The 72,089-nt window shown below is 44.5% G+C and overlaps 1 protein-coding gene across 3 annotated transcripts; it reads left to right on the top strand.

Moving 5' to 3' along the window:
- Positions 1-4,233: 4,233 nt before the first annotated feature.
- On the top strand, positions 4,234-39,270 carry LOC138377988 (transmembrane protein 185A). 3 transcript variants are annotated; one of them, XM_069463195.1, is made up of 7 exons: positions 4,234-4,361; positions 26,576-26,752; positions 28,876-29,083; positions 33,010-33,093; positions 36,386-36,562; positions 37,160-37,283; positions 38,473-39,270. In XM_069463195.1, exons 1-7 carry the CDS (start codon positions 4,324-4,326, stop codon positions 38,715-38,717), a joined length of 1,053 nt encoding a protein of 350 aa, XP_069319296.1. In that variant the 5' UTR covers positions 4,234-4,323; the 3' UTR covers positions 38,718-39,270. The 3 variants fall into 3 exon arrangements, with proteins under 3 accessions (XP_069319296.1, XP_069319298.1, XP_069319299.1); XM_069463197.1 differs by lacking the exon at positions 33,010-33,093; XM_069463198.1 differs by lacking the exon at positions 26,576-26,752.
- Positions 39,271-72,089: the final 32,819 nt, after the last annotated feature.

Below are 72,089 nucleotides of genomic sequence, written 5' to 3' on the forward strand. Positions count from 1 at the left end.
CCCAAAAGGTTCACCTGCCCCCACTCACTGCCTTCTGTACCTTTCCGAGTATTATTCCCTCTGCCTGGAATCTCCTTTCCTCTCTTCCAAGCCTGAAATCTTATTTACCCTTTCAGATTCAGCTCGGGGGTTCCCACATCCCAGAAGCTTGTCATGCACAATACTATGTTTTGATTATTCATATATGTGTGTTCCCAGTGCTTTCTGTGTGCCTGGCACAAAGCAGACACTCCAGAAGACACATGATGGATGAGGGCAACTGAAGGAGTGATGGTTATGGGCTGTTGCCGCCGAAAAGATACACTAGGGGAAGGCAGGCAGAGGGAGGTCATCTGCTTAGCTAGGTCAGAGGATCCCAGAGAAATGTGCCAGAAAGCCAATGTGGAAACACAAAGGAGGAGAGACAAGCAGTGAGTGGAGACACAGGAATGAGAACAGGACAGGGATAAGGAGAAAAGACAACGGTGTGGGCAGCTGGTTGGTGACCTCTGGCAAGCACGGTCCTTCCTGTCTGCCCCATGCACCTGACCACACACACTTGACTTAGGCTTTTCAGGCACAGCTCACTGGAGGAAGGGGCCCAGGAGCCTCCCTGTCTACCTGGGAAGCCTTTTTGGAACCCCTGGTGTCAGGAGAGGTCCAGAGGGGAAGCACAGGGATACCGTGGTGGCTCTGTAGGCTCAGGCACAGCCTCTTCATTTTGCCTTCCAACAGGAAATGGCCTCTGCTTCCTTCAGTGCGAAGCTTTCTCCATGAAGGATGATAACTCACCCCCTCCCAGGGCTACCCTGGGTGACAGGAGGGCCACTGGGGCCTGGAGACTGTTCTCCCTCCCTCTTCACTCTCAGCAACTGCACTTTGCAAGTCCCGAAGAAAGCCATCCTGAGGAGGTGGCTCTGGAATAAGATTGGAGACAGCTGCAAATCCAAGCAGACACATAGGTACTACCTCCATGGTCACTTCTATTGTCCCCTTCCCTGCCCCACATTCCCCAAGCCTCCAAATCCAGCTCTGCATTCTACCAACCCCCTATCCAGACTCCAGACCCAACCACCTCCCGGGGAGATCTCAGGACTAGAAAGCCCACATTTTTATCCAAGTTAAGCTAAAGTTGCCAGAAACTAAGGCCCTCTTGGGAAAGGGGAGATTGCATTTTGTATATGGACTAATTCTCGGGGTCTCCAGCAATTTTCTAATTGGTGTCATTCAGGGTGTGGACTTCAGGGAACTTAGGGTGGGGAATTTCAGGCTGAGAGAGGATAAGCCTTGGGGGCTGGCACCTCCATGTTTCCTGGTTGAAGAATTTGTCAATCTGACCCCCCCAGGAGCTCTTTAGTAGGCTCAGGATTGGATCCCAGTGGCCCTCCCTCCACCAGAATGCTGGTGTTGAATGCAAATCTACTAATTCCACACTCTCTCCACTCTACTGCTGCAGCCCGTGGGAGGAGCCCTGGTGGTATAGAGAGTTGAGCCACAGCCACTTCCTTCTCCTGTCCCAGGTCCACCCATCAAAGAGTCTAAATGCACTGGGATTCTCTCCACCAGGACCCTGCTCTTCAGAGGTCCGCCCTCTGTGCTATTACATTGAAGCCAACGTGAATATTGAATCAAACAAGCCACCAACTTATCAGAAGTGTGGCACAAATCCAATATAGTCTTTAAAACCATGGTCAAATATACACTGATGCTTCTGGAACACTGCCACATGTGCCCCACCGACAGTCACATGAATATGCTTTCTGGTTTATTTGGGAGTCATGCTTTTCAATCCAGAGCCATTTTTTACCTTTGGGTGAAGAATGTTGGGAGTCTCTTCTCCACTCCCACCGCTTCATTTGACCAGTCAAAAAAAAAAAAAAAAAAAACTAAGAATGTTGGGAGTCTATAGTAAGAAAGCCCTAAAATTTGGTGGCAAGGGAAAAATAAAGTCAAAATCAAACTTTGCTAAAGGAAAGGATGGGAGTGTGTTTCTGCATATGCTCAGGGTCTTTCCTCAATGTCAGGGTCAGTCATCTGTCTACACAGGTCAGTGAAGCTTTGGACCTCCATCCAGGGTGAAACACTGAGCAAGGGGTCCAAGGTGGTCAGTGGGGTCCTTTGTACTTGCTGGACAGAGGACCAGGTGGCTATCTGGAATTTGTGTCTTTCGATTCCATGAGAGCAGCAGTAGAGTACCAGACTGGGCCTTCAGTGTAGTTGAGATAGTCCAGGTAATCTACCTCTTGAAGACTGGGGATGTGAGGCCTTGGAGTAGTCCAATTCTTCCCATATGTCCTCATAGACAGGTTTTTATGCTCCCCTTGGCAATTTGGCTTGCTAGAGCAAAATAATACATTGACAACTGGTCTATTAGTGTCCTGATACCTAGGCAAGGCTATTCTCCATAGCCTGGTCATCTCTGGGGGAACTTCTAAAATTGAACTTGGTTCAGCTCCTGGACTCCCTCGGACCTTGCCAAAGTAGCATCTGCCCTCAAGACTCTGCACTCTAAGAAGCCTGTCTGGCCTCTGCCTATGAAGCTCTTGAAAGGGCAATGGTGCTTGTTATTCAAGTATCTGAAATGACAAGCCATCTCCCTCTTGATGCCTGTTCAGAGCAAGGCTACTTTCTGGCCAACCTAGCCACTGGAAGTACCTCTTTCTAGCACAATGTGGGCTGTGGGTTCAGCTAGACCCTGGGTTACATCTCTTCTCCTCCACCCTTACTAGATGGGTGGAGCTCATTATACAATCTTCTCTGTGCCTTAGTTCCTCTTCTGTATTTGAATGTTCATTGTTAACCTCATCAGGGCTAGACATTGGACTTCACCAAGAGGATGGGCAGGAAAGCTGGACTGAAGTGTCTGGGACAGGATCTAGTGCTTCAGTAGATGAAAACGTGATTCGGGTTACTCATCCTTAAAACCAGGTCATATAATAATATCAGCTCCCCAGTGGGTGTTGGGAAGCCTAATTACCACTTGTTAAATGTTTTTAGGTTCTCAAAAGAAAGGTGATACACCATGACAAACTATGACTCTCACAATTGTGATCCTGTCAAGCTGCCCTTGGGGCTAACCAGTATAAAATTGGCATTTGTGAAACTCTACTATTGCAACAAAGTACGACTATTATCCATAATACCAGACTAATGTTTAAGGCATTGTTGTGCTCATGAAAAACCCTTAAATTGGTGGATGTGAAGACGGTAAATGAGGTCACCTGCCATGAGCTTGCCTTCCATTTGGATTCCAAAAGCAAATAGAATCCTTGAGGAGGTCAGCACCTGAAAGAGTACCAAATAGCAACAGCATTCTTTGAGCACCTAGCATGTTCCCGGCAGTGTGTTATGCACACTTATCTTACTGAATCTTCCCAACACATTTGGAAAATAGGTTTTACCATCTCCATTTTGCAGAGGAGAAAAACTGAGGCTCAAAAAATTTGGCTTGCCCGAGGAAGGTAAACCTGGCGCTTATAAATAGAATGGCCTGGAGTGGAGGAAGAGGCCAGGTGTGAGGTGACCACAAAGCCTAGGCAGGAGCCAAGGAGTCTCTGAAGTAGGTTAGAAAAGTGAGGATGACTTCCACATCTCCAGTTTGGACATCCCCTGTGAATAGACCTGCTGCTAACAGAGAGGGGGAACCCAGGAGGGGAACGAGTTGTGAGGGGAGACGACTTTGGTGCAGGGTAACCTGAGTTTAGAATGGCCAGCATATCCAGAAGGGCTGGCCTGCAGCTTGGGAGGGATGTTGAGAAGCAAACTTTGGAGTCACTGACAAATCTGACAGGTGAATCTCTGGGTGAGATCGCCAAAATGCAATGTCTCATTCGTTGCCTCTTAGTACCCCCTAGCCCCCGCGAGGCTCAGTCCTCGCTGTCATGGGAGAAATCTCTAGAAGGCAGAGCGGGCCAAGGTGACAGGTGTCTGCAAACACCTCACTGCTGGACTCCTGGGCGGTGTGTTCCCTCCCTGCAGGCCTTCATCCAGTCACCTTCCGCACGCAGCTCTCCGCTCCCTTCTCCCGAGCCCCCGCTCTTCTAGCCTCAGCCCCCCCCCGCCGTCTCCTCCACCCGCCGCGCGCGGAACAAGGGTCGGTGCTCTCCGGGCGCGGCGAGCGGGGGCGGGGCTTGGGCGCATGCGCGACCGCCGTACGGAAGCCCGGAAGGAAGGGCGGGGGGCGGTGGCTCAGGTTTCTCCGGGCGGTGGCGGTGGCGGCGGCGGTGGCGGCGGCGGCGGCGGCGGTGGCGGCGCGGCTGGCTCTGGCGCCATGAACTCGCTGTAACACGCAGGCTGCGCGGCGCGGGGGGCGGGGGGAAGGACGCAGCGGTGAAGTGCTCCGCCATGAACCTGAGGGGCCTCTTCCAGGACTTCAACCCGAGGTGAGGCGGCGGCGGCAGCGGCGCCCTTGGGAGTCCGCGCCTCGGGCTCGGGCGCGGGCTGGTGCTGGGCTCCGGGGACGCGGGGCGGACGTAATGTTGCAGCTGGGGGAGCCGGGCGCCTGCCCGATCCTCCCTGCGGGTGCCAGAGGCTCTCTGGGAACACTGTCGGCCTTGGCGCTAGCCTGCTTCCTCCTCCCGAGCCCAGTGCCTTCAGTCCTCTGTCCCGCCGCGCCAACTGGAACCGCCGGGCCACGGCCTGAGGCGCTCGGCCGCCAGCCCTGTCCTGCCCCAAGGGAACCCCATTCCTCTCCGCTTGCCTTCCCTCATTAGTATCCCAAGTGGCCCCTCTCGGTTCCATCTCCTCTCACCCCTCTGCCTGCCCTGCATCCTCCGCGCCAGGGCTATCTCACTTGACCCAACACCCCTACTCCCCATCTCAGCTGTTTTCCCCAGTTCCTCTCAGCCCTTGAGGTTTTCCTTGGACTTATGCCCATCCCTCTCTTGATAGCCTCTTTGTTGAACTGATAGCTGAAACGTCGAATCCTTGGAGTCAGTGACAGGGTATGGCAGTACCTTACATAATACCTTTGGAGGATAAACCTGATCATTTTCCATCCGCATTTTCTCATCAGTCTTCACTATAAATTTATTTGCAGGAAGTAAATATTGCTGTCCTTTTCCAGATGAGGAACACCCAGTGGACAGTGTGGAGAAAACGAAAACACTGGATAAGGAATCAGGCATTTGTCCTTGCACTTGTCCAAGTGTTCTGTAACTGTTCCCTCCCTCAATCTGTGAGCTCCCAGAAGCTGACACCATCTCCTGCTCATCTCACTGACCCCAGCACCTCCCACCCACAGTGTCTGGCACACAGTAGGCACGTATAAAATGTGGAGCTAAACAGAGCCAAAAGACTTGGATTGGAGATCAGGCCACAGTTAATAACTAACTGGGTGATTCTCTGCCCTTCTTTGGACCTTCTGTAAAATAAAGAGTTGACCTAACTGATCTCTTAAGTGCATTACTCTATGAAAGCAGTTTCTACTTTCCTGGTTTGCTAGTGAGAAGCTGAGCACTCAGGAAACCATTCGTATGCTAAATCCTGTGCTAGGCGCTTCAGATGCTGAGTGGGCTCAACTTGAGGGTGATGAAGGGCATGTAAATTTCAGGATGACTTACATTACTGCCCAGTACTGTACTGTGGGAGCTCAGTGGAGACCACTCTCTTGGCTGCTTGTTGGGGATGAAAGGAAGTCTTGGGGGAGTGTGTGTTAGTGGTGCAGTCTCCTTAGGGATGGTGACATTTTAAGCTGTAAGTTTCTGTGACTTCCTAAGTGCTCTCATTCCCCTGTGAATTCATATTCTGGTCTGGAGTGCCAATGCCCCATCACAGTTCAGTCATCATTGTTGGCCTTGAAAGCATAGAGGAGCTGATTTACAGTAGGTGACAGAACTAACTACAAGGCCTTCCTCTGCTGCTTCTAAAGGTTAGGATTGGTGTGCAGGGTTAGCAGAGTTGGTACTAGAGCTGGACATGCCTGTGAGTCTTCATTGTTTGGAGAGGGTGATAAGAAAGATAAGTAAAAGCTGAATTGTTTTGTGCCCTTGGGCAACTCTTTTATCTGTCTGTTTTATCTGTTGAATGAGTATAATCTCTCAGCTGGATAGGGAGGCTGAATGTATGATCGATTGCAAAGTGCTTTACAAATAGAAAACTCTGACTTGTTTGCAAGGTGACAGATAATTCAGAAGCCATAAGAAACTGCCTCAAGTGGTCCAACAGGCTAACAGCTGCCAAAATTAAATAGTGCTGCACTGATAGCACCCTTAACCATTTTTCCTTTAACATCTTTTTTCCCTAAAATATTATTATATGAAAATTACAATAAAATACTAGGTATATAAACAGATTTATCATAACCATGAACATATTTATCAATACCTTAATTTAGATTAAAATGCATCTCTACCTGAAAAGTTTTAAGGTTTTTATACTGTGCCATTTTTCTGATTCAGTGTTGTCAGTGGGGGTGAGCAGTATTTTATTACAGATATTTCAAAAAGACATTGGCCAGGTATTATTGGTAATTTTTTTTTTAGTGGGTGGTGTTTCATGTCTCCTGGGCACACCTAGTTTTTGACATGTGCTTTGTCTTGTTCCGTGCTGAGGAGAGCCTTTCAGATAGCTAGAGAGCAAACTGAAGGGTCTAAACAGGAAGATACCTCATGCTGGGGCCTCAAACCTTAGTGCTACTGCTTTACTATCTGCCTCTAATTATGAGCCAATTCAACATCACACTCCTACCCCAGGACCTTGGCACACACTGTTATCTTTGCCAAGAGTATTTCCCTCTCCTCTTCTCTCATCCTGACCTAGTTAACTCTTGCTTATCCTTGAGCTCTCAGCTCACTTGGTACTTGCTGAGGGAAGCTTTCCTGACTTCCCCAGCCAGATCTGCTGCTCCTTGTTTGTACAATCTGTGTAGTCCACTGCACTCCATCATAGCACTTATTTTTACCCTTGTATTTGTCTGTGTGTCTATTTGATTAATACCTGTCTCCTCTACTAAACTTTTAGCTCCATGGGGTCAAGGCCATGACTCTATCATTAATTATAGCCTACATCCCTGAAATAGTATCTGGTTCAATAAATACTTGTGGAATGAATGAGTAAATAACTCTCCAGAACCGAAAGGGAAATCTAGAGTTGCTGTTTTCAATCACTGCCTCCATGATAGTCTGCCACCTGGTTCTCTTTCCTCTCACCCTCTTTCCACCTTCAGGGTGTAGCCATTCCATTGGAGAGATGGGAAAGACCATGGCACTGAGGCAGAATGTGGCTGCCTTTACTTTGCAGTTTATGTCTGTGTCACAGAAATAGTCACTGTCATGGTTTTATGGGTCCCAAAGCATGGTCCATGGCTCCAGATCGCCTTTCCAACTTTTTGGATCTTGGTGAGTCTGTTGTGTTGGCAAGGCTCTGGAAACTGCAGTGACAGGGAATGATTCACAAGTGTCAACACTCAGATGTACAGGGCTGCCAGCTGACCCTCTGCCTGTTTCCATCTGGCACAGAACTGGTTGATCATGAACTTCTTTTCATAATTGCTCTTTAGTTACACAGGTTAAGGCATGCTGAAACAGACATACTGGACCCACCAAGAAGTCCTTCCTTGAATGCCTGAGGCTTCCTAACAGCGAAGGAGCCCTATACATACTGGATCTGGGAGGAGGTGGCATTAGGCAGGCACCCTGCCCACACCACAGAGCCTTGGGATTTTCTGTTACCTTGGTGGAGTTGCTGGCTCAGAGAATGCCCTTCTGCCACGATAGCTAGGCAGTACTGGAAGGCTGTGAGAATTCTGCTGAGCCTTCTGAGTTATCCACAGTGAGCTCCTGATGGGAGTGTGGTACGTCCCTCACGTGTGCTGGACTGGAAGAAAGGCTGAGAAACATTGCTATGGGGGTTCTGTCATGTGGGCTTGGGGTACTGATGAGATCAATAGTGTTTTGAAACATATATGTTGCCTCTTCTAAAGCCATTCTGGAGTCTATGTAAGTTTTCTTGTGTCTTATTTGAAGTCAAGAAAAATGAATGATTGCTGGTAATAGTTCACTAAAGGCAGCTACCTGGCCTTTAACAGTCGTTCGCAAAGTGTATTTAAAACATTCACTCATCAAACATCTCCTGGGTTCCTACCATGTACTAAGACATGTGCTGGGTCCTCTAACTACAAAAATAAATGGAATATAGCTCTTCTCTCAGTCCTCAAGCCTAGTGGAAGAAGCAAAAATGGAAATATAAATTAAAATTCAACACAGTATGAGGAGACAGGAACCAAATGCTTTAGGAATACAAAGAACAGAGTCACTAATTCTGTCTACAGCAAGTAGGGAAGATTCCATAGTGGAAATGACTTTTGAGCTAGATTTTGAAGGATAATTATAGGCTTTTTGTCGTACTAGAAGACTGGAAAGGCATCTTAGAAAAGCATGGTAGGGCCTGGTATGTTCAGACAGTGGTGAAGAGGTCAGTGTGGTAGGAGCACTGCAGTTGACCACATGTGATTTTGAAATATAGAATGTTTGTTCCTACAAATATTTTTTTAAAGATTATTATTTTCAAAAAAGCAATAATCCATCAGTATGAGTGTATGTCGGTACTGTCACTGAATTACTCACTACCCAAGTTACTGTATCTGTTGTTTTGTTATGTCAGGCCACCTACAGTCAGAAAATTGTATTGATTTTACTGAGGTTATTAATAATAACTGTGACTTATTGAGTACCTACTATGTGCCAGGCACAATGTAGGTGCTTTGCTTCCATTACTGCTAATCTTTACAACAACTATGCAAGTTAGATATCAGCCTTATTTTAGAGTCTTAGAGAGCTTGTGACTCCCCTAAAGTTGTACAAGCAGAAAGGGGTAATGTCAGGATTCTAATCCAGGTACGTCTCCTTCTGAAATCTGTGCTCTTTCCTATGTGTCTTGTTACCTCTCTAGTTTAATGAAAGCCTCTTTCCCCCATGACACAGTAGATCCAATATACTAAGGAGTCTTCTGTTTATGAGTTATAAATGATTAACAAAGCAAACCTTATATCGGACCTTATATACCCAAATGAGTATTATTACTCAAAGAAGTTATTTGGGGAAAAGAAGATATATATTACCTGTTCCATTGCTCATACTTCTTGTTACCCATCTGGAATTCCTTTTAAAGTTGGTTTACAAATCATATAAGGAAACCCATCTCATTGTTTTATATTCATAAATCATTTTGAACCAAACTAGTTCCACCTAGTTTGATCTCACACATCTTATTCACTAAACTTGGCTCTGAATGACTTTTGGCCATTTCTAAAAGTTGAATCCACTCTCAATGAAGATTTGGCACCATTTAGGATATTCAAAAGAACAGACTAGGCTCCTGAGGTGCTTCCAAGAGGAAAGCTCCAAAGATGGTTTGAGCAATGAAGTGTCATTGGAATTAGTGCATTGCCTCTCAAGAGGACTAGTTAAAGGAGACAAGTCTCATTTGAATGTATAATTTCAACTTTTAAAAATATAATTCCCATTACTTAGTAATTACACACACATTTCTCTTGGCTGTGAGTTCTCTGAGGGCCAGGATTTGGAGATGCTGAATAAATGTGCTGAATGAATAGATATTGAGTACAAATAGATATGTACAACTGGAAAACCTTTGTTGTAGTGGAGAGATGGTGTATTGGAGGAATTGTAGATAGTTTTCTAGGACTTCAGGAGTTAAGGTTCCTAGTACTGAGTTTGGGGTTTCTAATTGCCTTGGATGATAGGTCATGCCTGTGCAAGATGACAAGCATTTAAGACAAAAGCCTTGAATTGAACTCTGGATATATTAATATGTCCTTTATAATTGGTGATTCATACTGTCAGCTCTGACTTAATAGAAAAATGATTGCTAAATGAGATTATTACAACAATGTGGCAGAACTTTTCTCTTTCATAATACTACTAGAGCTAAAATAGGTAAAATGTATCATTTATACAGAGATTTCACATAATCTTATCTTAATGCATCAATACATGAGAAATTGGATGAGGAGACAGACTTAGGGTAACTCACCCAAGACTACATGGCCTATAAATGGCAGATGAGGAACTTGAATGCAGATCTTCCCACTGGCTTGGGCTCTTTTTAGTCCTCTTTAAGAGTGATTGGTTTTTATTTGGATTTTCTACTTTCTTATATCTACTGGTTAGATGCTCTTAAACATTTTTCATCTTAATAAAACTAGTTAAAATCTGCACTGAAAGACTTTAAATTTGGTTAATAAGGTTCTACTCAGTGTGTAATCCCCTTAACAGTTTGTGATAATGTCAGCTAGCAGTTTGTCAGTTGGAGCCATTCTCAGTGTGTATGTGTGTGTGTGTGTGTATGTGTGTGTGCTTGCATGCTTGTGGGTGCGTGTTTGTGCACATGTACGTGCTCCAGTTGAGCCAGCAGCTTCCACTGGAGAAAACTGATGAGCCTAAAGCATCCAGCTGCATTCTTTTGATATGCAGAAAACAGATGCTAGAACTTTTACACTGCTAGTCATCCCTTTGCTTTGCATATTTTCTCTCTCCCTTCCTTCTTCCCTTTCTCCCCCACCTCCTACTCCCTACGCACAAAGTGGAAAGAGGGAATTTGAGCCAGAGCAGAAAGCTCCATATAAATTTCAGAGAGGACACTAGCTTTGTGGTTTGGCCCATGTGACACTACTTATGATCAATCCTGTACTAACATTATGGATTCAGATGAGAGAGTCATAAATCCATTTTAAGTATAATTGCAAAAGTGAAGTTGAAGAAGTAGTGGTTAATGCTAGAATATCCAATGGAAACTTCATGTGCTGGTTTGTGGAGAATTAAATAAAGTCCATTTTTATACGCGGACTCTCGTCTGAATGTTTCTTAGAAAGTAACTCAAAGTAGTTTAGGCTATGACCGTGACATTTTTTAAGCAATAAATTTTCTTAATCACTGTGTTATTGTTGCATCATTCTCTTGCCAGTCAGGCTTGATATTTCCTATTTGATATGCTGTTATCTTTTGGACTTTGCTCTCAAATGTATTGGTATACTTGAGATACTATTCCTTCTTTCCTCAACTAAGAATATGTATAAATTGAATCTTTTAAAATTTCTAATTAATTTGTTTTGTTTGATCAACTTTGTAGTTTCATTTTTTCAAAGAACCAGCTGTTGGTGTTACTTATCAGTTCTGTTTTTGTATCTATATTTCTTTTTTTTTTTTTTTTTTTTTTGTTGAGACAGAGTCTCACTTTGTTGCCCAGGCTAGAGTGAGTGCCGTGGCGTCAGCTTTAGCTCACAGCAACCTCAGACTCCTCGGCTTAAGCGATCCTACTGCCTCAGCCTCCCGAGTAGCTGGGACTATAGGCATGCGCCACCATGCCCGGCTAATTTTTTTTTTTTTTTTTCTATATAGATTTTTAGTTGTCCATATAATGTCTTTCTATTTTTAGTAGAGACGGGGTCTCGCTCAGGCTGGTCTCGAACTCCTGACCTTGAGCGATCCACCCGCCTCGGCCTCCCAGAGTGCTAGGATTACAGGCGTGAGCCACCGCGCCCGGCCTTGTATCTATATTTCTACTTTTAATTTTATTATTTCCATATTTTGGCTTGTTTTTCTCCTAAATTTCTTAGAGAAACTTAGTTCACTAGTTTTCCTTTGCGTCTTTTTTTCAGTCTTTTCCACTTTAAACTTTTGGAGTGAATAAGTTTTCTCTGAGTTTTGTGGGCAGCAACCCAGGTGTTTTTGTTTCAGTTGTATTTTAATATATACTTTAAATCTTCTGTAATAGCATTCTGCTTCATCCTCGATTTAGTCATTATTTAAGGAAGGAAATTAACATTTATCTAGTATTACCTGCTTAGTGCCAAGCCCTGTGATAAGTGTTTTCTAATAGGTTCTTTATTCCTTATCTCAGCTCTGTCTGGTAGAGGTAGTATTATCTGCATTTTGTTCGTGAGGAAAATGAGGCTCAAATAAAGTTTATGCAAATAATCTCTTCAACTCTACTAAACTGCTTGACAAGTCAGTATGGGAAAAGATCCATATGGGTAGGCAAATTTCAGCCTATTTTTTGTCAGTTTATTATGAATGTGTAGACTTTCTGCCTCCAGTCTCTACCGATTATAATCTACTTGACACATTCATATGTACCTTCTGTCGCTCTTTTGCTGAGAAAATCTTCAGTGGCTCCCTGTTGCCTGTTAATAAATTCCAAGGACTTTACCTTGCTATTCAAATTCCCCTACTATCTTACTCCAGCCAACTTCTCCCTTATTTCCTTCAAAAATACCCTTTCTCCTGTTTCCCCACCTCCCTTCCCAGCTCTCCCAGGGAAATTAATCTCCCAAGACCCCCAGTTTACCATGATACATAGTTACTTGTTGTTACATCATCCTGCTCTATTCCTATTAGTCTTTGAACATCTTGAGGAAAGAAATTGTTTCTCCTCTTTATATACCCCATACATTTCAGGCATGCAAACATTTTAAAAAATTCTAAGTTAGATGTGCGTTTGTTGTATATTGATGCCCTATGATCCTTTTATTCTCCATGGGGGAAAAAAAAAAATATATATATATATATATATATATATATATATATAGTGTATTCCTTTGTCAATTTCTACTTAATTCTCTTGATGTAATCATGTTATCTTTCATCTACTCTAGTGTTCATTTCCATAGTTTCCCTGGGATCCTTGTCTGTTTTATCTATTATGATTTAATAGTATCATGGAGAAGCACACAATGAAAATATTTTGTTGATTCTTAAAAGAAAAATCGTCAGGTTATTTCCATATTCTGTGGCCATGTTGTTAGGTTTTCATTATTTAGTTTTTCCTTCTTAGTCCTTTTAGCATTTTAATGCTTTTTGCTTTGAAATCTAATTTATCAAATTACTGTGATAGTAAACTGCTTCTCTGGTCCTCACCCAGGCATGATAAACCTGTCATCTCCTTTCTTGTAGTTGGTTTGGCTTTTAACATTGTTTCCAAGTGTGACTGTTGAATGAAACAGATTTAGATTTTATTTTTTAATCTAGTAAATTTCTTTTTTTAGAGCTGTGATAGGCAGAATAGTGACCCACCCCCCTCCAGTTAATGTTAATGCCCTCATCCTAATCTGAGGAACCTGGGAAGATGTTCCCTTGCATGGCAAAAAGGGAAAAAGTAAGGTAGCAGATGGAATGAAGTTTGCTAATCAGCTGACCTTAAAATAGGGATTGTATTCTTGATTCTCCGGCTAGACCTAAATGTAATCACAGGGTCCTTAAATGTAAAAGAGGGAAACAGAAGAAGTCAGAGTGATTCAGTATGAGGAGGACTGGACTTTCCATGGCTGACTTTAAAGATGGAGGAAGGGGCCATGAGCTAAGGAATGTGGCGGTCTCTAGAAGCTAGAAAAGACAAGGAAACATTGTCTCCTAGAGCCTCCAGAAGGAACACACCCCTGCTGACACCTTGTGTTTAGCCCAGTGAGACCCATAATAAGTTTGTGGTTTTTAAGCCACTATATTTGTGGCAATTTTGTATGGCAGCAATAGGAAATTAATACAAGGACATTCAACCCATTTATTAGGTTATTAAGTATGAAATGTCCGATTTCCTTTAGTACTTCGTTTGACAGTTGCTATCTCTGACATTGCACTTTGACATGTCTTGTTTTATTTTTATTGTGAAGGTACATCCTTGGTCTGTCAAAAACATGTTTTGGCTTGTGATTATCTTTCACAATTTTTTTAGAGCAATTTTTGTGAAACCATAGATAAGTCAAAATTCGTGTTATTTTTGAATATGAGTTTCCTTGAGGAACCAGTGCAGCAGAAACAGCTTGAAATATCAATGAAGTGTTTGGGAAGGATGTGGCTAATGAACATACAGTATGTCGATGTTTTGAGAAGTTCTATTCTGGTGATTTTAATCTTGAAAATGAGCCACGTGGGCCACCTGAGACCAAGGTGGATAATGATGAGCTAAAAGCTGTAGTGGAAGCGAATCCATCTCAACCTACACATGAATCAGCAGCAAGGTTTGACGTTACTATTCCAATAATATTGGACCATTTCAAACAAATGGGCAAGGTAAACAAGCTGGATAGATGGGTTCCATGTGAATTAAATGAGCATCAGAAGCGAAATTGTCTGTAAGCTTGCCTTTCTTTGCTGTCACAACATAAAGGTGAACCATTTCTACACCATATTGTTACGTGTGATGAAAAATGACTGTCTCCACTTCTATTCAACATAGTGCTGGAAGTCCTTGCCAGAGCAATCAGACAAGAGAGGGGAATTAAGGGCATCCAAATGGGGGAAGAAGAGGTCAAACTCTCACTCTTTGCTGATGATATGATATTATATCTAGAAAACCCCAAGGATTCAACCAAGAGATTCCTGGAATTCATAAATGAATTCAGTAAAGTCTCAGGATACAAAATCACTACACACAGATCAGTGGCATTCATATACACCAATAACAGTTAAGCTGAAAATCAAATCAAAGATGCAATACCTTTCACAATAGCTTCAAAGAAAATTAAATATCTAGGCATATATTTAACAAAGGAGGTGAGAGATGTAATACAGGGAGAACTAGGAAACACTCAGGAAAGAAATTGTAGAAGATGTAAACAGTTGGAAAAATCTACCATGCTCATGGATTGGCAGAATCAATATTGTTAAAATGTCTATACTACCTAAAGTGATCTACAGGATTAATGCAATCCCTATCAAGGTACCATCATCATTCTTTACAGATCTAGAAAAAATAATTCTACGCTTCATATGGAACCAGAGAAGACCTCGTATAGCCAAAGCAATCTTAAGCAAAAAGAACAAATTGGGAGGCACCAGTCTACCAGACTTCAAGCTTTACCACAAGGCCATAGTAACTAGAAAAATGGATCCTTTTGGGCAATCTAAAACATTTGGCACAATGATTGGATAAAGATGAAGTACTGAAGACAGTCCCAAATGGAATATTCATCCAAAAAAGCTAATGGTGTCTGTTTGGTGGTCTAGCGCTGATATTACTCACTACAGCTTCATGAGTCATTTAATTACAGCAGATGTTTACTACAACAAATTGGATGAAATGATGAGGATGCTTGTGATTAAGCATCCAAGATCAGTCAATAGAGACAGGCCAATCCTCTTGCAAGACAACGCTCGACCACGTCGCGTAAACAACGCTGCTCAAACTACAGAAGCTAGACTTGGAACTCTGTCATCCAGTGTATTCACCAGACCTTGCACAAACTGACTACCACTTCTTCCAGGTTTTGGACCACTTCTTGCAAGGAAAAATATCCAGTTCTCCACAAGCTATGGAAAATGCCTTTCACAATTTCATTGCCACTTGCTCTCCATGCTTCTTCGCTGCTGGCATAAACAAGTTATCGTTAAGATGACAAAACTGTGTCAGTAGTTTAGGCATACTTTGATTAATTACTCCTTGTTTGAGATATAATAAACTATACTTTTAATTTGAAATCGGACATTTCATATTTAATGACCTAAATCTATTTTTCTAACCACAGTATTTCAATCATGTATTATATTTTTATACTATTATTTATCTTCTTGTAAGTTCATCTTGTTTTTTTCTATTTTTCATGTAATAAACATTAAATTCTTAATTTCCATTTAAATTATGCCAAAGACCATAAAATAATCACTTTTCCAACATTTAAAACATTTTGGTATTTCTAATTTCATTAGTTATACTACTCTTTTTTTTATTAAATAGGTCTTTTACAGAGGATCATGTATTCAGCTTACAGCATTTACCCTCCCATCTATTTTTTGTTTATAATCTGAAGCTCCTTTAGAAAAAAAATTACCTCTACATATCATATAATTTACCTATAAATCCTACGTCTGTCATTATTCTTGGATTTGTTAATGTTGTAATTTACTGATTTCTTTTAAATATGTTATTTTCAAAGGCCATTGTTTCTGATAATTATATTTGTAGCCATGGGCTTTGGTTGACAAATTGCTTCTGATTTTTTGGATTTTTGAATGTTATTCTCTGCTTTAAGAGAGGAAAAAAGTTGTCTCTATTCATAATTTACTGTATTTGTGGTGATAACTCCATTTCTATTAATCCTACCCAACCCACCACCCTGCTAAAAGCCCTTTTCTTGCCGAAAGTCTAAGGGATGAAGTCATTCTTATCTTGGCATCTTTCAGTGTTAGCTCTCTCTTTCTTTGTAGCAGCTTGTAAAAGCTTGTCTTTATTTTTGAGTATTATTACTAATAATATTAGCTAATGTGTATTTAGTGCACTTGTTATCAAACTATTTTCCACAGACCCCTGGGGGCCTTGAGACCCTTTCCAGGAGTCTGCAAGGTCAGAATTATTTTCATAATAATACTAAGATGTTCGTTGGATTGACACTGGTGGTGCAGAAGCACTGGTGGATCAAGCAGCAGATGCCTGAGCACAAATCAGGAGATTGGCACCAACTGCAGTAGTCATATTGGATTCCTCGCCACCATGCACTTGCAGTTTTTTTTTTAAAATGCCAGATTCGCTTAAGAATGTCCTTGATAAAGCAGAAAAATATTAATCTCATTTAATCTTGACTCCTGAGTATACATCTAGTTGAATATTCCATATGATGAAATGGAAAGTATGTGTAAAGGCCTTCTGATGTATACTGAAGTGTAATGGTTTACTCAAGGAAAAACATTTGATTTGCAAGCTGCTATTTTCATGGAACATTACTTTTACTTGGAAAGACAAGTAACAAGACTGTGGTTATTTGCATTAGGGTATTTGGCAGACATTTTCCCAAAAGTGCAGGAAGTGAACCTGCTACTTCAAGAAAAACAACTCATGGTATTTTTCGCAAATCATAAAATTTGAGCTTTCATGGGAAAAATCAGAAAACTTGTATCTACCACCATGAGCTTGACAGCCTCCCAGTACTTAAAACATTTCTGATGAAGTGGGTGGTGATAATAAATAATATGATTTTTCCCCATTATATAGTGAAATGTTTCAACATTTGAAAGATGTTCATAACTCAGTGAACCAAGAATTTCTAGTTGATCTACATGGTATTACACAATCATGCAGGGGAAAAGATTCATTCAAAGTACAAGAAAGACCAGTGGATTTTAATACAGTGGAATACAAAAAGTTCATTGAGGGATTTCAGATTCTACATTACAGTTAACCTTTACGAAACTACTACTTGTTGAGTTTTGATGTCCTATTGAAGAATATCCACTATTATCTGAAAGAGCTATTAAGATAGTTCTTTTCTAAATGCATATCTCTGTGAGACTGTATTTTCTTCATATACTTGAACCAAAATAACATTTCAGCAGAATAAATGTTGATGTAGATATTAGAATCTAGGTGTCTTCTATGGAATTCAGACATTTAAAATTTTGCAAAACTGTAGAAACAATGCTACTACTTCTCTCACTAAATTTGTGTTGGTTTTGGAAAATATTTTTAAATAAAATGTTATTTATATTAATATGTAATGTGTTTATTATTGTTACTTATAATTACTATTTTAATATAGGATATAGTAAATACCAATAGGAATAACCCATATCAAGAAAAGCTCTTTGGGGTCCTTAGTACGTTTTAAGAGTGTAAAGTGGTCCTGATACAAAAATTTTGAGAACCACTGATGTAGTATATAAAGCATTTTTCATATTCATTATCTTATATTCACAACCATCTTATGAGGGGCATATTATTATTACCCTAGTTACATAGATGAGAATATATGACAAAAAGAAGCTATATGTATTCTGGTTAGCAGTTCCTCCAAATTTGATGATCTTCTCATTGTAGTTTACTCTCTTTGAAGACTTGCTTCTGAGTTTAATTTTGCAGATCCCATCTCCTTATGATCTTCCCCCATCTTTTTCCAGTTGAAATTTCTTATATTATTTTTCATAGTACAAAGGCAGTATGTACACCTTGCAGAAAATCCAGATATCCCAAGCAAGAGTGTAAAGATTATCCTTAATCTTCTCCAGTGGACATAACTGTTAACTGTGCAGTATATATTTATTCAGATGCTTTTCTAAACATGTTTAATTATCAGTGTAAAGTCAGTAAAGTATCATACTCAAAAGGACTTTGAAGTCAAATAGATCTTAGTTTGAATCTCACCTCTGTGAGCTCTTGGACAAGTTACTTAACATCTAAGCTTTCATTCTTCATCTGTAAAATGGGAATAGAAGTGCCTGCTTTCATAGGTTTGCTATGAGGCTTAAGTGAGATAATGCATAAAGAACAGCACAGTACCTAGCATTCCATAAACATTCAATTAATGTTAGCTGTTGATGTTATTCTATATGTGTGTATGTGTAAATAGATCAATAGATATGTCAGGTTTATTGAGGTATATTTGACATGCATTAGAATTTACTCTTTTTGAAATACAGTCCTGTGAGCTTTGACAAATCCATATACTTGTGTAACTACTACCCAAAGATATAGAAAAGTCCCATCACTGCAGAAAATTCCCTTACGCCCCTTGGTTCCTAGCCTTTCCCCCAACATAGCCACTGATAACTGTACTGATCTGTTTTCTGTGTCTATAGTTTTGCCCCTTTCAGAATGTCAAATAAATGGAGTTATTCAGTATGTTGTGTTTTAGGTCTGAATTATTTTACTTAGCATAATACATTTGAGCTTCATCAGTATTGTGTGTATCCACAGTTTGTTCCTTTTTACTGCTGATTAGTATTCAATTGTACCACTATTGGTTTAACCATTCACCAGTTTATGGACATTTGGGTTGTTTCCAGTGGCTATTATGAATAAAGCTGCATTGACCATTTGAATACAAGACTTTGTATGTACATATGTTTTCATTTTTCTTGTGTAAAGACCTAGGTGTGGGATTGCTGGGCCATAGGTTAAGTATGTACTTTATACGAAGCTGCCAAAATGTTTTCTCAAGTGGCTCTTCTATTTTGCTTTTCCACCAGCATGTATGAGAGTTTCTAGTTGCTCCACAATCTTGGTAACACTTGTTATGGTTAATCATTTTAATCTTAAGTCATTCTAGTGAGTGTGTGATTTTATCTTGTGGGTTTTTTTCCCACTTCTGTGTTTATTGCAGCATTATTCACAATAGCTAAAATATGCAATCAGCTTAAGTGTTTATCAAGGGATGAGAAAATGTGGTATACATACACAATGGAATATTATTTAATCACGAAAAAGAAGGGAATTTTGTCATTTGCAGAAACATGGATGGAACTAAAGGACATTATTTTAAGTGAAATAAACCAGGCACAGAAAGACAAATATTGCATTTTCACACTCATACATGGGACCTAAAAAAAATTGATCTCATGGAGGTAGTGAATAGAATAGTGGCCACTAGAGGTTGGTAAGGGTGGTGGGAAGGGGTAATGAAGAGGTGTTGGTTAATGGGTAATACTGTTTTTTTTTTTTTTCAGCTCATTATGGGGGTACAAAAGTTCAGGTTATATATATTGCCCATGCCTCCCCATCCCCCCGAGTCTGAGCTTCAAGTGTGTCCATTCCCTAGACAGTGCACATCACACTCATCATGTAGGTATGCACCCATCCCCTCCCCCCACCCCCATCCTCCCCAGTCAGAACTTCAAGCGTGTCCATTCCCCAGGCAGTGCGCATTGCACTCATCATGTAGGTATACACCCATCCCTTCCCCCCAGCCCCCCCTCTGTCCGATACCCAATTGATGTTATTCCCAAATGTGCACTCAGGGAAACCAGTTTGCTGGTGTATCTCGTGGTTTTAGTTTGCATTTTCTTAATGATTGAAAATACTGAGTATCTTTTCATGTGTTTGTTTGCCTTTGTATACCTTCTTTGATGGAGCATCTCTTTGTATTTTTTGGCCAGTTTAAATCAGGTCGTTTTCTTATCTTGTGGTTGTAAAAGTCCTTTTTATAATATATACTAGATACAGGTACTTTTTTAGATATATGTTTTCAGAATATGTTCTCCCAGTTAGTGTCTTGGCTTTTTATTTTCTTAATGGTAATTTTCTTTTGCAGAGTAAGAGTTTTTAATTTTGAAGAAGTCCAATTCTGAATCCATCTCACATAAATTTTTGTATATGCTTTGAGATTAAGAGTCAAGGTGCATTTTCCCCAACTATCCAATTGTTCCAGCACCACGTCTTGAAACACAATCCTTTCTCCATTGAATTGCCTTGGCACCTTTGTGGAAAATTAACTGACCACATATGCATGGGTTTTGTTTTGTTTTATTTTTATTTTTTATGACCAAGCGATGGTCATGGATGCATGGGTATATTTTTAAACTCTTTTTTTTTTTTTAAATAAAGAGCCTGTTCTCTTAGAGGATTGAACTCTATTATGTTCTATTTTTCTATCCTTATCCCAATAATACTACATTGTCTTTATTACTGTAGCTTTGTAGTAAGCTTTGAAAGCACATAGGTTGTCCAGCTTTGTTCTTTCTCACAATTATTTTACCCATTCTAGGTCCTTTGCATTTTCATATGACTGAGAGTCATTATGCCAATTTCTACAAAAGAGCCTACTGGAATTTTTATTGGGATTACATTGAATGTTTAGAATAATTTGGTTAATTTGGTGAGTGTGGTAGGCTAAATAGTGGCCCTCAAAGGTATCTACTCCCATGGAACCTGTGAATATTACTTTCTATGGCAAATGACATGATTAAGTTGAAGATTTTGAGATGGCAAAATTATCCTAGATTAAGTGGCCCACAAGTGCAATCACAGGTATTCTTATAAGAGGGAGGCAGAGGGAGATACTGTTAAGAGAAGAAGGCAATGTGAGGTAACCAGAGAGATTTGAAGATGCTGTGCTACCGGTTTTGATGATAGAGGAAGGGGCCATGAGCCGAAGAATATAGCTTTAGAAACTGGAAAAAGCAAGTAATGGATTCTCCCTTACAGTTTCCAGAGGGAGCGGGGCTATGATGACATCTTGACTTAGCCCAATGAGACCCACTCTGGACCTTTGGCTGCCAGAGAATAAATGTGTATTGTTTTAAGCCACCAAGTTGGTGGTAATTTGTTACAGCAACCATAGGAAACTAATACATGGAGTACATAAATCTTAATAGCATTGAGTTTTCTGATCTCCATTTTATGTCTCCCCATTTTAGATCTTTAATTTTTCTTGGCAGTTGTTATGGACTTAATATTTATATAAACTCAAAATTCATAAATTGAAATCTAATCCCCAGTGTGATGGTATTTGGAGGTGGGGCCTTTGTGAAGTGATTAGGTCATGAGGGTGGAGCTCTCATGATTGGAATTAGTGCCCTTATAAGAAGAGGCCAGGGAGCTACCTTGCTTCCTTTCCACCATGTGGGGATATGAGAAGGAGGATATGAGAAGTTAGCTGTCTGCATCCCAGAAGAGAGCCCTCACCAGAACCCAACCATGCTGGCACCCTGATCTTAGACTTCCAGCCTCTGGAACTGTGAGGAATAAATTTCTGTTGTTTATAACTGACACCACCACCCCCATTGTTCCTCCCCCATCTATAGTATTTTGTTAGATCAGCCCGAATGGAATAAAACAGCAGTATTTGGTAGGATTCAATGTATACGGTCTTGAACATATGTTGTTATGTTTATCTCTAAGTATTTTCTAGTTTTCATGCTTTTGTAAATGGTAGTTTATTCATAAACTTTTAATTTTAGGATTTTCTTAAAATTTTTTGGAAATTTTCAGTAAATGATAATGTTTTAAAATTTCTGTTTCCAACTTTTCATTGCTACTATGAAGTGCAATAATTTTTTATACACTTACCTTGTATCCTGTAATTTTGTTAAATTCACTTATCAGATCTAGCAGCTTTTTATACATTTCTTACAGTTTTCTACATAGAAAATCATGTCTGTGAATAATGACAGGTTTGCTCCTTTCTATCAAATCTGTATCCCTTTTATTTCCTTTTCTTGTATTGTGGCTAGGACCTCTAGTGTGATGTTGAATGGATGTATTGAAGTGGACATACTTGCCCTGTTTCCTGTCTTAAGGGGAAAGCATTTAATCTTTCACCATTAAGCATTATAACTATTGGTTTTTCATAGAAGCTCTTTTATTGCTAATTTGTTGAGAGCCTTTATCTTGAATGGGTAGTGAATTATGTCAAATGCTTTTTCTGTAACTATTAATTATGTGTTTTTTTTTCTTTTTCAGTCTATTAATACAGTGAAGTATATTAACTGATTTTCAAATGTTAAGCCAAGTTTGCAATCCCAGCTAAACCACACTTTGTCATAATGTAATATTCTTCTTATATATTGCTGGATTCAATTGGCTAAAATTGTGGGGGGGATTTTTGCATCTCTGTTCATGAGGGATATTGGTTTGTAGTTTTCTTTCTTGGTCAGGTTTTGGTATCAGGATAATGCTAATCTCATGAAATAAATTAGGAAATGCCCCCCACCCTTTTTCTGCAAGAGTCTGTGAAGAATTGATGCTATTTCTTCCTTAAATGTTTGGTAGATTTTGCCAGGGCCTGGCATTTTCTTTGTGAGAAGGATTTTAACTAGTATTTCAGTTTTCATGTCTTTCTTTTAAGAAATTTACTGACATAAAGTTGTTCATAATATCCTCGTCTTATCCCTTTAATATTTGTAGGATTTGTAGTGATATGTCTCCTTTCATTCTTGATATAGTTAGTTTGTGTCTACTCCTTTTCTTCTGATCAATCTGGCTATAGATTTACCAATCTTCTTTATCTTTTCAAGGAACCAGCTTTTAGTTTCATTGATTTTTCTCTAATGTCTTTCTATTGTATTTAATTAATTTCTGTGCTTATATTTATTTCTTTCCTTCTGTTTACTTTTTAAACTTTTACTCCCCTTTTTAGTTTCATAAGGGGGAATCTTAGATTGTTGACTTGATCTTTTCTAATGTAAACATCTGATGCTGAAATTTCCCTTAATTACTGCTTTACTTGTATTTCAAAAATTTTGGTAAGTTGTGTTTTCACCTTAGTCCAAAATATTTTCCAGTTTTCTTTATGTGTTTTTTTTTCTTTTGCCTATGGATTATTTATAAGTGTGATGTTTAATTTTTAAGTATATTGAGAATTTTCCAGATATCGATCTGTTACTGATTGCTGGTTTAATTCCACTGTGCCTAGAGATTTGCTTGTATGATTTCAATGCTTTTAAATTTTTTGAGCCTTGTTTTATGGTCCAGAATTCAGTCTATCTCAGTGAATGTTCCATGTGCACTTGAAAGGAATTTATATTCTGTTGTTGGGAGGAACTCTATCAATATCAGTTAGGTCCAGTTGGTTGACAGTATTGTTATAATCATGTATATCGTTAGTAATTTTCTGTCCATGTGTTCTATCATTGACTCAGAGAGGAGTGTTAATTTTTATTTATAATTGTGAATTTTTTCTAATTCTCATTTTGGTTTGATTAATATTTTCTAGACGGATTTTGAAGCTTTGTTATTAGGTATATAAATATTTATGATCATTGGATCCCTTTGACAAATTGACCCCTTTATCATTATGACCTGCTCCTATTTGTCCCTGGTAATATTCCTTGTTCAAAAATATACTTTTTCTTATATTGTGGTAGTCAGAATGGCCCCCCAGAGATATCCAGGCCCTAAATCCTAGAACCTGTGAATATGTTATATTACATGGCAAAGGAGACTTTGCAGATGTATTTAAGGTTACAGTATTAGTTTCTATTGTTATCATGAAAAATTACCATAATCTTAATGGTTTACAACTACTCTTAACTTATTATCTCACAGTTCTTTAGATCAGAAGTCCGGGTACAACATGGTTCAGTTCCGTCTTCTGCTTAGAGTCTCACAAGGTTGAAATCAAAGTGTTAATAGAGCTGTATTCCTTTCTAGAGGGTCTGGGGATTAATATGCTTCCAAGCTGATTTGGGCTATTGTCAAAATTTAGTTCCTTGGGGTAGTAGGGCTGAGGTTTCCATTTCCTTGCAATGGCTCTCAGCCAGGAGTTATTCTCAGCCTCTAGAGGCTGCCAGCATTCCTTGGCTCATGGTTCCTCACTTCCATCTTCAAAGCCAACAATGGCAGGCTGAGTCCTTCTCATATCTGGAATCTCTCTGACTTCCCCTTCTGCCTCATCTCTCCTCTTCCGTTGCATCTTTCTGACTTACTCATCTACCTTCCTATTCTTCTTTTAAGGGCTCATGTGATTACATTGGACCCACTTGGATAATGCAGTAAAATCTCTCTATTGTAAGGTTAGCTAATTATTAACATTAATTCCATCTGCAAAGTCCCTTCACAGTATTTAGATTAGCGTTTGATTGAATAACCAGGGCATAGAAATCTTGGAAAACATCTTTAGAATACTGCCTACCACAGTTATGGACCTTAAAATAGGGATATTAGCCTGGCTTTATCCAAGTGGACCCAACCTCATCACATGAACTCTTAAAAGCAGAGAACTTTCTCTTACTGGAAGCAGGAGAAATATGGCAGAAGGAGAAGTCAGAAAAATCCCAAGCGTGAGAAAGATTTGATATGCTATTGCTGGCTTTGAGATGTAGGGGCCTATCTGCAAGGACCCAAGGGAGGCCTCTAGTATCCAAGGGTGGATGCCAGGTGACAGCCAGGAAAGAAACAGGTACCTCAGTCCTAAAACCACATGAAATGATTCTGCCTACAACCTGAATGAACTTGGAAGCTGATTCTGCCCAGAGTCCACTGATAAGGGCCCCACCAATGGACGTCTTGATTTCAGCCTTGTGAGACTCTGAGCAGAGAAACCAACCAAGCCCATCCAGCCTTCTGGCATACAGAACTGTGTGATAAATTTGTACTGTTTTAAGCTTCTAAATTTATGATAATTTGTTAAAGCAGCAATAGAAGACTAAAACGGGTATTAATATAGTCACTCCGGCTTTCTTTTGGTTAGTATTGGTTTAATATAACTTTTTCTGTACTTTTGCTTTTAATCTGTCTGTGAATTTATAGATAAAGTGGGTGTCTTATAGACAGCATATAGTTGTCTTGCTAATTTATCCAATCTGATACTCTTTGTCTTTATTTTTTTTATTTCAGCATATTACGAGGGGTACAAATGTTTAGGTTACATATATTGCCTTTGCCCCACCAAAGTCAGAGCTTCAAGCATGTCCATCCCCCAGACGGTGCACACCACACCCACTAGGTGTGAATATACCCCCCTTCTACCTGCCCGATATCCAGTGAATGTCACTACCATATGTGCACCTAAAGTGTCGATCAGTTAATACCAATTTGATGGTGAGTACATGTGGTGCTTGTTTTTCTGTTCTTGTGATACTTCACTTAGTAGAATGCCCAGTAATGGGATTTCTGGATCAAATGGTAGTTCTACTTGTGTCTCTTTGAGGTATCTCCATATTACTTTCCACAGAGGTTGTACCAGTTTGCAGTCCCACTAGCAGTGTGAGGGTTCCTATTTCTCTGCATCCACGCCAACATTTATTATTTGGGGACTTTTTGATAAAAGCCATTCTCACTGGAGTTAAGTGATATCTCACTGTGGTTTTGATTTGCATTTCCCTGATGATTAGAGATTTTGAGCATTTTTTCATATGTTTGTTGGCCATTAGTCTGTCTTCTTTTGAAAAGTTTCTGTTCATGTCCTTTGCCCACTTTTTAATGGGGTGGTTTGATTTTTCTCTTGCTGATTTTCCTGAGTTCTCTCCAGATTCTAGTTATGAGCCCTTTATCGAATGTGTAGCATGCAAATATTTACTCTTTGTCTTTAAATTGGTATTTAGATGATTTACATTTAATGTAATTATTGGCAGGGTTGAGTTTTAATTACCTCCTTGTTGTAGCCTGGAAAATGCTTCCTGTCAATAAACTGGGGCAATGTTAGGGTTTATCTCCTTTGTTTTCTCCCTCCTTGTTCTTCACTGCCTGTTGTCAATGTCTGAAAACTGTTGCCTTGTATGTTATTCTTGTTTAATTTGGAAGGTAAATTCTGTTCCTGTTATTACATCAAGGCTGGAAGTGGAAGTCCTCAATAATGTAATTTTTAATTAATGTTTCAAGGGCATCCTGTGAGAGAGAGTGTGTGTGTAATTTGTTCAGTCATGGAGAGTACAATAATGTGCAGTAAAATGTTCAGCCAAATGAACGTGGCAGATGGCTGTCTTTTTAGAAATAGAATCAAATAATCAATCAGTAAAAGAACTTGACCATTTTCTGATCATTTCAGCCTTTTTCAGTCTCCATGTCTTGGTATGGCTAGTTCCTTCTGCCTGGAATTCTTCTTCATGTCATTTCCTTTCTTGCCTGGCAGCTTTTCTATGTGTCCCCCAGAACTAGCTCCAGGGTCACCGCCTCTCTGCTTCCCAGTACCTCAGACACAATCTGTATTTTCTTTTCCTGGCTTCCATCAAACGCCATAGTGTATCATTAATATAATTATGTGTTTCTGTGTGGACTGCCTTTTACCAGGAAGCCCTGGGAAGCCGGGGGCTTGTTTTAGTCTTCTTTATGTTTCTCTTATTCCCAGTATAATATGCCTGCTACATAAACCTTTTCAATCAATGATTGGTGAATTAGTACTCTTTTTAGGTGCTGAAAAATGTTGCTGTTATTACTCCCCATTTCAGTATCACATGTTTGTAAAAGTAAATCCTCTTTAATCATTTTACTTTTCTCCTAGTAAATTCCTCATCTATGCCTGTCTGCTACTGTTCTCTGTGCTGCTGGCCCTTCGTTTGGATGGCATCATTCAGTGGAGTTACTGGGCTGTTTTTGCTCCAATATGGCTTTGGAAGTTAATGGTCATTGTTGGAGCCTCAGTTGGAACTGGAGTCTGGGCCCGAAATCCTCAATATCGGTAATACTGCTTTATAAAACCCACTGGTCTCTATCCTGAGGGAGCAATATCTTGGTTTTTCTCACTTTTGATAAAGTAAGGACCATTTCCTTTTCTATGTATCTGGTATTTTCTAAGAACTATAGTAGAGGCAAACTGAGATCTCTTCTATGTATTTGAAAATTAGGTGTTTTCTTACAAAAGCAGTGTTCTTTGGGGTGGTTAAGTTCCCAGCCAGCACACAAATGCTTGTGTAATCCAGAATGTACCCAAAATACAAACTGGTATGTCCTAATAGACTAAGAAGGATGAAACCACCCTGCTTTTAGGAGAAGGCATTCCGAGTTTTAGCTTTGGTCATCAGGGATCTATATTTCTGCAGTTCAGTTTTGGAACTGGGGCTCCCCTTGTCCCACGACTGTCCTAGGCCCAGGGTTTGAGGACTATTAGCAGCACTGGGGAAGTAGCTTGGCCAGGAGATCCTGAGTCCCTGAGACCAGGGCTGGGGAATGAGGAACGTTGAGCGCCAGATTCTGAGAAGGAGAGCAGAGCCTTTGGGTGAAGGGGAGAGGGGTACCCTTTACCTTCTGCAAGTCCCCACTGCTCTTCTTAGATGCCTCAGATGGTCCAAATTCCTGGGAGTTAGCTCACTCCAGTGTGCAGCGTGGCGCTGCTGGGTCCTGTAAGTCTTTCTCCCTCGCAGAGACTGAAACTACATAAAGGGAAAAGGCAGGACTTGAGAGAAGGAGGCTGTTCTAAACCTTCACCAGGAAGATGGAGAGTGCAGGAATGCCCGGTAGGCAGGTGGGGATGGAAGGGGCTGATACGTTGAGCTGCTCATGTGGGAAAAGCATAGAGGTTTTTAAATTCTTGGTCATTACCTCTAAAAAATAAAGATTCAGATCCTATAAATTACATATCACATACATATCTAAGAACTTTAAAATGGCTACACAGAGAGCCTTGGCAGATGAGGGACATTCATATGTAGCTATTTTAAAATTCTTAGATTTTTTTTGGAAAGATTGATTACCTGTGTGGTTATACATCTTTTCTTTTTTATGAGATATTTTCAGATATCTAATGCTTGCTCCTCAAAGAATGAAAAGGTAAATAACTAAAAATTTAGGTTCCATTAATTGATATTTAGAAGGTTTTGAACTTTGTTGGTTTGATTTTAGACTTTTTGAGCAAGGAAGGGAATGGTGGGGAGTATACAGACGTGGTCACTCTAGTGATAGCAGTAACTGATGCAACGCTTTTGGGTCCTACAAGAATAACCTCTGACCTCATTTCCTCTACGTTCTCAACTCAGGTGTATTTATCACCAACAAAACACGTATATCATAAATGTTCATCTGTGTTTTGAAGAACATTGCGAGCCTTTTCAAATGCATTGTAAAGCCTTTTTCTGAGTAGTGGCCTTACCATTTTTCAATTATTAATCTATTAAGTTCATGCATGGTACTTAAACAGCTAATTAAACTGACTTAGTTTCAGAATAGTTTTGACTCTTTTGTTCTTCTGTCCTCCTACAGGTGTTAGTTTATCCTAATGGAATAGAAAGGAAAATAAAAAGACATTTATACTTTTTCTTTGCATTTTGAAATAGCACCTAATAATAGTTAATATATCTTATTGGAATATAACCAACACTTATTCATAGAGTTATTTTTATAGTATGACATGAAATAGGATATATATGGTTTTTAATTCATGGAGAGATGAGAATCATGAGACTTAAAAGATATTTGTCAGTTTTTAGCAGTAGAAGTGATCAGTTTGAATAATCTTGGAAGGAACTCTTGTGTTGAATTTAAAGATATGGACAAAAATGTTTATGTACATTGTCTGGGAAGTAATAACTGTGGCTATTACTCCTGAGAATATCCTTCTACAGTTAAGGCATTAAAGTTCGGTTTGGTTGTATTGTGCATTTCTTGTCATATAGTTCTTTGATATTTGGAAGATTGCCTATTAAAGATTAAGTTTAAGTTAGCTTTTGACCTGATTTTCCTTTGCTTTTTGTCAAATTTACAAGTAAAATTCGAAGTAGCAACGTAAGTTGTTACTTGCCCTGAACTGCTTGCTTGTAATGGAGATTCTGAACTGAGAGTATTTCTTCTTCTTCTGTCCCTTTTTAGAGCAGAAGGGGAAACATGCGTGGAGTTCAAAGCCATGTTGATTGCAGTGGGCATCCACTTGCTCCTGTTGATGTTTGAAGTTCTGGTCTGTGACAGAATTGAGAGAGGAAGCCATTTCTGGCTTCTGGTCTTCATGCCGCTCTTCTTTGTTTCCCCGGTGTCTGTTGCAGCTTGTGTATGGGGCTTTCGACATGACAGGTCACTAGAGGTGAGATTTCCTATATTTAAGAATGTTTTCAAAAGTAAAATCTTTGGTCAGTTATTCAAATATCAATTTCTTGCCCTTTGTTAGGAAGAGATTGATCTTTGACCCTAGATCATGGGATATAAAGCAACAGAAGACAATGGAAATCATCATTTCTCTTTCTTAACTTAGAACATTGGCTTTTCACCCAGGCCATCAGCCTTCTCCCCACTTCACCACTTCCCCTGTCCACCTGCATCAGTCAGACTTTTCCAGAGGAACAGAACCCATAAAGTAGATGCAGATATAAAGAGATTTTATTTCAAGGAACTGAGTCACATGATTGTGGGGCTGGCAAGTCTGAAATCTATAGGGCAGGTGGGCCGGCTGGAGATCCAGCAGGAATTGACGATGCAGTACTGAGGCAGAATTTCTTCCTCTGTCAAGGGAGCCTCAGTGTTTGCTCTTAAGGCTTTCAACTGGTTGGGTGAGGCCCACCCACATTATTGAAGGTAATCTCCTTTATTCAAAGTCAATACCTTCATGGCAACACCTAGCTTAGTGTTTGATTGAATAACTGGGTACTATAGCCTAGCCGACTTGACCCACAAAGTGACTGTCTCGCCACCTCAGACCCCATGATCTAGCTCCTCACCTGCTCTCTAGTTAGCTTATCCTGATGTGCCCATATGTTAATATTTATTCACTCAATGAACATTTATCAAGTATTTACTATATGGCAAGCCCTTTTTGCCTAAGCATAGGGGATGCACAGATGAATAAAATACCAGGACTAGTACTGCCAATATTAACAATGAAAATAATTGCAGACAGCATTTATTGAGCATTTACTGTGTGCCAGGCATTGTGTGAGGCACATAACATGCAGTATCTTATTAAATATTCATAACCCTGTGAAGTAGGTGTGGTAGTTTCTCAGAGAGGGTAATTTGTTCATGGCCACACATTAAGGGGCAGGGCGAGGATTCCATTTCGGTCAGCCTGACTTCCAAAGCCCAGGCACTTACTGCACAGAAGCTGAGGGCCCAAAGCCTAATGTCATAATGGGTTGAGGGGAGAACTACAGGCTATAGAAGCCTTGTTTTGAGCCATGTGGATAAAGAATAGAGAAAGAAGACTGAAGTTGGGTTGGAAGGGAACATAGGAGCCAGGGGGTGGGTTGGGCATGTAAGCCTTGACCCCGCATGTAGGCTTGAAGGGAAGGTGCCCAGAGAGAGGGAAGATGATGGAGCGAGGCCCTGTAGGACCCAGAGCACCAGGAAAGGCTTGGCCTTGAACAGGGGGAGCCGGAAAGGCCACAGCCTGGGTGTGGCTGATAGGTAGGGGTGGGCTATGCAGGGAGGATACCTCTGATGGCCGCTTTTACCCTCCCTGCAATTCCCATTTTATATTGGGGACCCAAGCACCTGTGGATTTTGGTATCTGGGGAGTCCTGGAGCCAATCCCCCATGGATGCCACGGGACAACTGTACAGTGCCTAGGACTGCACTGGACATGAGTTATAGAAAGGTAGTCTTTCATATATTCACATTCTTACCCAGAGAAGAAACAACGTGCTGGGAGTTGAGCTCCCTCTTGTGTGACATAAAAACAAGTGTCTACATTGGCAAGGAGGGGATTGAGAGTAGCCTTGCACAGAGATGGGAAGAAGGAGTTGGAGTCTGCCAGTAAGCCCTATGTTGGGAGGGAAGGGATGGCATTTTTCAGGCACACTAAAGCCCAGAGGCAGGAGGAAACGTGTCAGCTGCATGGATTACACAGTTCAGACGTGACTGGAGCATAAGGTAGGAAGGAGGGAGCTGTGGGAGTTGGGGAGGAAGGAAGCCTCTACAGAGGGACTGGGCTGAACAGCGCCACACTGTCAGCCCTCAAAGCATGTGCCAGGGTGCCCTGGGCACCCCGGTGAACTCACGGGGTACAAGGGGATGGTGGACATTTTGAGGAAAACAGGGATACCTGACATCTGTTGGGACACTGTACAAACTACTAGCTTGAAACAGTTTATGGGCTTATTGTTACATCATACTACATTCCTTTCAATGATGTCATATCTTTAAGAAGCTGGGTTTTTGTCAGTTGCTGCGAAAAATAAAGGCTGGTAGTGTGTGAACACCTAGGTGAAGACACTCAACAGGTAGCAAGAGAGGAAGGGCCATTTCTAATTACAAGGTTTGGGAAATTGTGCACCACCCTGACAGGCATCCACATCCTATTAGGAAGTAGTTGTGGCTACTTAAGAATGAAATTAAAATATTTCTCTTTTAATTTATGTGAATTATTTTTTCAAATGCCTACTTAGGACAGAAATACTTGCTAAGTTCAGACCTAATTACTTAAATCAGTGGAACTGTTACGTATTTCTTTTGGCCAGACATCTATGGGAGAATTACTGAGTCACTAAATGCCCTGTGAACTGAGAACTTTTGGGAAGCTCTGGGTCAGGTCACAGATCTCCATTCTGGTGAATGAAGAACAGCCTGGAGGGCATTTGGGAGCAGAGGCCCATGAGCCTGGCAGCAGGGAGGCTAATGAGAGCTTGCTGACGGGCTCGGGGTGGTCTGAGTAGGCAGTCATCATCAACATAGCCAGTGGGCAGGGGTTCAAGAGAAGTTTGGGTGGTACAGTGGACAGGATTTGGTGAGTGATATGAGAGTGTGGGTAAAGAATATAGGGTGCTTCCTGGGTTCCTGGTTTGGGTAATGAAGCTGTTGTGCCTTAATGGGAGGCTATAGAAAAGCTAGGGACAAGGTTCAAGGTGCAGGTGATAATGAACTGAGTTTGGGACTGGCTCCATTTTAGGTGTCTCCAGGAGATACGAGTGGCACGTGCACAGCTAGGTCTGGTGTGCAGCAGGAAGACTAGGTTGGAGACAAATTTGAGAACCAGCCACTAGGAGGTAATGCAAGCCAGGGAGGGGGCTGAAATTTCTTCTCTCCTAGCCCTAGTGTGGAGTGAGTGAAAGTGTGTGTGTGTCTGTCTGTATATCTCTCTAGCGGGGAGACAAGGCTGAGTTTACAGCTCTGGGGAGCATCAGCACTTGAGGAAGAGCAAAAGAGACTGAATGAATCATGAGAGCATTTGGAGGGCACCAAGGCTGCATGGTGGGATCCTAGAAGGTCAGGGGGAACGGAGCGAGAGGGAAGGAGTAGTCCGCGGTATCAGCAGGCTGCAGAGTGAAGCTTTCTGCTGCCTCCTGTTTTTGGTGACCTTGATGAAAACTGTTTCCTGGAGGTCGTGGAGGTAGAGGGCAGACCACAGTGAGGGAGTTTGGAATGGCAGATGAGACAACAGGGGCAAAGAGAACTGAGGCTGAGAGGGGTCCTGGATCAAGGGAGGCGAGGCTTTATTTGGTTTGGGGGGTTTTATTTTTAATGGGAAGGAGTTGACTTGTTTCTGTGCTGCTAGGAAGGATCAATGGAATAGGCAGTGTTAAAGATGGAGTGAAGAACCTATAACTGATGGCTGGATGTGACAAGATCCTCAAGGAGCCGAAAAGGAATGGGTGAGACGCAGGAGTGAGTCCCAGGTATGGGAAGAAGGAAGTACAAGGATGGTTACGAGTAGAGGAGATTGTTGTTAGGGGCAGAAAGGAAGCTTGGGCAGTCTACTGCAGATTGCCTTTGTTCCCAGTGAGTCTGGAAACAAGGTCATCACCTGTCATCATCTGTGCCCAGACCTCAAGCTGCAGAATAGGCAAGACAGCCACTGAGCAGAGAGATGAGGCAGGAGTCCAGGCCACCCGGGCCACATTTCTCCTAGGCATAGCACTGCTGTGCTCCTCTCGTGCCGAAAATCAGGAGTTTCCTGTGCAACATAATATAAGTTTTACTGTATTATAATTTTCATTGCCTTTTAGTGTGTTAACCAAATAACTACAGTATTGAATGCAACTTCTACTTTGTTTAACTGATTCTTCTCTTCATTTTTAGTTAGAAATCCTGTGTTCTGTCAACATTCTCCAGTTTATATTCATTGCCTTAAGACTGGACAAGATCATCCACTGGCCCTGGCTTGTATGTAACTTTTTAGATCCTTAAATAAACTTTTCCTTTTTATTATAAAAGTAACTGTGCTCATTACAGAAAACTTGGAAAAGACAGATAAGCATAAGTAATAGACTAATAAAATCACCCATAATCCCACCACTGGGAGATAACATGATTAATGTTTTTTATTTCCTTGTTTTATACAAATAGTTGGGATCGTATTGTATGTATACTTTTATATCTGCTTCTTTGTTTTAATATTATGTTATAAGCACTTTCCCATGTAATAAAATATCTTTATAAACATAACTTTTAAAGTTTAATTGATGCAAAATATTCTTCAAATGCAATAATCAAACCATCCCCTGATTTATAAAATAGAATATTTCATTTATAGCCTGTATTTTATGATTTTAAATCATGCTGCAGTATATATTTTTATACATAAAAGTCTTTGGCTTATTTTTTGTCGTTTTCTTAGGAAATACTCCAGAAACAGTATTACTGGGCTAGAAGGTGGGAACTTGTTGAGGTTCTTCAGTACATATACTGCACTGCCAACTTGTTTTTCGAAATGCTGTACCAATTTACACGCTGGCCATGAGTGGAGCCCTAAGTCTGCTTCTAAACTGTGACTTCAGTTAATGGTTTGGTTAAAATTAACTGTGGATAGATGGATGGATGGATGGATGGAGGATAGGTAGATAGATAAGTGGTTAGCTATAAACTGGAGAATACAGTATGGTTGCAACTTTTAAATGCATAGAAAGAAGAATAAGAACAAAGGCAGAAGAGTTCCACTGCCTCTGGGAGTTGAGTGAGGTCAAGCTAGTATTTTTGTTTTTATCTTATCTGGTGCTTGATGTATATTTTTGCATACAAGACATTCTCTGCATTAAACATAGTTTACCTTTTTTTAAAAGGGAGTGAAAACTATAGTACAAAAAGAAAATATTCATTTGGGGGCAGGGAAGAAAATAAGGGAACATAAATAGACTCCAAAGTTAAAGTAAAGATGGGATTTATCACTTCTGCTCAAGTGTTTAATGAAATATTCATAATCAAAAATATTGTTCAGGCACCCAGTGTACATCTTCAGGGTGCTATATATGGAGAATGGTAATTGGTTTCAAAACTATCCCTGTTGTGGCATGGAGGAAACAAATCTAGACAAGACCACATTTTTAATATAAGGTAAAAAAAAAAAAAAACAAGATGAGGAATTTTGAATGCTTTCTGCAAGTGAGCAGAGGGATGTCTCCACCCTCATCCCTGTGCAGATCCTAGTGGATAAAGCACTCTGACTGCATCTTTACCACAGTGAGCAAGAGATAGCAACTGAGGCTGTTGAGATCACTCACACTCCACCCATGAAGGGAGTTCCAATAAAGGAGAGGCTTATCACAGATGTGCTGCAGAAGGGAGAAGACAGGCTGTGTGTGGGAGCCTTCGGGAAAACCTACAGTCAAGCTAGTCAGAAGGATTAAAACTCATGTACTAACTGAAATCATAGATAGATAAGTAAACTGTAAAACTATAGAACTGTTAGAAGAAAACATAGGACACAATCTTTGGGGCCAGCAGTGTGGCAAAGAGTGCTTATAATGGCAGCATTAATATGGTCCATAAAAGAAGAAATCATAAATTTGAACTTCCTCAAAATTAAAATGAAATGAACAAGAAGAAAGGCCACAGATTGGGACGAAGTATATGCAAAGCACATATCAAAACACTGACGAGAACCTAAAACATACAAAGAACTCTTAAAAACTCAAAAATAGGAAAACAAACACCTAGTTTAAAAATTGGCAAAAGGCTTAACAAATAATTCGCAAAGCGGATATACACATGGGGAATAAGCACCAGAAAAGACGCTCAACGTCATTACCCATCAGGGACAGGCAGGATGGGGTCCCAGGCACATTTATCAGAATGGTGAAACTCTAAAACACTGACATTTATCAGAATGGTGAAACTATAAAACACTGACAGGGCCAGGTGTGGGGAGGTGGGGGGATGGTGCAGAGGAACCGGGATGCTCCTACATTCCTGGAAGGAAGGCACAAGGGCACAGGCATTCTGGAAAACGGTTTGGCAGCTTCCCATACAGTTAAAGGTGCACTTGCCATGTGACCCAGTAGCCACTCTCCTGGGTGTTTACCCTAGAGAACCGGAAACAGCCAGCCATTTAGAAACCCAGACTCCAGTGTTTGTAGCAGCCTCGTCTGGGGTAGCCAAACGCTGCAAACCACCTTCGATGGACGTTGGGGAAGCAAACCGTAGTCGTCCATGCGGTGGAATACCCCTCGGCTATGAAAGGGAACCACCTGTGGACACAGGGAACGACGGGGATGAATCTCAGAGACATCATGTTGATCGCCAGAAGCCAGTCTCAAAAGGGTTCCATGCCCTGTGATTCCCCCTATGTACCGTTCTAGCAAAGACAAAAGTACAGAGACAGAACAGATCAAGGGTGTGACAATGGAAGGAGGACAGCACCAGGGAGTTGTACAGGGTGGGAGAGCTCCTCTGTGTCCTGCCTGTGGCTGTGAGGATCTACACGTGTGTTCCAACTCATGGAACTGCATGCCAGAGGAAGACAGTCACTTTTACTGGACCATAATTAATCAAAGGAAAAGGGAGAACTGGGAGGCAGGGCAGGAGGGAGAAGAGATGACACAAGGGAGCCAGGCCAGGTGACGCCCCCAGGGCTTATCCTCTGGGCTTGCCTGCGGGTGAGACAAGGTCTTTCTGGTAGGACAGCAACATACTCAGAACTCACCTGGGCATGTTGGCAGGAACAGGGATAGCGTTGCGTGCCCAGTGTCAGCCTGCCAAGTTCAACTAACGCAGTGGGGGTCCCTAGAAGCCCAGGCAGCTGAACTTTCTGGGGACCCGTCCCCAAGTGTGTCACCAGAGTACCTCCAGCAGGTTGTGGAAATGTTTCCTGAGAAGCCGGTGCGGTGGGGTGTGATGCCAGTGAGCGGGGCAGCGCCTGAGTGAGTGTAGGAAGGAGGGAGGGCGGGACCCCAGGAAGAGCAGAGGCGTGGGGGCCGGATGCAGGGCTGTCACGGAAGGAGGAGGGACTGACTGACTGACGACGGAACGTGTGTTTGCCCAGCATCAGGCCCTACAGCAAGCAGACCGTACCTCCTCTTCTTTCCCGCGGTGTCCGCAGGGCAGTCCTGGGAGGAGGGACCGTCCTTATTCAGGCTGGCGCCGTCTTACCCGGAGAGACCCAGCAAGGTGTGGACACCGCCTTCCACCGGAAGCTGGGGTGGAAGCTCTAAAGAGACTTCTTCTGCCCTCCTTGCCTCAGGTTGTGTGCGTCCCCCTGTGGATTCTCATGTCCTTCCTGTGCCTGGTGGTGCTCTACTACATCGTGTGGTCCGTCCTGTTCTTGCGCTCCATGGACGTGATTGCAGAGCAGCGCAGGACTCACATAACAATGGCCCTGAGCTGGATGACCATCGTCGTGCCTCTTCTCACTTTTGAGGTGAGCTTTCGACCTACGGCAAGCCTCCCCAGCCCCCAAGGCCCACCCTTCCCTGCAACAGCGCCCTGCCTACCTGGAAAGGCAGCCTGCTATCCCTGGGAACTGCAGCGAGAGCGCGCCTCCAGGATAGGGCGTCTGTCCAAGGACAATGTCCTTTCTTTCTCTTGGGGGGCGCAGGCAGGGGCTGGCAGTGAGGAGTGCCCCTTTCCAGTGCTGATGCGTCTGTGTGTCTTGAGGTCCTACTTTTTGAAAGGGCGAGTTGGATATTGGATTTTCGTATTTGAGTTCTGTGGGGAATTCTAGAATGGCCACCATTGACTCCTTTGAATGAACATGGGGAGGAGGAGTTTCCCATAATAGTCCTGGGGCCGGAAACTTTTCAAGGGGAGGGACTTTTGCTTAACCCTAGAGAGGGATGTGAAAGCTCATCTCCTGGCAGCCCCCGAGGATGGGTGGTCTTTGGCCGAGACCCGAGGCGCTGACCTCTCCACTTCTGACAGCTCACCGGGCGGGGGCCGTCTGAAGAGGTGCAGCTTACATAGTTGTCCATTTTCCGTCGTCGTGTCAAAAGGACCTTGACTGTGTCTCTCTCTTTAGATTCTGCTGGTTCACAAACTGGACGGCCACAACGCGTTCTCCTGTATACCCATCTTCGTGCCCCTGTGGCTCTCCTTGATCACACTGATGGCAACCACCTTCGGACAGAAGGGAGGAAACCACTGTACGTACTCGGCACGTCAGAAGCCCTTCACCTGTGTGTCTGCGGGGCTGCAGGGGTCCCCGAACTATGAAAGGATGAGCCTGAGGACCCTGAGTTAGAAGTTTATGTTGGAGAGCAAGGGCTGAGGAAGTTCTAGGACCTTCCAAGGGAAGGGCACGCTGTCCCCTGGCCTGCGCCAAGGGTCTCATCCAAGTGCTCCCTGCGATTTGAGGGAGGAACAAACAAGGCAAGCAGCCTCTCACAGCTCCCCTTTCCTCCTCTGCAAAATTGGGAGCAAGATGCCTCTTTCGAGGGCTTGTGAGGAGTAGATGAAAAGTCCACATCTCCCACCTGAAGCCCGAGATCCTCCTAGGGCCCCTTTGCCCTCCCCGTCCCCCATGTCCTTGCTGAAGTCAGTGAGTGTTGTCAGGTGCACCTTGTGTGCCCTCTCTTCCTCTGCACCTGCATGCAGTGCCACACAGTTTTGAAACCCTCTGTAGGGAGGGTCCCTTCCTCACGAGGCTGTGAGCTCCATCGCATGCAACCCCAGAGCACTGCCCTTCTGGAAGCCAGTGGGGTGAGTGCAGTGCCTAGACTGCAGCCCAGGCCATGCTTGCTGCTTGTGCCCCGGGAGGGCAGCACGGAGCCGACGGTTGGGTGGTGCGCAGAGAGGAGGGGCAGGCCTCGGGGTGGCCCCTGGCCTGGGCCAACACCTGCCTGCCGCCTTCCCAGGTTCCACAGGCTGACACAAATCCTCTTCTTGGAGGACACCCTTTGTCACCCAAGAGCTTATCCTGGGCATGGAGGATTAGAGGAAGACGGCGTGGTCCAGGCCCCACAGGCATTGGAGACTCATGAGGGCAGTGGTTCTCGACCTTGAGCACCCAGCAGGATCCCTAAAGGCCAGGAAAAGCGGGCGGCCTCGGCCCACGCCAGCCCCACCCACAGTTTCTGATTCAGGAGGTCAGGGCTGGGGCCCGAGAATGGCATCCTGAACAAGGCCCTGGGGATGGTACCGCTGCTGGTCTGGGAACCCCACGTTGAGGACCCCGGAGCTGGAGGTCATACTCTGGCCCCTTATTGGGTTGAGGCCCTGTCGAGTCTCGGTTTCTGAGCTCCCTGCAGAAAATGGACTTCTTTTGCAGGAAAGAAAGGTAATGCGAAAGTCACTTGGGCCTAGCGTTTGACAAAGAAAATTCTTATTTTTCAGGGTGGTTTGGTATTCGCAAAGATTTCTGTCAGTTTCTGCTTGAAATCTTCCCATTTTTGCGAGAGTACGGAAACATTTCCTACGATCTCCATCACGAAGATAATGAGGAAACTGAAGAAACCCCAGTGCCGGAACCTCCTAAAATTGCTCCTCTGTTTCGAAAGAAGACCAGGGTGGTCATCACACAGAGCCCTGGAAAGTATGTGCTTCCCCCTCCCAAATTAAACATCGAAATGCCCGATTAAACGCCACCTCGGGGGACAGCACGTAAGTGGACTGGGACGCACACTCTCTCCACCTCCCTCTGCCGCCTCTTCACCCACAGCCCAGCCCCGGAAGTGGAGCTGGGTCTCCTTCCAGGTACGTCCATCTCACGCCTTGTTTGCATCCAACGCCTGTCAGCCACTCAGCACGAAGGGACGCAGAGGTGGCAGGTGACCGGCCAGGGTGTGGGTCAGCGGACCTGGCTGCCAGGGAGAGTGGAAGAGGGAGCAACGATTTCCATCCGTCTGGGTGGGAGCCTGAGGCGGTTACTGGTCCCCGTCAGAGCCAGGGTGGTGGCTGGCTGACGAGCCCCGCAGAAGGGACATCTCTCTACATGGCTGGTTTTCAAAGTGCTAAACGTTCCGATCCAACCTGTTGTTCCAAAATGTATGTTCCCACAGGGCCGGCCCCCACGAGCAGCTGCCAGTTGTCCCGGTCTTGGTGTAGTCAGTAGGAACTGCAAGGATGTCTCTAAGGCACCGAGTGGGTGCTGACACACAGCACAGTCCTCCTTTTTCCTGTTCCTACCGTGGAAGTCGTTTCTCTTTGGGCATGCCGACAGCAGTTTTTAATCGGCTGAGGGGCACGCCCTTTCTAATGGAGTCACTCCATGCCTGTATAGTATTTATACAAATATTTTAGCACCGTAATACACGGTGTTAACTCCTAGTTCTGTACAGTCTACTCTGTTAAAGTATTTTTTTACAAGCTTGTGCTGGAGACGAGGAGGTGTTCTGCTGCAGAAGTAGAAGCCGGCGGCACACCTGCCCCACCCCAGCGGGGTGCCACGCCTTCATGGGACATTGCCCTTGCCGCCCTGGAATTCCTCCAGGTACCCCGTAGGCGCTATTGCCAGGACAGCCACAGCAAGCAAGCAAGAAGTGGTTCGCGCTTCTCTGATGTTCTGGGAATACGGGCTGGCCGAAAACCTGTAAGGCGCTGCTGGACGCCAGGACACTGGAGGATATTGCCAAGAGCAGAAATGGCATCGGCATTAAGGCTCAAGCTTTCTGTCTGCCAGCAACAAGGAGGCTTTAGACGAGGCGCGATGCCTTCACACGTGAGTGCGGATTCTGCAGGCACTGCGGGTACAGCCGTGAGTCACATGCTACAGGGGTGATAGCCTCCTGCCTGAAAACAAATCGGTCATTCATTTAAAATTGGGCAAAAGGGGGCGTCGATCTACTCCGCCGGGAGAGGGGGGTGCAGTGTTACCGCGGGCAGCTGCTCGCAGGCCCAAGTGGGCTTCATTCCAGTCCAGCTTACGCAGGCTCCGCCCTCCAGCGGGCCTCCAGGGAGCCTGTGCTGTTTAGGGTAAGGGGGAGTGGAAAGGTGTAGCCTTTCCTGCTCTGCGTGTAAAGAGTGTAGCTAAATCCACTATTTTTACTCTCTTAAGCCGTTCAATAAACTGGCTCTTCACTTTACACGGGTACCGTGTGCATGTCCTTTTGTTGGTGGTCCGGGAAACTGGAACTGTTCTCAGCCAGAGCAAAGGGAATCTCCAGCTGCCACAGGCAGCCGAGGCTGGCGGGGGTGGGGGAACACCAACGTCATTGAGCTCGTGCCCAGAATCAAGTACGGGAGTTTGTGGACAGGTGGGCCCGTATGTGGGCACAGCGTGTGACACACAGGCTGCTTTGGATGGACGCCTCTCCCTTGCCCTGCCAGCAACACACCCGACAGGAAGGATGGCAGAGATGGAACGCGGGGCCCACACCTGCACACATCTCTCTGGAGATGTCGGCTAAGGAAAATAAAATGTGCGTGAAGGCCCGTGGCCAGATGCCCTGTCACGCTGTGACCACGAAGGCCCAGGGTGTAGAAGGGTGTCTCTGTTTGGTGGGGTGGGGGGGCAGCACCCCCAGGAGTGCAGGCTGAGGGGAGGTGGGAAGAAGGCCGCCATCTGCCTTTGGCTGCCTTCTGCCCAGCGCTATGGGTGTCTTAGGAACACCTCTGTGGAGGACATCCCAGGGTGGTGACAGTGTTCAAAGCATGGTGTGGCTGCAGCCGGAACCACGGGGACCATGCTAGACTTGATTGCGTGCTTAAAAGCATCAATCCCATGCTGAGGGATGTGGGCCAGCGTCCCCATCAGTGGGCCCTGACTTCTTTAGTCAGTGCTGTGCGGTGGCTCTGCCTGGCTCCAGGACCTCTAGGATAAGGAGACAAGGAGACAGTTCACGATCTGCGCCTACGGAATAGCAGGTCACCAGAAACACTAATGTGTTCCAACGTCGTCTTTCCCATCGAGAGGACTCTGCATGGACCAGAAAGTTGACATGCTGACAGGTCACTCGTCTGGCCTGGCCTGGCCCTTCATTCGATCATGCGCTGGCTGTGTTGTGATGTCACCCCAAGCAGCCTGAGCCCCTTTGTGATGCCTGGAGCTGCGTTATTACCAGGGCGTGCTGCTGGCTGCGCCACACTCCCCGGCTGACATGACCGAAAGACGGGCATCACTTCTCACTTCTCGTGGCGAGATGTGAGGAAAGTAGCGCCGGGGGCGGGGGCACAGCTCCCAACGGTGCCTTTTCCTCCAGAAGTAAGTCTCCCCCAAGGTATGCAGAGAAGGACCACCATCCACCAGAGCCGTCCTGTGCCTGGGTCGACCCGATGTCCACTGGGTGCCCTGACGTCAGGCCGCCGCTTGAACAAACTGCTTTCTGAGCTCTGGCCGAGGAGCCTTTGTTGAGACGGCCGTGCCCTGTCTATGACATCCCATCAATGGGAGACGGAATCTCCTCTCCCTCCCCTTCCAACAAAAGCTGTGGAGGATCGTCCACAGCAATCAGTTTGCGTCCCTTGGGTGGGATGATGGTGGCACTTGTGTAGGGAGCAGGGAAAAGCTGTTTCAAAAGGAGACGCTGGAAAGGAATGGCCCCGACAAAGGCTTTACAGAGATGGTATGGAGCGCTTCTCCGCCAGCTAAGCCTCTACAGCTTCAGCAAAAGGTGTCAGGACATTCACACTTCCCTCTGCCTTGCGACCTTTTTCACTGGAGAAAGAGCAAGTCTGTGTCGTGAGCAAGGAAGCACAGGAGAAACCTCGTGAAGGCCTGAGACAGTGGGCTCTGGGGTCAGGTCGGGTGAAAGTCCCAGGACTGCCTCATGAAAATCGAGTGACCTGGGGTGGGACATGGAGCCACTGCTGTGCCGGCTTCCCCCTCTGGGAGGTGGTGACATTAACTAAGTAAGAATTCACGTGGGGAAAGGGCTGATAACGGTGCCAGCCCGTGTCTAGTGCATGAAAGATCAGGGCTGTTAAGTCCTTGTACCTGCACGTCCTCCTCCTCTGGAGGAAAAGAATGTCGCCTGGCAGTTGGTGTGTCCCTGTGACTCCATAGTGCTTTAATCTGTAACAGAGGAAGGTGTGGGCATCTGTTCCTGTTAAAATATCAGCGTCCCCCTGGCTGGCATCTGGGTAGGAGCTGAACCGAGAGCATTTAAGGGAGCCTGCCGAAGGTGGCATAGACGCGCCTGCTTACCTTGGTCCGCGGGCCCCTGGTACAGAAGAGCCAGTGCCCTGGTCTCCCAGCCAGGGGGTAATTCTCTTGCCAGCTGACACTCCACTAGAAGCACCCAGAATCTTCTTCTCTCCCAGGCTGCAACTTCAAAGTCCCTTTCCCTTGGCCGTGTACGCTTCCTAATTTGCCATTTTTAAGCACTTTCCAAGGGTGAAAATGCTTTCTTTGCAGTCAGGTACCCCCCTCAGATGTCTTTTGCTCGTGTGATAAAGGCTTCAGTGTAACAGCCCTCCCGGGCCTGATGCAGGTACCCAGTAGATACTCAAGCAGGGTCTGGGTTTTATTAAGCCCCTCAGACGTCCCATCCTGCCTCCACTCATTAAAATTGACCTTGAAATGCTCGCTCGGCAAGTGCAAAGACTGAGCGTCGCTGGCTGAGCGTTCACAGTGACCCCGTGTTCCTGGCTATCCAGACACAATTCCCTGTCATCGTGGTGCCTTTCTATAGCGGGATCTTCACCTTACATACAGATGAGATCGAGTCTCACTTGTGAATGGGCTAAAATTGCCCTAAGGCTTAGATGTGGAGGTGAGAGACACTGCCAAGGAGTCCTGTGGGTTTGGGGTTTTCACTCTACTGGGTGCTAGATGGCGTCTGGGTTACACGATTTATGTTGGACTTTTATGCCAGGTTCTAGGTCTGGTGACTTCTTCCTTCCTTCATCCCCCCACTCCACTCCTCTTTTCCTTCATTCTTTTTGTTTTCTTGGAGCCCAACATTTAAAGGATGTCATGTTTCAACTTAGGCAGCAACTGTGGTCGCTTGGGGCGTCTAACTTAGAACACATGCTGTCGCCAGTGACCCTCTATAAAGTGTGGTTTGTCTGAATGATCACAGGACTTAAACCTTCAAGTGCTTTCTGTAGCCATAATTGGGTGTAGAGACTAACAGAGCTCTGAAATCAGGTCGTGGAGAGAGCCCGGACACCGATGCACCAGAAGCCAGTGGTAGCCCTCGCCTTTATTTCTACTTTGACAGCAGGTAGAGAGTCCTGTGAGAAGTGGGGAGAGTCGACGAGAGAATGAAAACATGGACGTGGATTAATCCAGAGCCTAGCGATGGTGTGCAGGTGGATCCCCCGGTCTCGGCCTGCCCAGTTATAAACCGGTGCTCATTAACTAATGGGTGCCTATCTCCTTTCTGAGATTCATCATTTGTGAGCTCCTTAACTTTCAGGATGTACAATGTTCTCATCTCTTTCTTGGACTTACATATGCCTACTGATCCTGAATCATGCAGAGATCCCGCTGCTTACAAACCTCTTTCCTAAAAATGTACGCCCCTGTGGTCCTTGCTTACGTGTAAAATCTATATAGAAAGATGTAGCTTTGCAAAATGTGATCATGAGTTATCTTCTTTTCAAGAAAACTTAGCGATATTTTTCGTTGTCATGACTGGGCTGTTGCTCCTGGTTTCTAATAGTTGAAAGGAGCCAGGGATGCTGCCAAGCAGCCTACGATGCCCAGGACACCGCCCCCAGTGCAAAGAACGGGCCAGCCGCAAAGGGCAGCAGTGCCGTCCGTGGGAGAGAGACCTGCCCAAGAGCGTAACCTGCGTCCCCACCTCTCTCACCTTTCCTCCCCCTTTCACTAGATACTGTGCACACGGACTCAGTTTCCCAGGCAGGACTGCGAGAATACAATCCATCCTCCCTCTTCCAGATGTAAACAACAATCAAGAAGTTCAGGTAAACGTGGTGATGAGGTCAGGTAAACCTGACGATTCAGGTAGCCCTGGTGATAGAATCAGGGCCACCGATAGGCACTTTGCTTCACAGAGGTATTGGGCTCTTGAAGACACAGGATTTGAAGGTTCGAACGTCTTAACAGCTCTCAGGAAGCAGCGAAATTGCAGGTGACAGAGAATCAGCCCCGTTTCCTTGTTCTTAGCTACATCTCTTAATTTTAAATTCTCAGCTTTGTCTCAAATTCTTAAACTCTCACATTCTTAACCCACCAGCTAAATTTAAAACCGACTTTACAGAAGAACAGTGCCAAGCCCTTGGACCAAACCTGGCTTAGGTGGTTGCTGGGACCGACCCTCCCTGCTACGCTGGTGAGTGAGCTCCCTGTGGAAGAAAACCAATCTGGGCTTGCTGTGACCCTTCCCAAGGAGAGGCCTTGAAATGACTGAAAGCTCCACCCGCTGGCAGGTGGCCCTGGGTACAGGCCACAGTCTGCGTCTTTTCCACATGCACAGCCCTCCCGCAACACAATCAGGTTCTTCGGCCTGAGGACATAGTACAGAGTACTGGGTTCAGGTTCACAGCATTTAGAGGGGGAGAGCCTCAGAAACCGCCGAGGGAGGGAAGGCCTCGTATTGCCAGAGAGACACGCCGCAGACCAGGCCCTGGCAGTCAGGGCCAGTAGCTGCCTCACTGGGGCCCTGTGCCAACCCCAGAGCCTCTTCCCTCCTGGAGTGACCCTCCTCTGAGCTTACTCTCCTGGAGCACCACAACTGCCTCGGCACCTCTGGCCTCCTGATGGCGCTGGCGTTGGGTCATCGCAGGGAGAGGCACTCACTGACGGGGTTGAGAGGAGATCTGGGTGACATGCATTGCCAGGCTCGCAGGAAGGAAGCCCTGTGGACAGGCCCCGGGGTAGCCACGTGCCAACCTCCACCTCCCCTGCCCCAGGTGAATGGGCAGAACCAGCGGGTACTTGGAACCAGCCAGTCACAAGTTCCTGAATCCCCTGAGCCCGCCTTCAGGATTATGCCCCAAAGTAGGCTCTGCAGACCACTGGGGAAGAAAGCACTTGGGGAGTGGGGGTGCAGCCTTTCGTTTTCCTGCCTGCCCTGTGACTCAGGCATCTACCAGGGTGCTCCAGGCAGCCCGTGAGGGCTTGCTGACCGAGGCCCAAAGCCCTACACTCTTAGCCTCCCTGTTCGATGTCAGTGACTCCACCTCCCTGCTTGAGTGACGGTGAGGCCCACAGGCGAGGCGGCAGGGAACCGGGGCGACCGGTGGTAAGTACTTAGCCAGAGGATAGAGGCAGGAGGCGAAGCTGGAGGTGTGCCACCCCTGGATCAGTGCGAGAAGTTGGCCCTGAGGTGTTCAGCCCATGCTCTGGTCAACAGAAGCCCCTCCTAGCTAGAGAAAGGAGGGCTTCTGTCCAGCATATCCGAGTTAGCCGGCTCGCGTTTCCAGCACTCTTGGCTCCGCAGTAGGGAGGTGAGACAGGGCACCTCACAGGCATTTGGGGGAAGGCAGAAATGAATATTCCCCGGATGGCCAGCACCTAAGCCTGTAAGGGCACAACCTTTTCACATGGACCTTTCTCACCGGTCCTTTTCCAATATGGGTCCCACATCTTGCTGTCATGTGTAGGCACTATGTGGAGCCCTTACTCTCTCCATCATGGCCTGGGACTTTCAGGACACAGGCACGGTGCGTTCTGGGTGATGACGGCTCGCAGATCCCCCCCGTGGCCACTGCGACGTGAGTGTGGAGGCCGAAGATCAGCCCAGGTGCAGGACCCCTCTATCAGTTGCTGCCATGCTAGCCTCGGGGGCTGCCTGGTTTCATACCCACATTCAGAAATGCCATGAGGACGCAGCACGACATCGCACATAGATGTCACTAAATGACAGCTGCCCCTTATTCTGGAAAGGTGCTGCGTCCCAGCTGCCTGCGAGGTGAGGACAGGGAGCAGTGGAATCACCGCACCAGGGAGCCTGGGAGCGCACGGGAGGAGAAAGTGTGCACCAACAGCGGATCACAGGCTGCAGAGGGCCTGTGGAGGGGGCAGGGGAGGAACCCCTCGGCTGTCAGGGAGAGAGGGTGATGCAGATGGGCCCACTCACAAAGCTCCACAAGAATGGGGTGGGTAGAGGTGGGTGAGTGGAGCGCAGGTGCAAGCAAGGCTACATCTACCAGCCAGGGAGCCCCACTCTGTCCCCTGATGGCGGGGGTCACATCTGCCTCACCTGTTGGTCCAGATCCAATAGCTGGTGGGGGTCAAGGGGATCTCTCGGGAGCCACTGACAGATGGATGAAGCAAAAATTGACAGCATTGAAGGAGACAATCCCACAATACCCCTGCTGTGGACTGCATTTTTGTCTCCTCCCCCTCCCCCCCCCCATGCATATGCTGAAGTCCTAACCCCTAGTGAGACTATATTTGGAATTTGGAGCCATTAGGGAGTTAAGGAAGGTGAAATGAAGTCATAAGGGTGGAGTGCCATTCCCGCAGGACTGGGGTCCTTAATAAGAAGAGGAGACACACCAGATGCCTCTCTTTTCCTGCCCTCTCACAGACAAGAGGCCACGTGAGAAGACACAGTGAGAAGGTAGCTGTCAGCAAAACAGGAAGAGCGGCCTTATCAGAAACTGAATCGCCTGGTTCTATCGGCCTCCAGAACCCTGAGAAGGTCAGTTTCTGTTGTTTAAGCTACCCAGTCTGTGGTCCTTTGTTAGGGCAGCCCTAGCACACAGATTCACCTCGTTTTCAGTACTGGACAGAACAAGAGACAGAGGATCAGTACAGGAATAGAAGACTCGAACAACACAATAAAATAACTCGGTCTAACAGACATCTAAACAGCACTCCACCCAACAACAGCAGAATCAATGCTCTTCTCAGGCGTACATGCAACTTTCTCCAGGATATGTTTCTTTCTCCATATGTTACACCGTACAACACCTCTCAACAAACTTTAAAGGATTCAAAAGCATTGAACTCATACAACGTGTGCTCTCTGACCAAAACGGAGTGAAATTGGAAACCAATCACAGAAGGCAACGTGGGGAATTTGCAAAAATACAGAAATCATGCAATACATTCCTCAATAATTGAATTAGTTTGCCAGGGCTGCCACAGAAAATGCCTTCAACATCAGAAACTTATATTCTCACACTGGTGGAGGCGGGCACCCTTAAGACTGAGGTGCCAGTAGGGCTGCTTTCTCCTGAGGCCTCTCTCCTTGGCTTGCAGGGGGCTGTCCCCTTGCTGCCTCTTCTCACACTGGTCGTCCCTCTGTGAATACGCACCCGTGCTGTCTCTTTTTATGTGTCCTAAGCTCCTGTGTTGATGAGGACACCAGTCAGATTGGATTGAGGCCCTCATTTAAACTTCATTACGTCTTCAAAGGCCCTCTCTCCAAATACACTCACATCCTGAGGTACTGGGCACCTGCAGTTCAGTGTATAACAACAACCAACGGGTCAGAGGAGTGAGCACAACAGAAACTAGAAAATTCTTTAAATGAACACAAACAAAAATGCAACATAACAACCGTTACTGGATGAGGCAGCAGCAGCACTGAGAAATAGGGAGCTGTACCCGCCTACCAAAAAGCAGGAAGCTCTCGAATCAATAACCTAGTGTTAAACATTTAAAAACTAGAAAGAGCAAACCAATGAAAAACAAGCACAAAGAAGGAAATAACAGAGAAGGAATAAATGAAATAGAACAAAATACGATAGAGGAAATGGATGTGACCAAAATTTGTTCTTGGAAAAGGTCAACGACATGGACCTATATTTAGCTGGACTGACCAAGAAAAAAGAAAGGAGACGAAGATTCAGGTCGTCTCTCTGGAGGGCTACATACCGTACCATTCCAGTTCTAAGACAGTCAGCAGAAGGCAGAAGTATAGAGATAATAAAAGGATCGGTGATTGACAGGGCTTCATGGGGAAGGAAAGAAGGGTTGGATAGGTGAAGGCAGGCGATTTTTAGGTCAGTGAAAGGATTCTGAATGACACTGTAATTGTGGCTACCTAATATTACGCATTTGTCAAAGCCCATTGAACTTTACAGCACAAAGGGTGAACCTTAATGCATACACATTTAAAACACACATTAAAAAAAATCATGCAGAGGTCGGGCACAGAGGCTCACACTTGTAATCCTAGCACTCTGGGAGGCCAAGGCAGGAGATTGCTTGAACTCAGAAGTTTGAGACCAGCATGAGCAAGAGTGAGAACCTATCTCTACTAAAAATGAAAAAATTAGCTACTGCACACCTATACTCCCAGCTACTCGGGAGGCTGAGGCAGGAGGATCACGGGAGCCCAGGAGTTTGAGGTTTCAGTGAGCTATGATGATGCCACTGCATTCTCACTGGGGTGACAGTGTGAGATTCGGTCTCAAAAATAAAATCATGCAGGAATTCAGAGGAACGCCAGGGAGAAATGCAGCCTGCCAGAGGAATCTAAGTGCACGACAAATGTATGAAACAACCTCAGTGGAGGGGATGTGGGAAAAGGTGCTGACCTAAGTAGCTTGGGAAGTGAGTAGAGTCTGTAAGACTAAAGGCACAGGGAACTACACAGCCATTGCATTCTCGCTCAAAAAGCTGCTGACCGTGAGGGCAACAATTCTGCCATGATGTTAACGATGACCAAGTCGACAATTCTGATACTGCTATTCAGGTATACCTGAAGTGAAAAAGTGTGAAAATGGACAGTGGTTGCTGGGAGGCAGCTTTCTCAGTGTGGAAGTGGGAATTTACTTACAGGTAAGGAGAGGAGGCACATGTAATGAGGACGTTCTTCAGTACAAACTCATGTTTAGCCTAATGTAGACAGGGGTGGTTACACATACAAATATTTATAAATGTGTGCTGTATACAGGGGGTAGTACAAGGACATATATTTCTTTTTCTATCAGCTGAGAGGGTCTAGGAGCAATGACACCCTAGTAGCAATGAGCACCCCTGGCACCCAGATCCTGGTTTCTAAAAACATTCTGCAATAAAGGGAACCAGGAATCCAAAAACAAATAGATGATTCTAGGACTGGGGCAGAAAATATACGATATGAGCCTGGAACACCTTGTAATTCCGAAAAGTAAGGAGGGAGTAAGCCACACGCTCACACACACACACACACTTAAAGGGTATGTCAAAGAGACACAGGAGCTCACAGAGAGGATGCCCCAATGGCCAAAGTTGAGACAATTAGAGCAACAAGTTAAATAAAACAGTATTGGCTTATAATCACAAGTATTACACAAATATCCTTGATTCCAAACTGAGAGTACTGGTTAAATAAGTAAATGGGAATGGACAATCTTAACTTGCACAAGAATTCAAACTAATTTAAGTGGATACTCCTCCCTCAAGAAGGTGAGGCTCAACTCACCACTCCTTCGGTGTGGTCTGAGCACACTGACATCCTTCCTCATGTACAGTGTGGAAAGGGGAACTCCAAGGGTGGATTTACAGTGTAGAAACCGGACGGACACTACCTCAGCCAGATGATCGAGGTCAACATCAATAGTGATAAGTCAAGTACATAATAGGTTCCCTTGATATGACCTGATGAGAAGGGCACATCACTTCCGTGGTCTTCCTCCCCCAAACCCACAATAACCTGAGTCTAATCAGGAGAAAAGCATCAGACAGAGCCCAGCTGAGGGGCATCCTATAATATACCTGACCAGTACTCCTCAAAACCATCAAGGTCATCAAAACAAGGAACTTCTGAGAAACTGTCACAGCCGAGAGGAGCCTAAGAAGACATGGCAACTGAATGGACTGTAGTATCCTGCCTGGGATCCTGGCACAGCAGAAAAGGGCATTAGACATTAAAAACAGGCAATCTGAATAAAGTGTGAACTTCAGTTAATAATTTTCAATATTAGCTCATTAATTGTAACATACGTACCATACTGAAGTTCCATATTAATAATGGGGAACTGGGTGTGGGGTACACGGACACTATCTGTGCCAGCTTGGCAGTTTTCCTATAAATCTAAAACCGCTCAAAATAAAGTCTGTGGAAATTCATAAAAACTGAAGGGATGCAAGAAAACTTTGAAGGGTCATGAATATCTTTAAAAAGGACAAAAATGGAAACCAAACACAAGCACAGAGCACTAGGCAATGTGAAGCCAACATTCCTGAACCGTCCTCAACTCTGTCCTGCCCCACTCAGCCTGCAAATCCAGCCTCTTGCCCTGGCCAGTGCCTCTGGAGTCCATCCCCCTTCCCACCACAACAGGACTCTGTTTCCCGAGTAAAGGCTATGCACAGAGGCCAGGGATCATTTCCCTCTCTTCACAGACAGGCAGTGTTTCTGTAGCTGGCTCCACAGGAATCTCAGCCCCTGGGCCTCTACCCTGCTGGATCCACAGCCAACACCCCCAGCACCCACACAGACTGCAGTAGCCTTGGGGGCCAGTTGGAGAATGTGAGGGTCTCCCAGAGGATGGGCATTAGGGCAGGCTGCTTCCTACTGAGAGGAGAGTGTACAACAGCAGAGGGCCGCACAGGACAATGGGGACCAGAGCACCAGCTCTCCACCATTTGGGGCATTGTCCTCCTCACCTCCCCCACAGCTATGGCTGTTTCCATCTGCTATGGGCGAGGGGTCCACAAGGGAAGACTAAGCCAGGGCGCTTGTGAGCAGCTGCCTCACCTCCGACAGAGGGCCCATCACACCCAGGATTCTACAGAGCTTGGAGCTCACTCCTTTCCTACTAAAAAGCAATAGCACATGCTCTAGTATGTCCCAAGACAAAAGCTACCCCCTCGACAGAGGGAGGGTAGGGCTAGGAGCCCTCCCCCTGAGCTGCCTGTCTCTTTTGGGAGGAGCCTACCATCTCTGGAGGCAAGACCCTGCCACAAGCACACGTTCACCTCTGCCGGAGCATTTTAGCCACAGCCCACAGCCACTCTGTGGGCCCTTGACACAAAGACACAGCGGGTTGAGTTGGCTCTACCATCTCTGCTTCAGTTGGGTCAGGGTGGTAGCTGGGACTCTGGGCACTTCTGTGCACTGGAGGACAATGACTCCTTCCACTGCTGAGATAAGAAGGTATCAGCAGCTTGTGCCTCCCACAGCTACCTGCTACTACCAATCTCATAAAGAGGGGCCCGTCCCTTTTGTCACAGGATCACAGTGCATCCATCCTTCCCACCCTTCTGCCTGAGCATGTTTCTGCAGCAGGAGATCACCTCACCCATCACTATCACAACCAGCACCTGAACTCAGGGATGATTGAGGGCAAGTTTGTTAGCCTGGGGTCAATCTGGTCCCCCAGGACTCAAGAATGTCATCCAGGTGCCTGGGAACTGGAGATTACCAAACCTAGTCCACCACCGCTGGTACTAGTCCATTCTCCTAGAGGTCTAAAGTCCAACTGACCCAAATTCCCAGCAACACCACAGTGGGTACCTGTCTGCAGGAGCTGACAGGTAGTGTACCTGTCCCCTCCTATACTCAGCAGCAAACAGCCTTCCCAGCAGAGGGGAACAGGGGAATCACAAAGCTATTTGTTTTCAGCTGAGGAAAGTGATTCCAGATGAGAAGGAACCAGCATAAGAACTGTGGCAGTATGAAAAAGCAGGCTCTTTTGACACCCTCAAAGGATCACACTAGCTTTTCAGGAATGGATTCTAACCAAAAGGAAATTTTGGGAATGTCACATATGGAATTCAAAATATGGATTGTAAGCAAGGTCATTGGGATTGATGAGAAAGTTGAAGACCAACACAAAGACAGCACGACCAACAACAAAAAAATCCAGGATGCAAATGAAAAATTCAATAATGAGATAGATATATTTTTTTCAGAATAACAGAGTATTTTTTTTCCCTTTGCATTGATGCCCAGTAATAGGATTGCTGGGTAATATTCTAGTTCTACTTTTAGCTGCTTGAGGTAGCTCCATATTACTTTATATATCTGCACTCAATTCACAATTTCAAAGATGTGGAAACAACCCAAGTGCCCATCAATACATGAGTGGATTAATAAAATGTGGTGCATGTAGACCATGGAGTTCTACTCAGCCAAAAAAATTATGGTGATCTAGTACCACTTATATTGTCCTGGATAGAGCTGGAAACCTTTCTATTAAGTGAAGTATCACAAGAATGGTAAAACAAGCACCAATGTATTCACCATCAAACTGGTATTACTTGATCAATACTTATGTGCACGTATGTTAGTAACTTTCATTGGGTGTTGGGAAGGTGGGAGGGGGTGGGGTTGGGGTATATTCACACCTAATGGGTGTGGTGCACACTTTCTGTGGGATGGACATGCTTAAAGATCTGACTCGAGTGGGGCAAAGGCAATATATGTAACCTAAACATTTGTAACCCTGTAATATGCTGATATAAAAAAATAACAAAATATCTGGAAATGAAAGACTCATTTAGGGAATTTAAAAATGTAGTGGAAATTTTTAACAATAGAGTAGAGAAAGCAGAAGAAAGCATCTTCAAAGTTTGAACAGAAGGCTTTTGAATTAACGCAGTTAGTCCAAAATAAAAAAGAATCAAGAGAAATGAAGAAAAAGTCACCAAGAAATATAGGATTATGTAAAATTCACAACCATGAAAATCATAGGTATCCCCAAGGGAGAAGAATGAAAAGCAAAAAGCATGAAAAACCTATTTGAGAGAATAATGGAGGAAAACTTCCCTGGACTTGCTAGAGATTTAGACATCTAGATATCAGAAGATCAATGGACTGCTGGAAGATTCCCTGCAAATAGGACATAACCAAGGCACATCAATATCAGTCTGGCCAAAGTCAAAATGAAAGAGAAAATCCTAAAAGCTTCAAGATGAAAGCATCAGCTAATTTACAAAGGAAACCCCATCAGACTAACAGCAGACTTCTCAGCAGAAGTCTTACAAGCCAGAAGAGATTGGGGTCCCATCTTTAATATTCTTAAGCAGACTGTCAGCCAAGAATTTTGTATCTGGAAAAACTAAGTTTCATAAATGAAGGAGAAATAAACTCTCTCCTACTCTAGCAAACACTCAGGGAATTTGTCACCATTAAAACCTCCTACAAGAAATGCTCAAAAGTGCTTTACAGAACAAAAAGAACAGTTGATACTCACCTGTGCAAAAACACTCTAAAAACTCACAGCTCTTATAAAACAGTAACACAAGGGAGACTGCAAAACAACTAGGTAACAATCAACATGATGACTGGAACATTATCTAACATATCAGTATTAGCATCGAATGTAAAGCATCCAAATGCTCCACTTAAAAGATCCCGATTGATGGAAGGATTAAAACAAACAAACAAACAAAAATCTGTTGTCTCCAAGAAACCCAGTTAACTCATAAATTAGCCACAGATTCAAGGTAACAGAGTAGAAAAAAGTATTCCACACAAATGGAAACCAGAAGTGAGCAGGAGCAGTTATTTTAGTATTAGACAAAATAGACTTTAAATAAACTGCAGTAAAAAAAGCAAAGACAGTCATTACAGAATGATAAAGGAATCAACTCAACAAGAATATGTAACAAACCTAAATATATACATACCTAACACTGGAACTATTAGATTCATAAAACCAATACTACTTGACCTAAGAAAGGAAATAAACAGCAAGTTAATAATAGTGGGGGACTTCAACATGTCACTAACAAAACTAGACAAATCATCGAGGCAGATAATCAACAAAGAAACACCGGACTTAAATCGGACTCTAGAATAAATGGACCTAAAAGACATTTACAGAATATTATACCTCCAAACTCCAGAATATATATTCCTCTCATCTGTACATGCAACATTTTCAAAGATAGACCATGTATGTTAGGCCACAGCAAACTTTAAAAAAATCAAAATTGGCCGGGCGCGGTGGCTCACGCCTGTAATCCTAGCACTCTGGGAGGCCGAGGTGGGCGGATCGTTTGAGCTCAGGAGTTCGAGACCAGCCTGAGCAAGAGCGAGACCCCATCTCTACTAAAAATAGAAAGAAATTATATGGACAGCTAAAAATATATATAGAAAAAATTAGCCGGGCATGGTGGTGCATGCCTGTAGTCCCAGCTACTCGGGAGGCTGAGACAGGAGGATCGCTTGAGCTCAGGAGTTTGAGGTTGCTGTGAGCTAGGCTGACGCCACGGCACTCACTCTAGCCTGGGCAACAGAGTGAGACTCTGTCTTAAAAAAAAAAAAAATCAAAATTATACCATATATCTTGTCAGATCACACTGGAATAAAAACCAGGAATCAATTTCAAGAAATCTCAAAACTACACAAATATGTGGAAAGTAAACAACATATTCCTGAATGAGCTTTGCATTGATGATGAAATCAATGTGGAAATTAGAAAAAAAAAACAAACCAGAATTGAATTGAATGACAATGGCAACATGAGCTTCCAGAATCTCTGGGACACAGAAAAAGCAGTGCTAAGAGGGAAGTTCACAGCACTAACTGGCTCCATTAAAAAAACAGAAAGATCAGAAATTAAGAAAATTATGACACACCACAGGGAACTGAAAAATAAACTCAAAGCTAGGAGAAGGTAAGGGATAAGAAAGATTAGAGCAGAACTAAATAAAATTCAAACCAAAAAAATAATACAATGGATCAATGTAACAAAAAGTTGGTTCTTTAAGAAGATAAACCAAATTCACAGACCACTGGCTAGACTAACTAAGAAGAGAATAGAGAGGAGCGAAATAAGATCAGTAAGAAATGAAAAAAAGAGGCATCACAACTGATAGCACAGAAATACAAGAGAATCTGTGACTACTCCAAACAACTATATACACATAAACTAGAAAACCTCATGAAAATGAGTAAGTTTTAGGAAACATACAATGTCATAAGCTTTAATCAGGAAGAAATAAAAATCCTGAACAGACCAATAATGAGTAGAAAGATTGGATCAATAATAAAAAAAATCTCCCCAAAACAACAACCACAAAAAGCCCAGGATCAGATGTATTCATAGCTCAATTCCACCAGACCTAAAAAGATGAACTGGTACCAATCCTACAGGAAGTGTTCCATAATGTAGATAAGGAGGGAATGCTCCCTAACTCATTCTACAAATTTAGTATCACACTGATACCTAAACTAGGAAAGGACACAACAAAAAAAGAAAACTACAGACCAATGTCCTTCATGAACATAGATGCAAAAATCATCAAGGAAATACTGGCAAACAGAGACCAACAGCACATCAAGAAAAAATAATAGTAATTCCCCATGATCAGGTCATCCCAAGGATGCAAAGATGGTTCAATATTCTGAAATAAAAAAATGTGACTTACCATATAAACAGAATTAAAAACAAAACCCTCATGATCATCTCAATAGATGCAGAAAAAGCATTTGATAAAATCCAGCACCACTTCATGATAAAAGTCCTTAAGAAACAAGGAATAGTGAGGAGAGGAGGAAGATGGCGGAGCGGTGGTGACTGCCTGGATCCTCGCTCCCGGTGAGGAAGTCGTGGATTCGGACCTGCCACAATGCTAGAGGACCGCTCGCACACAGGAACAGTGGCGTGAATCCACGGAAAATCAACGTGGGACAAACAAAGCGAGTGAGGTCAGAGGTGAACGAAAATTAGGATCGCGGGGTTCTGCAGAACGCGGGACAGACAGTAGCCAGCGGAGCGCGGGTCGGATTCCCCCGCCCCAAGATGGGCCGGGGACAGCCTCTTGGGAAAGCGGCTTGCTCTCCTCACTGACCTCCAATCCCAATTGAATAGAGACCTGCCTCAAGCCAGTGCAGAATCACCGAGGGAGACGTGGGGCATTGCAGACAGGAGGCTTTTTCGGGAAAATAGCTTAGAACCTGGGGGCTCTCAGCTGAGACAGCGCTTGGCAAGGAGGGACGGAACTGCGCCAGGGCGGAAAAACACAAAGGATCCCCGAACAGCAAATAACGTTGTGCCTCCATGCTGCCTTTTTCGGTGGTTCTCCAGGTGGTGGCCCCCGGTGCGCATACTTGCTCGCCAGCACGCCGCAAGTGGTGGTCTCTGCCTGCCAGGGAGCCTGTCCCCTCCAGCCCCGGAGCTCTGCAGGCACAATCTTGAAAGTGACTGCGAAACCACTCAGGACCCAGCAGAGCGGCCGTGAAGGGGCGGAGCTGCGCTTAGGCGTAAAAACAAAAACATTTAGTCGCCAAACTATATACTTCAGATTTGTGTATCTTTTCATTTTGCAGTGTGGTGTGGTACTGTGTAGTTTTGTTTTTGTTCTTTTTTGTTTGTGTTTTTGGTGTTTTTGGTTTGGTTTTTTGTGTTTCTTTCTTTTTTTTATGTATATATGTATTTTTTTCCTTCTTTTTTTCTTTTCTCTTTCTTTTTCTTCTCTTTATTTTCTTTCTTTCCTCTTCTTTTCTTTTCTTTTCTTCTCTTTTTTTTTCTTTCTTCTCTCTTTTTGCCTTCTAACTGCGAAGCCACGGTGAGCTTCAGAACAGACCAGGCCCCTGGCTCTGGTACATACTGGAACCTGAGCAGTCACCACCAGTGCCGGCAATCTGCGGGTGCGCAATCACCATTTGGGGCCCAGAGCCAAGTCACTGCGGAGCAATAGGGTGCCAAGAGGCTCCCTGAATGGCCCCCTCCCCTGGTCCATGGACCTTATACAGGGGCCCCGCCCATGTGTAAACACTGAATACTTCTCCAGAAGCGAAAGTGTGGAGCCTGATCCCTGGGGACATTGGGCCAAGGCAGACTTTTGCCCGTGGGAGCTGCAGCAACTGGGGTGCTGAGTGAGCGAGGGCACCGTCCACTCCCCAGAGCTAGTATCTTTCCTGCGGATAGAGACAGAAACCACCCCTATAGAGGAAGAACCAAAGGGAAACAAACAAACAAAGAGAATTTCGGTCTACTACTAGTGTGGACCCTGCCTGCCTTCTGAAAGACCACAACACAGTGTACTAACTCGCCAAAGCAGTCTTGGATCATTCCAATTCTCTAGAATTGGACCCATCAGAAGCAGTCCCCAAACTGAAATACAAAAACCCCTAAACAATACACAACAGTCTCCCCCTCTTGTCAAAAGAAGCAACATACCTAGACTGCTTCACAGCCTAAGAATAGAGCACAAAGAGTGCTGTTAACCAGACTAAATCTATAAGAAAAGATCCAACGATAAATCTAGATGGGAAGGGCCCAGCGAAAAAACACGGGGAGCACAAAGAATCAAACGGAAAGCTCACCCCCAAAGAGAAATACCAGCTCTCAACCATTTGACACAAACCAGACTCAAAACACCAACATGTCACAGGAAGAATTCCAATTATGGATCATAAACAAGCTGAATAATATACAAGAATCAATGGATAACCAACACAAAGAAACCACAAAAAAAAAAAAAATAGAGGATTTGGAGGAAAAATACACTAAAGAAATTGAAATTTTGAAGAAAAACCAAACTGAACTCCTAGAAATGAAGAATTCACTCAGAGAGGTACAAAACACTGTGGAAAGCCTCAAGAGCAGGGTAGATCAAACAGAGAAAGAATCTCAGAAATTGAAGGTAACTCTTTCCAACTAAATAAGTCAGTCACAGAGATAGAGCAAAGAAATAAGAGAAATGATCAGAGTCTTCAAGAAATGTGGGATTATGTGAAGAAACCTAACTTGAGAGTTATTGGCATTCCTGAGGGTGAAAAAGATAATAAACAAGGGTTGGACAAGCTATTTGAAGACATAATCAAGGAAAATTTTCCAGGCCTTGCCAATACTCTAGACATACAGATTCAAGAAGCTCAAAGGACCCCTGGGAGATTCATAGCAAATAGGAAAACACCACGCCACGTAGTCATCAGGCTGACCAAAATATCCACTAAAGAGTCCCTTCTCCGAGCTGTAAGGAGAAAGAAACAAGTAACTTACAAAGGAAAACCCATCAGAATTATGCCAGATTTCTCAGCTGAAACCTTACAAGCAAGAAGAGGTTGGGGCCCCATTTTCATGCTTCTGAAACAGAATAATGCCCAGCCTAGAATCTTGTACCCAGCTAAGCTAAGTTTTCTATACGAAGGAGAAATTAAGACATTCTCATATAAACAAAGGTTGAGGGAATTCACCAAGACCAGCCCTCCAGGAAGTACTCAAAAGAGAATTACACACGGATCAGCACAAGAAAGATCCACGATTGTAAAACTACTCAAGAGCTAAAGATCAAATTCCAGATACCACAATGGCTCAGGAGAGAAAACATCGCAATGAAGTTCTACCCAACAAGCTTAATAAAAAACTGTCTCACTTATCAGTTTTCTCAATAAATGTGAATAGCTTGAATTCCCTGCTCAAGAGACATAGACTGGCCCAATGGATAAAAAAACACAATCCAAGTATCTGCTGTCTTCAAGAAACCCACCTAACCTGCAAAGATGCATTTAGACTGAAAATAAAAGGATGGAAATCGATATTTCAAGCAAATGGTAACCAAAAGAAAGCTGGTGTGGCAATCTTAATTTCCAATAACTTAGCTTTCAAACCAACATATATAATAAAAGACAAAGATGGCTACTACATACTGGTCATGGGCACAATTCAACAAGAAGCCATGACTATACTCAATATATATGCACCCAACCTAGGTGCACCTAGATTCATAAAGCAAACCCTACTAGATCTGAACCGAATGATAGATAACAATACTGTAATAGCTGGAGAATTTAACACCCCACTGACAGTACAGGACAGATCCTCTAAACAGAAAATAAACAAAGACCTAATGGACCGAAATAGAATGCTAGAACAGATGGGCATGGCTGACATCTATAGGACATTCTACCCAAAGTCCACAGAATATACATTCTTCTCATCAGCTCACGGAACATTCTCTAAGATTGACCATGTCCTAGGACATAAAGCATGACTTAAAAAATTCAAAAAAATAGAAATTATACCATGCATCTTCTCAGATCACACCGGAATAAAAGTAAAAATGAACAAAAACAGAAACCCTCACTCTTACTCAAAGTCATGGAAGCTGAATAACTTTCTCCTGAATAATTATACTATAAAGGAAGAAATCAAGATGAAAATCAAAAGTTTCTTTGAATTAAATGACAATGGAGATACAACTTATCAAAATCTATGGGACGCAGCTAAAGCAGTCCTGAGAGGAAAATTCATATCCATAAATGCCTATATCAAAAAGACAGAAAACCTGCAAATAGACAACCTAACGAATAGATTCAAAGAGCTGGAGAAAGAAGAACAGAACGACCCCAAACCCAGCAGAAGGTGATAAATTACTAAGACCAAATCAGAACTAAATGAAAAGGACAACAAAGAAACTATAAGGGAAATTAATAAAACAAAAAGTTGGTTCTTTGAAAAGATAAACAAAATAGACACACCTCTGGCTAGACTAACCAAGAGCACAAAAGTAAAATCTCTAATAACCTCCATTAGGAACATGAAAGGAGAAATCACAACCGATGCTACAGAGATACAAGATATCATCTATGAATTCTACAAAAATATTTATGCACACAAACTGGAGAATGCAGAGGAAATGGACAAATTTTTAGAAACACATAGTCTTCCCAGGCTCAACCAGGAAGAAATAGAGTACCTGAACAGACCAATATCAAGAACTGAAATCAAAACAGCAATAAAAAACCATCCCAAAAACAAAAGCCCTGGTCCAGATGGGTTGACACCTGAATTTTACCATACATACGAAGAAGAACTGGTGCCCATCCTACATAAACTATTCTCCAATATTGAGAAGGATGGAATTCTCCCCAACACGTTCTATCAAGCCAATATAACATTGATACCAAAACCAGAAAAGGATGCAACAAAATAGAGAACTACAGACCAATTTCTCTCATGAATATAGATGCAAAAATTTTCAAGAAAATACTAGCAAATCGAATCCAAGTACTTATCAAAAAAATAATCCACCACGACCAAGTGGGCTTCATCCGAGAGATGCAGGGGTGGTTCAACATACGTAAATCTATAAATATAATTCACCACATAAATAGAAGCAAAAACAAAAACCATATGATACTCTCATTAGATGCAGAAAAAGCATTTGACAAAATTCAACACCCTTTTATGATAAAAACGCTTAACAAAATAGGCGTAGATGGAACCTACCTAAAAATGATATGAGCCATATATGACAAACCCACAGCCAACATCATTCTGAACGGGGAAAAATTGAAAGCACTCCCACTTAGAACTGGAACCAGACAGGGCTGCCCACTGTCCCCATTACTTTTGAACATAGTATTGGAAGTCCTTGCGAGAGCTATCAGGCAAGAGAGCAAAATCAAGGGAGTCCAAATGGGGAAGGAAGAGATCAAACTCTCACTTTTTGCTGATGATATGATGTTATATCTGGAAAACCCCCAGGATTCAACCATGAGAATCCTGGAATTGATTAACGAATATAGCAAAGTCTCAGGCTACAAAATTAATATACACAAATCAGAGGCATTTATATATGCCAATAACAGTCAAATGGAAAACCAAATTAAAGACTCAATACCCTTCAAAAAAGCAACAAAGAAAATAAAATATCTAGGTATATACCTAACTAAAGAGGTAAAGGACCTCTAGAAGGAAAACTATGAAACACTGAGAAAAGAAATAGCAGAACTTGCAAATAGGTGGAAAACTATACCATGCTCGTGGATCGGAAGAATCAACATTGTTAAAATGTCTATACTACCCAAAGTAATCTACAGATTCAATGCAATCCCTATTAAATTACCAACATCATTCTTTACAGACATAGAGAAAATAATTATACACTTTGTATGGAATGAAAGAAGACCCCGTATAGCAAAAGCTTCTGCACAACCAAAGAAACAGTCACGAGAATAAACAGACCACCTACAAAATGGGAAAAAATTTTTGCATACTACACATCAGATAAAGGACTGATAACAAGAATCTATTTAGAACTCAGGAAAATCAGCAAGAAAAAATCAAACAACCCTATCAAAAAGTGGGCAAATGACATGAATAGAAACTTCTCGAAAGAAGATATAAGAATGGCTAACAAACAAATGAAAAAATGTTCAACATCTATAATCATCAGGGAAATACAAATCAAAACCACAATGAGATATCACTTAACTCCAGTGAGAATAGCCTTTATCAAAAATACCCAAAACAACACATGTTGGCGTGGATGAGGAGAGACAGGAACACTCATACACTGCTGGTGGGACTGCAAACTAGTGCAACCCCTGTGGAAAGCATTATGGAAGTATCTTAAACAGATTCAAGTAGACCTGCCATTTGATCCAACAATCCCATTACTGGGCATATACCCAAAGGAAAAAAGGTCATTCTGTAACAAAGACACATATACCGGAATGTTTATAGCAGCACAGTTCACAATTGCAAAGATGTGGAAACAAGCCAAATGCCCATCAATACATGATTGGATTAGTAAGCTGTGGTATATGTATACCATGGAATATTACTCAGCTATAAGAAATAATGAAGATACAACATATCTATGGTTCTCCTGGAGAGAGTTGGAACCCATTATATTAAGTGAATTATCCCAAGAATGGAAAAACAAGCATCACATGTACTCACCAGAAAATTGGTTTCCCTGATCATCACCTAAATACACATCTGGGATCGATACCAATCAGATATCAGACTGAGGTGGGGGCTGGGGGGAGGGGATGCGTGCATGCCTACACAATGAGTGCATTGCGCACCATTTGTGGAATGGTAACGCTTGAAGGTGCTGACTCGGGAAGCGGGGGTGGGGAAGGGAGGGATATATACCTACATGATGGGTGCAACGCGCACTACCTGGGGAACAGACACACCTGGAGCTCTGACTTGGGGGGAAAGGCGGTACAGGGGCAACGTATGTAACCTGCAATTCATGTATCCCCCATAACAATAAGATGAAATAAAAAAAAAAAAGGAATAGAAGGAATATACCTAAAAATGATAAAAAGCCATATATGACAAACCCACAGCCAACATCATTCTGAATGGGGTAAAGTTGAAAACATTGCCCCTAAGAACAGGGAGAAGACATGCATGCCCATTGTCACTACTTCTATTCAACATAGTTCTGGAAGTCCTGCCCAGAGCAATCAGGAAAGGGAAAGAAAGAAAAGGCATCCAAGTCAGAAAACAGGAGGCCAAATTCTTCCTGTTTGCTGATAGATGATCTTTTATCTGGAAAACCCTAAAGGGTCCTCTAAAATACTCCTAGAATTGATAAATTCAGTAAAGTCTCAGGTTACAAAACTAATGTATAAAAATGAGTAGTATTTCTATACAGTAATAACAGCTAAGCTCAGGATCAAATCAAAACCTCGGTATCATTTACAATAGCTCCAAAGAAAATAAATACCCAGGAATATACTTAAGGAAGGAGATGAGAGATCTCTACAAAGGAGAGTCCTACAAAACACTGCTGAAAAAAAATCACTGATGACACAAAAATACGGAGAAACTTGCCAGGCTCGTGCATTGGAAGAAGCAATATTTTTAAAATGTCAGTTCTGCTCAAAGTGATTTACACATTCATTGTAATTCCCATCAAAATACCAATACCATTTTGCACCGAATTAGAAAAACAATCATAAATTTCATATGGAATCCAGAAAGAGCCCAAACAGCCAAATAAATCTTATGCAAAAAAATAAATAAATAAAATAAAATGTTGAGGCATAGCAATACTCAACTTCAAAGTACACTACAACACTATAGGAATCAAAACAGCATGTTATGCTACCAGCCAGGTTGGATGTTACAAAAAAAATTAAAAATAAAATTAAAAAACAGCATGGTACTGGTATAAAATAGACACATAGATCTACGGAACACAATACAGAACCCAGAAATGAAACCATACACGTACAAGCAGCTGACATTTGACAAAGCAGACAAAAACAAACTGGGGAAAGGGCACTCCATTCATTAAATGGTGCTGGGAAAATTGCCACAGGCAATCTGCCACATCCAGAAGAATGAAACTGGATTCCTATCTCTCAACATACACACAAATTAAATCAAGATGGGTTAAAAACTTAAATGGAAGACCTGACACCATAAAAATTCTAGAAGAAAACTTGGAAATAACTCTTCTGGACAATGGCCTAGGCAAAGAATTTGTGACCAAGATCCCAAAAGCAAATGCCAAAAAACCAAGAATAAATAAATGGGACTTAAGCTAAAAAGCTTCTGCACAGCAAAGAAATAAGCAATAGAGTAAATAGACAACCTACAGAAAGTGAAAACATAGTTGCAAACTTTGTATCTGACAAAAGACTAATATCAGGAATTGACAAAGAACTCAAATGAATCAGCAAGAAAAAGACGAATAGCCCTGTTAAATAGTGGGCCAAAGACATGAAAAAACATTCTTCAAAAGAAGAGAAACTAGTGCCCAAGAAACATGAAAAAATATTCAACATCACTAATCATCAGGGAAATGCAAATTAAAACCACAATGAGATACCACTTTACCCTGTCAGAATGGCCATTATTAAAAAGTCAAAAGAAAAAAAAAAAAAACAACAGATGTTGGCATGGATGTGGTGAAAAGGGAATGCTTATATACTCTTGGTGGAAATGTAAATTAGTACAAACTCTATGGTAAACAATAGGGAGATTCCTCAATGAACTAACAGTTGACTTAACATTCGATCCAACAATCTCACTATTGTGTATGTACCCAAAGGCAAATAAGTCATTTTATCAAAAATACACATCCATGCACGTGTTTATCAGAGCACAATTCACAAATGTAAAGGTATGGGATCAATGGAATCAACCTAAGTGCCCATCAACTGAGGCATGGATAAAGACAATGTGAGATACACACACACACACATACACATACACACACCAAAGAATACCACTCAGCCATAAAAAAAGAATGAAATAATGTCTTTTGCGGCACAGCAACTAGAATGGAACTGGAATCCATTGTCCTACGTGATGTATCCCAGTAGTGCAAAAACAAATAACACATGTACTCATTTACAAGTGGGAGCTAAGCAATGGGTATACATGGTCATGCAGAGTGGTATAATAGACTTTGGAGACTCAAAAGGGGACAGGGGTGAATTACCAATTGGGTACAATTTATACACTTCAGGTGATGGGTCCACTAAATCCCTGACTTCACCACTATACAATTCACCCATATGTCAAAAAAAAAAAAAAACCAAAAAACTTTTACCCTCTAAATCTATTGAAATAAAAAAATAAAATTTCACTTTTCGAAAAGGAATAAAAAAGAAAGTACACAATCATAACATACGTATTTTTGCAAGCATAAACACTTAGATACTACCAGCAGTCGCAGGTTTGTAACAGTTATGAGCAGATGAACTGGAATTATAAAGAAATAGGTCAGAGCCTGGTGGGACCCGAGGCCCTCTCAGGTCCAGAGAGGGGGGCCCCCCCCGACCCCCCCAGGCTCTGCCAGGCATGAGTGGCAGCACCCTGAGGGAGACTGAGGCCTCCCACCACCAATCGCCTTCCACCGCTGCTGTCAGCCCTCGGAAGCCCCTGTGTGGCGGGGCCGGATGTGACGTCTGCCGATTTGCATCTGGGGGGCTGACAGAGGTGAGGGCCTTGCTGTGAGGTGTCCGCACTTCAGGAAAGTGGACAGGAAACGCCTCAGGCTCCATTAGGAGTCAAGGTGAGACGCTGAGGGAGGACTGAGGGCACCCCCACCTCAGGCAGAGGGTCCCCAAATAATCCAGATCCGCCTCTGTTAGCCCGGAGAAGCCCGGGTGTGGGGGGGCCGGAGGTGTAGTCCACTGATTTCCGCCTGCGGGGCTGACACAGGCGAGGTCTTTGGTCTGAGGTCCAGACTTCACGTTGGCGGAGGGGAGAGGGCCCAGGCTCTGTTAGGAGTGAGGTGAGACGCTGAGGGAGGATTGAGGGCCCCATAGAATGCCCCCTGCCCCTCCTGTGACCCTGGGAGGCCCCAGAACAAATTTCACCATGAGATGCCTCCCGAATTCAGCCTCGGGAATCTGAGGGGTGAGGACGCCGCTCAACAGGTGGTGGGGGCCCAGGCCCTGCCGGGGTCAAGGGGAAGACACAGAGGGAGGGCGGTGTGTACCTTACACTCCAGTAGAGAGGGGGACCTGGCCCTGGGCAGGGCGGCCAGATGTGGTGGGTGTTTGCTTCTTTCTTTGGGGTCGCACGGAGGGGAGGGCCTTGGTCCGAGGGGAGTTGTGTCGTCAACAGAGGGAGGATTCTAGGGTCTGCCAGGAATCACGGGAAGAACATTGGTGAGGATTAAAGGCATGAGTTACCCCCACATCCCCAAGAAGGGGGCCCCCCCGCAGAGAGCCTGCCTGCCCTGTTTTCTGCCCAGGAAGGCCCCGTACAGGGGTGGCATGGGGCGTTGCTCTTTTCTACCACGTGGTTGGAGGTGGGCGGTCTCAGGGAGGTGAGCGCCTTGGTCCGAGGCGTGAGGCCAGCCAGCAGAGGGAGGAGTCCCAGGATCTGCCAGGCCCGAGGTGTGCACCCTGGTGAAGACTGAAGGTACCCCCACCCCAGAACACAGATGGGACCCCACAGAAATCCGCCCCTACTCTGTTGAGAGCCCCGAAAACCTGTGTGGGGTTGTCAGGCTGAGGTCCCCTCTCTCATATGTGGATCACTGGTCTCAGGGAGGTGAAGGCCATCGTCTGAGGGGGCTGCACTCAGTTCAGCAGAGGCAGGATCCAAGGCCCTGCCAGGAGTCAGGGTCAGGACGGAGGGGACCTTACTCACCCAACACACAAGACCCAGCCCTGCCCTGCCCCACCTGTCAGCCTGAGAAAGACACAGAAAACAGTGGGTGGGTGGCCTCCCCTCGCTTCCTCTTCCGGTGTGTGGTGGGGACAGGGCCTTGGTTTAAGGAGCTGGCCTCAGGTCCACCCTCCCTCCCAGGCCTTGCCAGGCATCAAGGTGAGGACCGAGCAAGCTCCTCCCCCAGGACACATGGACCCCACTGAATCTTACTGTCCTCTCTGGGAGGCCCCAGGCAGATGTGGCCAGATGTGGGGCCCACACACTGCCTTCTGCTCTGTATGAGGAATGTGAGCTCTTATTCTGAGAGCTTTTCAGGACAGCACAGGGTCTGGTCTAGGGCCCTCCAGGCGGAAGGTGAGGGCCCTGAGTGAGCGCAGTAGAGACCATCCACCTGATGCAGAGGGAACCCCACAGTGCCCGGCCCCACCCACGCCCTGTCAGCCCTAGAGCCTTGCACTCTGCCGGCCTGCTGCTTCCTCCTTCAGGTGCTGGGGGACAGGCCCACCAGGAGGAGAGGAGCCCTGGGAGGCCCCAGAGCATCCCCTAAGGAGAAAGCCTATAGGTTGGTCTTTGTCAGAGCCCCCAGGGTGTGGTTCTCACTGATGCCACTTACAGGGTCCCTCTCTCCCCAGGCGTGTGGGTCTCCATTGCCCAGCTCCTGCCAACATTCCTGCTTGCTTCGAGCCAGAGCCATCATGCCTCGCCGCCATCGTCACCATCATAGTATTCAGCACCGCAGGCTTCAGCAACGCTTTTGGGCACAAAGAGAGGCACAGGGCCTGGTGGGTGCCCAGGCTCCCAGGGCTCAGGAGGAGGGGGCAGCTGCTGCAACACCGAGTCCTCCCCAGACTCCTCAGGGAGCCTCCTCCTCCCCCACTGGCCTGGCCGACAATCCAGGGCACCGCTACAATGAAGACTCCATCAGCCAAGAAGAGGAGGGGCCAAGCACCTCGCAGGACCCGGCAGACCCAGCGTCTGTGCTGAAAGAGGCACTAGATGGCAAGATGTCTGATTTGATTTCTTTCCTGCTCCTCAAGTATCGAATGAAGGAGCCGACCACCAAGGAAGAAATGCTGGATGTAGTCATCAAAGATTACCAAGATCACTTCGCTGAGATCTTCAGAGAAGCCTCCGAGTGCATGCAGCTGGTCTTTGGAGTCGACGTGAAGGAAGTTGACCCTCCCGGCCACTCCTACATCCTCGTCACCTCCGTGGGCCTCACCTACGAAGAGGAGCTGAATGATGACCACCGCTTTCCCAAGGCTGGCCTCCTGATCATCGTCCTGGGCTTGATCTACTTGGAAGGCGACTGTGCCCAGGAGGAGGTCATCTGGGATGCACTGGGTGGGATGGGGGTGCATGCTGGGAGTCAGCATTTCATCTACAGGGAGCCCCAGAAGCTCATCACCCAGGATTGGGTGCAGGAAGGGTACCTGGAGTACCGGCAGGTGCCCGACAGCGATCCTGCATGTTATGAGTTCCTGTGGGGTCCGAGAGCCCGTGCCGAAACGAGCAAGTTGAAAGTCCTGGAGTATGTGGCCAAGGTCATTGGGTGCGATCCCAGATCCTTCCCAGTCCTGTATGAAGAAGCTTTGAGAGATGAGGAAGAGGGGGCGTGAGCAGGAGTTGCAGTGAGGGCCGATGGGGGGGGCAGGGCCTGTGCACATCCAGGTCCCCTTCCAGCACCTCCTCCTGCCCCACGAGAAATGAGTCCTTTTTTACTCTGTGTTTGAAGAGAGCAGTCAATGTTTTAAATAGTAGAGGGTCCCAGTAGCTTGGGGAAATCAAGAGTACATAACCTTTTTGTGTTTCTGTTACAACATTTGGGTGACTTAGAAATAGATCTCTGTTTTCCTTTTGGAATTTTACAAATTTTGTTCTGTTTCATAGAAGATTTAATTAGCTTCAGCATCTAAATTGGTGAATGATACTGAACACACCTGTAATTTTGCTTATCAAAAGTAAGAGTTTGCTATTTTGTAAAACAACTGGGGAGACCTTCCATTTAATTTTGTTGCTTGCAAGAGGGTGGAATCGGATTTTAATTCCCATGGGAATTTTCTTGGAAATGTGAAAACGTTGCTTTTAAATATATGGAGTTGTGAAATAGAGAAATACAATTTAAAGACAGTTATTTCTTGGCATCTTATTCTGTTTCATGTGTTTTTCTATAAAATTAAAATATATTTGTGTATTTGGATTTACCTTGGGTTATTTGAGAATGTAGGGGAAGTTTTAATCTCAATATATAATATTCTGAATTTTTTTTAAAAAGTAGATAAATAAATAAGAGCCCCTGCTCACTGGCACATTTGTTCCCCAGATATTCACTGAGCATCTGCTCTTTGGAAGGCCCTGAGTTAACAGACACACTAGGGTAAGCCAGACCCAACCCTGCCCATAGAATTAGAGAGTCTAGGTGCTGCAGTCCTATAATTAAGGTGGTGAGATGTCCTCCAAGTCCTAAAGAACAAGTGACGGAAGGGTTGAAGGGTGGTGCTTCTGCTGAGAGCAGTGGGGTGTGAGGGCCCTGAGCCAGGGCGGTTTGGGGCTTAGGGAAACTGCAGTTCCTTCTGTGGGAGTTGGTTGTAATGAAGCTGGGTGGGGGCAGGGCCAGACTGTCAGACCATGTGACTCGTGACTTAGGGCTGAGAGCAAAGCCTGGAAGGGAGAACTGCCCTGAGCAGTTCCTTCTGGATGGTGAGCAAAGCAGAGAGGAATCTCCAGCTGGGGCAGGTGTGGAAGGTGTCCTGTGCTCTTGTCCCCCTGTGGCTGAGCACAGTGCAAGAGCCAGGTGATGGATAATCATCCTCTGTGGGGATTTCCTGAGAGATAAAGGTGAATCTCCCATGAAGTGAGGCTGGGAAGGGCACTGGCCAGGTATTCATCTGCCTGGCTGGGAGAACTACAGCTGACCCTATTAAAATGGCATTTTAATTAGGTTATTTCCATTGTAATTTGGCCAATTGTAAGCAAAGGCCTAGATTTTGGGTGGTGATGAAATGAATGAAAATAGCGGTTCGCTGGAAAAGCAGCTGGGAGGGAGGAAAAGAAATGGTCTTTGACTCAAATTCCAGGAGCTTTGAGCTGTATCCAGTTGGGGAGGACTCCCCCACACCCAAATTTTGATATATATCCTCTAGGAGGGTATACTCACTGAGTTTTATTTATGAAACTTCCTTTTGGGCTGATTAACAATTCCATGTCCTGTTGAGCTGCATATTCTGTGATGTATCTAGGAGAACAACAACAACAATGTCCCGGAGTGGTAGGGTCTGGAATCAAAGCAGCTAGTGACCCTGCCCAAATGGGAAATTAATGGGAGACGGATGTGGGTGTTTACAGTATGCCTTTCACGGGATACTTCTTTTCCCTGGTGGATGGCCACATGCTTAGTTGTCTGACCCGTGACCAGGGGTTTCCTCACACAGGAAACTTGTTTATACTGGCAGACACCCCTGTGGCTCTTGTTTGACCTACGTCTAGTTTATGCCTGCCTGACCATCGTTCTGGCATCAGGAACCTGAACTTGTGTTCTCTGTGGTGTCCTGTCTAAAACTCAGCCTTGGGATAGCCCCTGGTTGTTCAGTTGGAAGGTGCAAGTTCAATCCACCACCACAACTAACTCCAAGATTTACTAGTTAGAGATCCTCGGCAGGGAGGGCACAATGAGTGCAGAGGGCTGTCTTCCATTCCCGGATCATGTGAGGCAAGAATAAAGAGTCGGGCAGGGGGAAGCCACTAGCACCATAATATGGGGGAACAGGGTGTGGGTCACTTTAAGCTCACAGGCAAATGCCTGAGTGGTCAGTTTAAAGTAAAGGGTGCAAAAGGAACAGCAGGGAGCCCCATCCCCTAGGTGCGAGAGATCCCTCCAGGTTATTTCTGGCCCCAGGAGCCACTCCAGTGGACCTGGAGAGCTGTGCTGGGCCAGCCCTGGGGAAGGAGCCTCGTGTGGTGACCTGGAACTTGAGGAGCTGGACCCTGACAAGCTGAGTGCCTCTGGGTAGGTAAGGGCATTCCCAGACAAGGGACAGCACGATCACTGTCACTGGCAGGGGAGTTCACAGCATACTCAGAGAATAGCACTGGGGGCTCCGGGGAACGAGGGGACCTGGCTCAGAGCAGATGCTGAGTGAAGGAGGCTGACAGGCGGCTGGCGTGGTGGACGCCTGAGACTGTAAGAGGAGTCCAGTGGCCGATGACGCTGGGAAGGGAAGGCCCTGGACATCTTCAGGAGTTGGTGCATAAGCAACTGACGAGTTCCCAGCCAGGGTTCAGAAAGTCCCCTCTGGGGTAGGATGAACCGGCTGCAGGGACACAGGCTGGATCCCAGAGGAGAGACCAGCATGGAGGAAGCTCCGGGAAGCCAGGGAGACGGCAAGGGGGTAGGGCTAAGGTGGGGCGAAGGAGGGCGGCAGGCAAGGCCTACCCAGTGAGTCTTGCCCCGTGGCCAGCCCCAGGCCTCGGGCCTATAGCCACAAGCTTAGCACTGCTCCGGATCACCACACTGCCACACAGAAGCTGCAGCGAGTCGAGACTGAAATCCTTTTCCCACGGGGCCACTGGTCCTCATTCCCCAGGCAGCTGTGTGCTCTGCTTGCTCAACTGACTATGGCGATTCCATTCACAAGGCGGTGATGCAGAGGGGTCATCTCTGGGAGGCCTTGGAGTGAGCACTGAAGAGAAAACCAATCATTTTTCTCAAAGGGGCTTGCACATGGTGGGTGCTTCACAAAGACTGCGTGAGTGGCAGCCGGAGGTCCCAGAGTTGAACTTCTGGGCCTGAGAGGGCTTAGCAGAGGAAGGCCGGCTTTCCCATAATGCCCTTCCTGAACTAGCCTCAAGTCAGCACTGTGAGTATTTTCTCTTCACGGGATAAGAGAAGCCTGATGTCTCTGACTCTTAATCCCTGTGGACATCTGTGACTCTGTAAACAGAGCAGAATGATAGCTAAAGGTCCTACAGAACTCATGGGACATAAGTGTGTCATGGCCAAATCAAGTAAGTAATGGCTCTTTGCTGGATGCCAGAGCTGTGGTTCTCCCAGTCATTTTCTTCACCACCATTCCCCTCCCACCCAATGGCCAGATCCCTTTATTGAAGTGGTCAGCAGAGTTCACGGCTAACAAAGGCCACAATGAAAGATCATTGTCAGTCTTAAGAATCTGCTTAAGAAAAAAGATGTTGGTAGGTAAGTGAAAGATGCTGGCTGTTAACTGCCAACTCTCGGCGCCTCCTTTGGAGACTTCACCAGTGGCCTCCACTTTAATTCTTAGCCTCCAACTGCACATGCCTACAGGTTAAACTGAGTCCTTGAGTGGATGCTTTGTAAACCTGTTTAAAAGCTTGAGGACCATGAAGCAAGCCTGAACCCAGACACGGGGGCACGATTAAGGATCAGAGAGCCCTGAGACAGAAAGGCACCTTGGGAGAACCTCTTCCAAACCCTCTGCACTCAGGGCTGCCCCTTAGAGAGAGCAAAGGGCACAACTTAGTGGGGCGAGGACCCAGGATCCTTTCAGCCTGGGGCCTTTCCACTCTACCACTCTGTCTCCCTACACAGAGTGAGTATTCAGAACCTAGTTGTCTACAATGGCTAGAGAACATGTATCACCAAAAAGGGTGTGTATCCTCTCCTCCGTAGCTGAAGATGAATTTCATTTGGGTTCTCTCCCTCCTCCTGGCTCCCCCCACAGCCAGACTCTCATCTATTTTCAAATACATATCGAAGGGTATTTCTGTGTTGGATTACTTTAGTCACATCTAACTAAACAAGTAGCAACTTTCCTTAGGGTAGAGAGTGTGTAAAGCAGGCCTCAAAAATGAAGGGGGCCTTGGGCAAAGAGGGCAGTATCTATGGGGGAAGAAATAGAAACTAAAGGTAATCCCACTGTGATCTGCACAAGGATGAGATTTGGGGGCAAGCAAAGTTGAGGATGTGGCTATCCAATCACACAGCGGTGCTGTAACACTATGATCGAGGAATGAGAGGAGCACTCCCACTGCGCTCGGGCACAGCCTGCTCTGGGGACAGCTTGACCCAGTGGCAGTAAGAAACCCTCTTCATTTGGGCCTAATGGAGCAGATCCAACCAATCATTAGGAGTAGTTGGCAGAGACCAAAGCAGGAAGGAGATGGGGGGGGAACAGGAGAAGAGGGGTGTTACCAACTGAGACTAGGCCAACCAGCCTGAGAGGGACCACCGTCTCCTGGGAGGTAGAGTCACTGGGGGACCATCTGAGCTGGGCAGTCTTGATGATATGCAAGCTAAGGCTAACTGGGGACTGGTCCTTGAGCAAATCAGAGAGGCCATGAGCAGTTCCCCCCCCACCCCCGTCTTCAGGGGTGAGAGTGGCCATGGGATCATGGTTTCTCAACTCATC

The sequence above is a fragment of the Eulemur rufifrons genome, chromosome 30 (assembly GCF_041146395.1).
Source record: "Eulemur rufifrons isolate Redbay chromosome 30, OSU_ERuf_1, whole genome shotgun sequence".
In the NCBI taxonomy this organism is placed as follows: domain Eukaryota; kingdom Metazoa; phylum Chordata; class Mammalia; order Primates; family Lemuridae; genus Eulemur; species Eulemur rufifrons.

What these genes read in the sequence shown, in the direction of transcription:
- LOC138377988 (XM_069463195.1), top strand. Translation starts at nt 4,324, where the DNA reads ATGAACCTGAGGGGCCTCTTCCAGGACTTCAACCCGAG. An exon ending in GCCCGAAATCCTCAATATCG is followed by an intron (nt 26,753 to 28,875) that starts GTAATACTGCTT and finishes GTCCCTTTTTAG; the next exon opens with AGCAGAAGGGGAAACATGCG. An exon ending in TCATCCACTGGCCCTGGCTT is followed by an intron (nt 33,094 to 36,385) that starts GTATGTAACTTT and finishes TCCTTGCCTCAG; the next exon opens with GTTGTGTGCGTCCCCCTGTG.